The sequence below is a fragment of the Taudactylus pleione genome, unplaced genomic scaffold (assembly GCF_031769625.1).
Source record: "Taudactylus pleione unplaced genomic scaffold, aTauple2 ptg000305l, whole genome shotgun sequence".
NCBI classification, from domain to species: domain Eukaryota; kingdom Metazoa; phylum Chordata; class Amphibia; order Anura; family Myobatrachidae; genus Taudactylus; species Taudactylus pleione.
In genome coordinates, this window is record NW_028284706.1 from 7,001,225 (window position 1) to 7,073,313 (window position 72,089).

The 72,089-nt window shown below is 41.1% G+C and overlaps 1 protein-coding gene across 1 annotated transcript; it reads right to left on the bottom strand.

The window, feature by feature from the left end:
* Nucleotides 1–8,973: 8,973 nt before the first annotated feature.
* LOC148511545 (uncharacterized) lies at nucleotides 8,974–47,663 on the bottom strand (the record flags this gene model as incomplete). Its single annotated transcript, XM_088442119.1, has 3 exons — nucleotides 8,974–12,090; nucleotides 43,850–44,545; nucleotides 47,591–47,663. Coding segments are annotated over 3 exons (2,508 nt in total), but the record flags the coding sequence as incomplete, so codon positions are not given.
* Nucleotides 47,664–72,089: the final 24,426 nt, after the last annotated feature.

Sequence of the window (72,089 nt, forward strand, 5' to 3'; positions counted from 1 at the left end):
AGTGAAGGAGGGAGTACTCTGAGAGAGGAACACAATTTCACCAGATACCAGAACTCACATCTTATACTAGTAAAAGATCACACTATGAAAACAATTTCTGTTTCCACACCCCTGTTCTCCTATTTTATAAATCTTTTTTTATTGAATTTTTTGCAAAAATATTTTCACATACATCAGTTGGCATATATAAGTAGAATCAAATTATACAATAAAATACAAAGAATTCAAATGGCAAGATAAACTAAAATAAGTTGCCAACATAATTTGCTGACATCATAACAAGTTATGCAATATATAAAGATTATACAAAAGATATAAGTAAAATAAAGGGAGAAAGGGGGGGGGGGGTGGTAGGTCCTGTCTGGTCACTAATTTACATTCCTACTATACCTCTCTGCAACCTATGAAGTGTATAATAGTGTACATTAATACCTTTATGTTATAAAGTTTACCACATATTCCGGTTAGACCAGTAAGCCTATCCATTTAAATTAAATTAAGTAGGGGGGGGAGAAAGAAAATCTACTTGTCTGCCTGTGTTGGTGAGGCTGACAGTTTTCTGTCCAAAGACCATACAGTAGTTTCAAAGATTTTCATTATGTCAACTTGTATTGAGCTATTTAAGTGTTGTACAAAGACTCCCCATTTTCTATATCAGGGAATGTAGAGCATTTATCAAAATGTAGAATTTCCAGCAGATTAGCTTGTACTACTGAAAGTAAGGGGGCTACCAGCTTTAACCATGTTCACAGAATAATTTTCTTTGCCACCGTCAGTACAACAGTAAGAAAAGGGAACACCTCAGAATTGCTATGGTTCTATATAAAAGGAACCCATACATCAAAGTTACAGAAAAGCATAGGAACAATGTGTAAAGGTACCCGTAATTGCAATATTTCATTTATGTAGTTCAGAATGTTATTCCAAAAGCGTCTAATTTTCCGGCATCCCCAAAAACAGTGGTAAAAATTATCTCCCTGTGCTTTGCTTTTCGGACAATCCCCCACTGCATCTGGGAAAATTGGCTTCTTTGTGCAGGAGATATATACGCCTTATTAATACATTTAATGTGAGTTTCCTGTAATAAAGAACTGTGTAAATATTTTAACATATTGGGATAGTATTTTAGGATGTCCATGCTGCATAAGTAGTAGACCACAGTTTGGATTGGTTAACATCCACAAGATCAGCATATAACAGTCTGATCCTGTATGGGTTAGTCTTAAGTTAATGAAGTAGCATTTCTAAATCATCCAAAGGTGGCAAAAGATTAAGGACCTCATTCAGAGTCGGTCGAAGCGGCCGCACGGTCATATGCCACTAATGTTCGCTATACTGCGCATGCGTTAAGTTCGCAATGTGCATGCGCAAACTAGCCACTATGGTCAGAAATTTCTCTCTCCTTGAACACAGCCAGGTCGGTAGTTTGAGTGACAGATTGAGGCGTTTGTGGGTGGTAACAGGGGAAGGTGCTTGAAAACAGGGGAATGGAGATCCGAACGCAGGCGTGCCTAATTATGCGAACGGCGTTTTATGGGAATGCATAGGGTTTATGGGAGTGCATAATTAGCAAAGTAGCGTCATGGCACATGTGACATGGGAGGTTTTTACACTGACATGATCGTAGAGCTTAAGAGAGGGTATGGTCAACCTTAAGCTCTACGACCAGTTCCGATGGTTACCGATGCTCGCGATTAATCCATATATGCCCGGAGATGACGTGTAATGCGTACAAGAAGGGGGCTTATTTTTTGGTCTTCCGGCCGCTTCCTCCCCTTGGTCGGCCAGTTACCAATCCGAACTTAGGGACGCAACTTGCGAGGGAATCATTTGTATATCCGGCCCCTTTTCCCGTTTGACCGTGTGGCCGCTTCGATCGATTCTGAATGAGGTCCTAAGTGAGGATGTAAAAGTGATAGCGTAATGGCGAATCTGTAGATACAGAAAGAAATTTGTGAGTGGTATAGCATATTTCTCTTGCATTTGTTGAAATGAAAATAACACACCTCCCAGGTCAAACACGTCTTTTATCTGGGCTATTCCTGCGTCTCTTCACTCAAGAAAAGTGATATTTTCAAGCTGGTTCAAAGTTTACATTTCCCCAGATCGGGGTGTATTTAGTTGAGACACTTGAATTACCTAGTTTTTTATTAATATTCAACCATGAGAGATACATATCTCTAAATATAATATTATGTATAAATTGTACAGGGATCTTATGTTTTGGCATCTGCACCAAAGATGCCGGTGAATAGGGGTGAAACTCTAAATCAGTGAATATCAGTGAAACTTTAAATCAGTGAATATCGATGTGTTCAGAAGCCAGTCCTTAGCATACCTGAAATGTGTTGCATTCTGAAAGGTTACCAGATCTGGGAACCCCATGCCCCCTTTAAATTTAGTCTGTGTCGATTTTCTAAAAGCTATGCAAAGCTTTTCTTCTCACCACAAGAACTTCAAAAATTGCTGCGTGCATTTACACGTCACCATTTGTCATTTTAAGAGGTAGCATCTGTGTAAGGTAAGTTAATTTTGGAAACATTATCGATTTGATAATCACATATCTACCAAGGACTGATAGCGGAAGATGTATCCATCGTATTATTAAACTATCAATATCTAATAAGACTTTGCGGTAATTGGTTGAATAGAAACTATATATGGATTCAGTGATATACATTCCTAAATGCTCGATCTTGTCATGTACTACTACTAACCGAAAAGAGCCAAATGAAGTTGGATTTGTATCACTATGAGAGAGTTTCTGCAATGGGAGTGCCTCCGACTTGTCGTCATTTGTTTTGTACCCAGCAAATGAGCTAAATGTGCCAATTATTTTTAGAATGGCAGGGATAGAGATGTCTGGTCGAGATAGCATTGAAAGCATATCATCTGCGAAAAGTGATAGTTTATACTGCTTCGCTCCTAACAGTATGCAATGAATATCTGGGCAGTTCCTTAGCACCACTGCCAGTGGCTCAAGAGCTAGAGTGACGAGCAGGGTGGACAAAGGGCAGCCCTGCCTCATTCCACGCTGTATGTTGAACGGTTGAGACAATTGCCCATTGACAAAAATTTTAATATATGGAGCATGATATAACAATTTTATAACATTTTGGTAAGCCTCCGGGAACCCAAACCTACCAAGTGCCTTGAAAAGGTGATCCCATTTAACCATATCGAAAGCTTTCTCCACATCAAGTGAGTGTAACACATTGGAGCTCGGGCTCCCAGAGGCCTGGATCTGATTTATTAGGGTAAGCACTTTTCTAACATTTGTTACTGAGTGTCTCCCCCAGACAAAACCTTATGTACTAAAGAAAGAAATATGGTTATAAGTCTTTCCGCTAATAATTTTGTGAATATTTTGTAGTCCGAGTTAAGTAGAGATATTGGCCTATAAGAGGCCGGGGACAAGAGATCTCTACCTGTTTTAGGTATTAATCTAATTAGCACTGCATTAAAATAAAGTGGCATGGAGCCATTATTTATTATAGAATTGTAGAATTTGGTCAGTGTGGGTACAATTTTATCTTTAAGTATCTTAAAGAACTACCCACTGAGTCCATCGGGGCCTGGGGTTTTTGCTGATTTTAGAGATTGAACAACTCTACTTACTTCCTCCTTTGTAATAGGTGCCAGTAGAGCTACTTTGTGCTCTGGGGTGGTTCTTGGTTAGGTCACAGAGTCCCAGAACTGTTTTTTTCTTCTGTGGATATAGGGCCCTGACTATATAGTTTGGAGTAGAACTCCATAAGAATAGTTAGTACTTCCTCAGTCTTTGTTCTTGTGACTCCTTTCTCAACTTGCAAAGCTGCAATTACAGCCGGAGGACATTGACCTTGTAAAAGATGAGAAAGTAGCCTACCCGACTTATTCCCGTATCTGTAAAATCTATACCTAGAAGATAAAGGCTTTTTGTCTGACTCTTGTTAGAGAAGAGCATAAACTGTGTTTTATTGGTGGTCTGTTCACTCTTGTGGGATGTTTTCAGTATATATGAAATGATTTGGACAGGTTTTCCTTCGTCTCTAGGAAAGAGCAAGAGTGTACCACATTTTGTGCTCTAGTATAAGAAATTATATGACCTTTCAAAGCCGTTTTTGCCGTTTGCCAACATAAGACTGGGTCTGATTTATGGTTCTCATTTTAGATGTATAGTCTTCCCAAGCTGAAAGTAAGGATTGTTGGAAATTACATGATGAGGCCAAATAAGTGGGAAATCTTCACTGTCTATGTCCTCACATAGAATCCCCAGAATCTATGTCAAGCCACACCACCACGTCGTCTGATAATGCGACCGGATCAATATCTGTCCTAGACATACTTGGTGATAAGTGTTTCAAAACAAGGAGGTAGTCTAGACAGGAGAAACCCATGTGCAGCAGATACACATGTATATGTGCGTGTTGTAGGGTTTCTCTCTCTCCAGATATCACCAAGATTCAACTGAGTACATAGAAATTTAATACCTAGCTGGGAAGAGAAGTTTCACTGTGCCATGGGCCACTACAATCCTGTTCCGGTGCAGCCACTGTATTAAAATCTCCTCCAATTAAAATATTAGAATCTAAATATGCATAAAGTTTTCTGACTACTGTGGTGAAGAAAGATCTACAACAAACAGTCGGAGCATGTAATGAGCATAGTGTAATACATGTTGAATAAAAAGATATATCCATTATCACAAATCTCCCATTTGGATCACATATTTTAGTAGGTATAGTTTAGGGTACAGATTTTTTAATTAGTATAGCCGTTCCTCTAGATTTCAAGTTGTAAGATGCTTAAGCCACTATTTTATATTTAAACTTTGTCAGTTTTTCATGTTCCTCATCCATAAGATGTGTCTCCTGTAACATGGCTACATCAACATTTAACTTGTTCAGAAGGGTGAGTATTTTCGTTCTCTTAGCTGGTGAATTAATTCCACCAATATTGAATGTACATAATTTCAATGAGGTCATCATAGAGCAACTTCAAGTTTATGTTGTGTGAAATAGCTTTACTGATAATATTTATGAAAATCTAAGTCTGTTACACAGTGTAGAAAATATGTAAAATATGCAGATAGGTGGAAGTACACAACCAAAGACCATTTGCAGCGGGAGGTACACCAGATCTTATCATAAAGAATAAGAGGTATCAGACAGGACCAGGGGAAGGAAAACATAAAAAAGTATGCAAACATAGTACCATCTCTCTATTCAGAAAGAGGGTAAAACATATAAACACATGAACAAGTAACTTCAACAAAGGGAGCGCAGGATCAACCCTTGTCCAACAAATTTTCCATCGTGAACTGCAGGGACATCCCCAAACCATGGGAAAATGCCTCAGGTTGCAAAGGGCATAACCTACCCCTCTCAGGTCTCTGGGATCCCAATAAAAATAGATCATATAGTAAAATAGCGTATTTGCTCATTTTGAGGTGTTCATACAGAGTAATATATCTTAATTACTAGTCAATATGGTGAAAGAAATAATTCTATATACTATTGGATCCCAGCAACCGACATGAGAGGGGGGGGAGGGCATCACTTTATGGGTTCATTGTGGTTCAAATAATCAGTTTCATACTGCAGAGGTATTTGTCATCGGCCACTGATGTGAGACAGAGGTGCAGAGTAGTTATTCACCCTACAAGGATGAAGGGTCCGTCACAATGGTGGGTCCACAGTGCAGGCCGTTCCCAGGATATTGTTCTTTAGTCGCTGCAATATGGTTAGCAGGGCATCTATAAGAACAGAGAAAGGGAGGGGAGGTTGGCAGTGCAGCAGGTAAGTGGATTCTCAAAACCAGCTATGACTGTCATGCAAATGGTGCTGCAATTTAGCCCTCTGTGTGAGCACTACTTCAGGCTAGTATGCCCAACTCTCCAGCTGAAGAGCCAGAGGTAGTTTATAGACCCCGGGCCAGCCGTCAGGTCACCCACCTTGGTCACTGAAAGGGAGAGTGTGAAGGGTAGTGCTAATGATGGCCAAGTGTAAAAGAAAATGGCGGCCGCGGAAGTGACAATGGCCTGTAGGCACCCAGCAGAGAGAGAAGAAAGTCTGTGTGCTCCACACACCCAACTCACCGCTGCACCCGAGGAACAGCCTCTCTAAGCAACAGTTGTATAATTACATGCGAGGTCCTCCCTGTAATGTCCGACGTCAGTCTGTAGATCTTCCGGTCCCAGACTCCAGTCACTGGCTTCAGTGGCATCGCTAGGCCACAACGGAGTGGAGCACCCAGCAGGCTCCAAAGTTGTCCAGCCCTGCGCGTTTTGATGCGCTATTATGTGGAGGTAAGTCTCCGGTGAGGGGGGAGTCGGAGTAGCCCCGAATTAGGCAAACGGAGCTTGGTCACAGGGCCTGTTGTCCTATTTTATGCGGAATAATAGGACTATAAACCTGAGTAAAGAAATTACAGCAGGTTATGTGAGGAGAAGAAGCATGTGAGGTGAGTTTAGGCAAGCCATATAAGAGGCTTTGGGAAACATAGAAGATGGGAGCAGGGAAGGTAATCAGAGATTGTGAGTAATGTACAAAAGTACGCACAGATCTGTGGTATATTATTGTTAGCACTGATAGCAGAAGTATTTATGTATTGTATACATATAGTACAGTATATGGCTTTGATACTGCCACACAGCTGGTACCATGTACAATATGGGTAAAACAAAACACGAGCATATTTCTTTTTTGTTTTGTAAAAATGTATTTGTTTTTCTAATAAGGAGTTACTATTGCATGCTTTATTAATAGTGGAGGTATAACAGTGAAAAGGGACAGACTACAGTTGTTAAGTTTGGAGCACACTCAGGAGAGCACATAACTGTTTTATAGAGGGTTAGTGTTGAGCATACATGGTTCTGTGGGAGGAAATAAGCAGCTTAGTCTTCATATTTCCTGTGTGGTCAAATAAAAAACTAGAGGCTGATTATGAGTCGGATGCACTGCTGATGTCGGGCACAGTTGAGCAACTTCTTTTTTTTTTTTTATTCTGCGCATGAGTCCATAGTTCGTACATATAGAGTCGGAGTTGCAGTTGAGATGCACAGTCTCAAAAATGTCTTGAAAATGAATTAAGCAGAGACAGGTAGGTTTATAAGCAGGTGGAGACGGTCCATCTTAGGGAGTGTCGCAAGTCTGTAACTGTAGTGGTTGTGAATTCAGATGCATAATCACATTGGATGCCATACTCTGACAGATAATCTGCACCTTGCAAGGGCTTGTGCAAGTTTCAATTGTGCGAAAGACACAGGTCTTGTAGCAGATGTGCGGCTGGCAAAAGATTTAGACATTGATGATGCTGCTGAATCAGCCCTGGGGTGTGAAATAATCATGAACTGAATTGAGCAGGTTGTTTTTCAGGAGTAGAAGATATCATTGCATAAGTTCTAATCAATTTTCTTGAAGTAGGAAACAAAGTCTTTGGCAGTGATAGTGGTTGTATGTTAACATCTCCAAGATAATGGTGTGAATTCAGAGGATAAAGGACAAAGAATGATTGAGCCAGGTTGAGAAACATACAAGGAATGGTGTGATAAACGGGCGGGTTGGGTATGAGATCCCGACGGTCCTGATGCCACTGGTCATAATACAGACAGCAGCATCCCTTATCCCTAACCCCAACTCTCCCTCCCCAGTGCCTAACCTTAACCTCCCCCCCAGTGCCTAAAACTAATCTCCCCCTCCCTGCACTCTACACCTAACACTTCCTCCTCGGTGCCTAAAAGTAACCTCCCCCTCTAGTGTCTAAACCTAACCTACCCCTGCCCACCCCTTAGAACTAACCCTCCCTCTAATACCTAACCCTCCCCCTAATGCCCAATACTTTCTCTCAGAATGCCGGGAGTTGGGATTCTGGTGCCGGGATCCCGGCGCTGTTGGGATTTTGGCCATCGACATCCTGCATGACGGGATGCTGACTACATCCCTAAACATGCAAAACATCATCAGTAACATAAGGAAAGAAGGGGTTAAAAAAAATGATTTAATGTACTACAAAATATGGCAACGAGTACTATACTATTCAGTTAAGCTGTACAAGAGCTTCCAGATAAGGTGGTATGGTTACATTATAGACCCAGAATAAAAGGGTTCGAGGCAGTGGCGGCTCCAGCATGGGGCTGCAGCGCAGTCCAAAATTCAAATAGGGGAGCCACACCAACTACCAGTGAGTCCCAGCCATCTATGTTTGGCGGCGTTTGAAATGGCAGTTAGTTTGGCTCCCCTATTTGAATTTTGGACTGCCCTGCACTGCAGCCCCACCGCTGGAGCTGCCACTGGTTCCAGTTGATTATTGCTAGAATGTTATGGTTGTTTGAGAGGAAAGGGCTTGGAGGAAAGTTAGCTTGCTATAGGAAAAGCATGCATTCCTAAAGGACGGATGTAAAGGTTCTTGAAAGAAACAAAAGGCAGGTGTCATGTTTGCCCTTCATGGAAAACATGGCAGGGTAAAAAAATCATTTGGATTGGTGATATATGATTGGCTTCTAAAAGCAGAAAGTTTCAGAAGTAGAGAAGATGATTGTAGGACTATAATTAAAATGTCTAATTTTTAGCAATGGTTGAGGATATTCAGTTAAGCTGTACAGATATTTAAGACATAAGATAATTATAGGGGACTGGAGTATGAGGCAGTAATATGGATATAGGGGTCTGATGGATGTTGTTATTATTATTATTAATATTACCAGTTATTTAAATATGCACACAAATTCCGCAGCGCTTGTCCAGTCACATCAGTCCCTGCCCCAGTGGAGCTTACAATCTATATTCCCTACCACATGCTCACGCACCCACACACACTAGGGTTAATTTTTGTTGGGACCCAATTAACCTACCAGTATATTTTTGGAGTGTGGGAGGAAACCGGAGTACCCAGAGGAAATCTATGCAAGCACAGGGAGAATATACAAACTCCACACAGTTGTAATGTTTATGTCTATAATGCTTCCAATGGATAGTCAGTCATACATAAGTGTGCAAGAAGAGACCCTTTATTTATACCCATTAAGATTATTAACATTCTGCAAGAAAACCATACAGCAGAAGATAATGTTCATGTTACAATTTCACATTGGATAGATGGTTTATTACAATGACCGCAATTGACACAAAACGTCCACTTCTCAAGCATTCTACAAAACTCCTAAACACTATATATATATATATATATATATATATATATATATATAAGAAATGCACTGTAGTCATACAATGTCTTACAAGAAGTAACAAAGTAAAAAATATAGAGTACAATAATTAAAGAAAACATTTAACGATTGATTGTAAATAATGATTTTATGTTTGTTTAGTTTTAATCTTCTAGTAATGTTACCATCATTATTTGTAAAGCTTTTACCATTGAAATATAAATTAATAATAAAAATTAGTAAATATTCTATTTTATATACTACTGTATATAATCCATGTGTTATAAGATGAGTCATGTTTCCAAAACTTCTTTACACGAGTAGATTTGCATCACTGTATGTACTATTAGTGAGCATATTTGCATTTCTTGGTGATAAATAGTGCATTAAGCCATAAAGCAATCTCAGTGTATAGTTCACTTTTAATATTGTACTCTTTTTCTAGATTTGTACTTGTAGGTATGTGTTATCTTATATATAAATTCAGTGGTCTGATTGTTTGTCTGTTTGGTTATGCATTTGGACAACGATTGGGATGAAACCAACGCGAGGTGGTCCAGATGGATCCTGACCAGGTTTTATGGGGGTTATGGTCCTGGTCGGACCTCCTGTTGGTGTACGCCGGGCAGGACTTTGACCTGGGGAGCCTATTAGGGGCCTTTCGCTGGAAGGATTTGGATGAAAACTTCACAGAGGGGTGGAAATTGGTCTGGGATGCCTAACTTAATAACTTGAAGATTTAAACCCAGGCAATGCTGGGAACTTTAGCTACTAGTATTATATTATTGCTTGACATTTTCAGTTAATCTGCCAAAAATTATTTTTGTTCTACACACCTAGGGGCTTATGTAATAGACTGTGAGATGCAGGCTATGGAGAGATTCCAGTGAGTAAGCATACATTTTTAAAGCAGCAATCATTTAAAAGGCAAAACTAACCTGGTGTTATGTACAGTAAGTGCAGGCTATTACATAAGTCCCATTAAATGGAACAAATTACTTTATTACATCTTAAATGATGTATCTTATAGAGTCTGACATATCACAACAATATTTTTCATAACAGAAAGTAAAATCAATTCATATATATTTTAGCAAGGAAGAACATGGTAGTCTGCATTAATTCCATCTGTTTCATTTGTCATAACCAATAATAATAATTATAATTAATAATAATTGTGGCACTTGAGCTATAACAGTGACATTACTAAACACAGCTGTTGGTGGATCCATCAGGGCCTAGCACAATGACTTCCTCAGTGGTAGTGATGCTTGTGGTGGTGGAAGATGATCTGTCCATAGAACAGGTGTTTTCATCATCAGCAGATGTCTCTGTGACTGTGTTGATCTTTACTGGTTTACTGCAGTAGGCCACAGGATTAAACTTTTCTGTGTTCAGGATTTTAGTTTCAGTAGAGGAAATCACAATGTCTTTTTGGTCATAAAAGGATTTAGGTTCTTCACCAGCAACATAACTCAGGATTGAAGTAGGAAAAATAAAGTCTGTGGTTTTAGTATAGATTGCACTAGCATTGATGGTCTTCATCTCAATATTAACAGTGGTGGTTTCATTTATTTCTAAGATTTTTACCTCTTTGTTTTTTATTAATTGTGATAAAACATGGACACTTAGTATGCTTTGGCTTCGAACTGTTGTGACAGTAATATTCTCTTCAGGATACCATTCTGTAGTTGATATCAAAAGTGAAGTAAATGTTTTTTCTGGACTGGAAGAGGTTGTAAATTTTGTATTAGCTGGTGTCATTGAAACAGCTGTTGTTGTGCTGTCTGGAGCGGCAGGGCTGGAGGTGGGGGTCTCTGGAGCAGTAGGGCCAGAGGTGGGGTTTTTTGGACCAGCAGGGCCGAAGGTGGGGGTCCCTGGAGCGGCGGCAGCTGTAGTGGTGGTAGTTGTCATGGTAGCTGGTGTTGTTGTTGGTGTAGTTGTGGTGGTAGCAGTTGTAGTGGTTGTAAGTGTAGTGGTTTTGGTCATTGGTGTAGTTGTGGTGGATGGTGTAGAGGTGGTCAGTGTAGTTGTGGTGGTAGCAGGTGTAGTGGTTGTTGGTGTTGTTGGGGTAGTAGTTGGTGTAGTGGTGGTGGGATTAGTTGTGGTGGTAGCAGGTGTAGTGGTATATGGTGTAGTTGTGGTGGTAGTGGTGTATGGTGTAGTAGTTGTGGTGGATGGTGTACTGGTGGCCGGTGTAGTAGTTGTGATCATTTTATTTGTGGTGGTAACAGGTGTAGTGGTGGTCGGTGTGGTGGTGGTCGGTGTGGTGGTGGTCGGTGTGGTGGTGGTGGATGGTGCAGTGGTTGTCGGTGTTGTTGTGGTGGTAGTTGGTGTAGTGGTGGTGGTGGGAGTAGTTGTGGTGGTGGCAAGTGTAGTGGTTGTCGGTGTGGTGGTCGGTGTGGTAGTGGTCGGTGTGGTAGTTGGTGTAGTGGTGGTGGTAGCAGGTGTGGTGGTGGTTGGTGTGGTGGTGGTGGGTGTAGTGGTGGTGGGTGTAGTGGTGGTGGGTGTGGGTGTGGTGGTGGTGGTTGTCGGTGTTGTGGTGGTTGGTGTGGTGGTGGTCGGTGTGGTGGTGGTTGGTGTGGTGGTGGTTGGTGTGGTGGTGGTTGGTGTGGTGGTGGTCGGTGTGGTGGTGGTTGGTGTGGTGGTGGTGGTTGATGTGGTGGTTGGTGTGGTGGTCGGTGTGGTGGTGGTTGGTGTGGTGGTGGTGGGTGTGGTAGTGGTGGTTGTCGGTGTGGTGGTGGTGGTGGGTGTGGTGGTGGTCGGTGTGGTTGTTGTAGTGGGTGTGGTGGTGGTCGGTGTGGTGGTGGTCGGTTTGGTGGTGGTGGTCGATGTGGTGGTGGTCGGTGTGGTGGTGGTCGGTGTGGTGGTGGTGGTAGTTGGTGTGGTTGTGGTGGTAGTGGTGGTTGTTGTAGTAGTGGTAGTTGGGAATGGAGGAGAAACTTCTGCAACAACAAAAAAACAACATAAATTATGTAGTGCATTCACATCCTTGCATGATATCATATGATAAGAGTAGTAATACTGATTTTATTGCTTATGAATGCTAAATATGTTAACCAGGACTAACTTTTACTTGTAACATGAGCCTATTATAATGAATGTGGGGTGTGCAGTGCTTAAAGTCCACACCACACTCCCAGCAAAAACAGCATATATTTACCTGCAAAAATAATTAGTGATCCAATCAGTGTGCTCCCCTTATGCCTACCCAACCCCCCCTACCCTCAGAGCATGGAATAACACCACATTCCAAATACAATAATTGAGATAAAAAAGAAAAGCAATCTACAGGAAAGATGACGCTGGTAATACTTAACACAGAACAATATAAATACAAATTCTGTAACTAGAGTAAAGTCATTGCGTACCATACTCGCAAAGAATGCTACTGGAATATGCGCATCAGTTTCTTTTGCAGTTTTTCTTTTCTTACCTAAAACATCGTGGAACCCAATTAAAAGTCTGAGTATATAAGACAACCATTGTATTACTTGATGTGTATTTATATTATTCTGTGTTAAGTATTACCAGTGCCATCTTCCCTGTAGATTGCTTTTCTTTAGCATATATTGAAAATGGAGTTGGTGCAATACTCTTGAAGATCTACACAAGAAAACCACTGAGAAAATTTTCATGGAGATCTGCACATGTACAGTAGACTCTCGCACAGTGCCAGAGACTAATTGGTGCATGCACTGACCAGAGACGAGGGGGCCCCCACAGAGAGACTGCACCAAAGCCCCCTCCTCTCTTGAATTGCCTCTGACCTGCAACCTGCCTGAGTTAACATTGAGTAAACTGTAATTAATAAGTTGTAATGCTGGACATATTTTCAATAAAAAGTACTTTTAATATACAGTATATTGATACAGCAGTGTTGGCATTTATTTAATTGGAACAGATATTATTAACAAGTTCCCTACTTTATTTTATGATCCATAATACCACCCTAGTTCACACTGTGTGTCACATTGCAGGGCTACCAGTACACATTATGCCACACAGTACACCAATTCACATTAAGAAATAGTGTCCCCAGTGTACATTATGAAAAATTACAGTGCCCACTGTTCATAATATGCCACAATATAGTGCCTTCAGTTCATACTGTACCACATTGCAGTGCCCCCAGTTAATATTATGCCACACTATGGTGCCTCTTTTTGTGTTACATTACAGTACCCCAGGTTACACTATGTAATATTATTGTGCCCTCCACATGTTATGCAACATTATATGAGCAAGTCAGATTATGCCAACTTTACAGTGCCATCCAGTTTAAATGATGCCACATTACATTGCTATGTTCAGAATATGACACATTACAGTGCCCCTTACCATTATACTATAACATCCACTGCACACTACTGTCACTGAAAATGGAATGTCTATCTATTCAGGATGAACAAAAGGTTGGACTCAGTTGCTTACATGGCAATAGTAATGTTATGCAACTACGGTACAGCACAGTACAAACCTGGATCAGGGGCCCCTAAACTTCTGGGCCCCATAGCAATGGCATCCCCTCCACCTACTATTGCTGTGACCATAAAAGCACACACAAATTCAGCAGTGCTTTACAGAGAATATTTCCGTTATCACCTTCAGTCCCTGCCACAGTGGAGTTTACAATATATATCCCCTACCACACGGACATATATAAACAGTAGGGTTCATTTTCTTATGCCAGAAGCCAATTTACTCTATGATGAGTGGCGGAGGAAACTGGAACACCCAGAGGAAACCAACACAAACATGGGACAACAAAATAACTCCACACAGGTAGTGCCTTTGTATTGAATTGAACTTAGTAATGCTAAATGCATTGATAACTGAGCTGACCACAAATAGAAATGTACTGTTAATTTATTTCATTACAAGCTTGGCTTACTACAAAAAGTTTTCTTTCAATGTTTAGAAATTTTCCTTAGCTGTCATTTGTCTCTATACAATATACTGGGCCTGATAAAGAGTTGTATGCTATGCCGATGTTTTAGCATTTGAGCAATAATCTGCAATCTGTGTTTGTGGTTGGGTACACTAGCATAATTGTTTGCAGCAACTTTTTACGCTCAGTGTGATTGACTTCAAGGAGCGATTTGTAATGGGGAATGGCGACAAAGGCCCTCATTCAGAGCCGTACGCTCTGAGCGAGTGCACGCTCTGAATGAGGGCCGCTCGCGAGTGGGTCTGAATCAGGCCCAAAGAACGCAGATGTGTTGAAAAAGGTTCTGGGACCATGGGCGAAATGAAGGGGTGGTCCGGGTGTACACCGGACCACCCATTAGTCCACTTGCAGAATTTTGTTTTTCCCCCCCCTGCCGCTGCAGCCTTCCTGCTAAGGAGTAGACAGTGAACACCTCAGAGGAGCTCTGCCTCCTCCCTGGCTCTAAACAACGAGCCTTTCACTACTCACGCAATGTGACATGATGATGTCACATCATGCGCATTCATACCTGCCTGCTGTATATGAACTTGAAGTGCAGACTCAGAGGAGAAGCAGTGCGCTATGGCGCAGATGGCTGCCGTGGACCCAGAGCAACAGCTGCATACCCTGGACTCTGAAGAACAGGCACTATCAAAAACTATCAGGTACATGTGTGCTGGATTTTCCAGCATTGGAATCTGTGGTTATAAATTACCCTACTAGCTTTATTTGTGCAGGGAGTGCTGGTCTCCTGCAATTACATAGTTATTGTTTTTTCCATGATGGATAGATAGATAGAAAGAAAGAAAAAGAGAAAGAGAATAAATAAAAAAGTATACATGTGTGTGGTCAAATATAATATTGTTTCAAATTTGTGCAACATATATATATATATATATATATATATATATATATATATACAGTCAGGTGCATAAATATTGGGACATTGACAGAATTTTCATATTTTGGCCTCTATTCACCACCACAATGGCTTTGAAATGGAACAAACAAGATGTGCTTTAACTGCAGACTGTCAGATTTAATTTGAGGGTAATTACATCCAAATCAGGTGAACGGTGTAGGAATTACAACGGTTTCTATATGTGCCTCCCACTTTTTAAGGGGCCAAAAGTAATGGGACAAACTAAACAATCCTAAATCTAACTTTCACTTTTTAATACTTTGTTGCAAATCCTTTGCAGGCAATTACAGCCTGAAGTCTGGAACGCATAGACATCACCAGACGCTGGCTTTCATCCCTGGTAGTGCTCTGCCAAGCCTCTACTGCAAATGTCTTCAGTTCCTGCTTGTTCTTGGGGCATTTTCCCTTCAGTCACATCATCAATAAATACAAGGGAACCAGTTCCATTGGCAGCCATACATGCCCACGCCATGACACTACCACCACCATGCTTCACTGAGGAGGTGGTATGTTTTGGATCATGAGCAGTTCCTTTCCTTCTCCATACTCTTCTCTTCCCATCACTCTGGTACAAGTTGATCTTTGTCTCATCTGTCCATAGGATGTTGTTCCAGAGCTGTAATGGCTTTTTTAGATGTTGTTTTGCAAACTCTAATCTGGCCTTCCTGTTTTTGTGGCTCACCAATGGTTTACATCTTGTGGTGAACCCTCTATATTCACTCTTGTGAAGTCTTCTCTTTATTGTTGACTTTGACACATGATTGATTTGATTTGGCCAACTGTTGTGAAGGGGTTTTTCTTCACCAGGGAAATAATTCTTCTGTCATCCACCACAGTTATTTTCCATGGTCTTCCGGGTCTTTTAGTGTTGCTGAGCTCTCCGGTACATTCTTTCTTTTTAAGAATGTTCCAAACAGTTGATTTGGCCACACCTAATGTTTTTGCTATCTCTCTGATGGGTTTGTTTTGATTTTTCAGCCTAATGATGGCTTGCTTCACTGATAGTGGCAGCTCTTTGGATCTCATATTGAGAGTCGACAGCAACTGATTCCAAATGCAAATGTCACACCTAGAATCAACTCCAGACCTTTTACCTGCTTAATTGATAATGAAATAACGAGGGAATAGCCCACACCTGTCCATGAAATAGCTTTTGAGTTGATAGTCCCATTACTTTTGGCCCCTTAAAAAGTGGGAGGCGCATATAGAAACCATTGTAATTCCTACACCGTTCACCTGATTTGGATGTAATTACCCTCAAATTAAATCTGAAAGTCTGCAGTTAAAGATCATCTTGTTTGTTTCATTTCAAAGCCATTGTGGTGGTGAATAGAGGCCAAAATATGAAAATTCTGTCAATGTCCCAATATTTATGCACCTGACTGTATATGAGGAAGTCCTTGTGGACGAAACGCGTTGGGACCCTTTTTCAGCTCCTCTCCATGTTATTGATTACACAGATAAGCATCTTTTTAATCTTATTCCTATGTTTTTTAACCCTGTGTGTACCGTGTATTCCCCATGTATTAAGTGTCATTAAACCACTTGTTGATGTTAAGCCCCCCTGAGTAAGAGTCACTTTCTGTTTGATTCAAGTTGACCTACTCCACCTGCACTTGTTAAAGTTGGGGCCATCAGACAAGCCTGAAGAGGTAACTTAGTACTAAATGCAGTAATTCAAGTTACATTCCGGTATGCATTTATAATTACTCCACCGTATTATCTGCTTGGGACATAAATTACTACACTATGTATGCGTATTTTGGCTCGATTTGAGCCAATCTTGTTTAAGGTTCCTGGTCACCCTGGAGTTGTGAAACCACTTCACCATATGAGGTTCCAGTAAAACATCTACAGATAAGCCTTAAAGATTTATTTTTTGGTACGCACATCTTTATTCGAGCACATGCAAAAACTTTCTGAAATACTACACTATTAGGCGCATGTTCTTTCCATACCCTATCTCCATATATATATATATATATATATATATATATACACACACACACACAATATCATATAGTGGAAAAAAATGCATAATGCCTATGCAAACTTGATACCTATAGAGGCCTAAGTGCTACGTGTGCTCATTGTAGAATTCCAACAAAGTGTAAAAAGTACACAAAAGTGTCAATACCTACATAATGTTTAGAAAATCATTCAATTAGTGAATAACATATACAGGTGTATCCAAATAAAAATTTATATTTAATTAGATAAAAAATAATACATAAGAACAATTAATTTGATAAAAAAGCAAAACTACAATGTATAGAATAAATATAAGCAAATGGATAAAAAAATTGGGGACATAGGATGAGGATCAAAGTGCTTATCTGAAAAGGATGTTCAAAAGTTCATGAAGGTAAGTGGATAGAGCCTCTCAACATGTTTCCTCTGCTTCAGGACTTCATGAAAGGAATGTGGCTCTGGCATGGTGTTCCAGCTTATAAACCCCACTAATAGGGACAGACTGGAGCTCATAAACCCTCATTATGACATCACAAGAAAATAAAAAGGTCTTTAAAACATGACTATGGGCTTATGTCCTTGGGTAGAATCGCTATTAATAACTAATGTTATTATTCAGAAAAGTACAAAATCACATATTTCTTTTCTCCTTTGGGCATTACTTCTGCCCTTCGCTGACGTGCTTTCCTGTCCATCACTTCCGCCCTCACCATACACCACCATTTGCTTATATTATTTTTATATGTTGTAGTTTAGTTTTTTTATCAAATTAATTGTTCTTATGTATTGCCTTTTATCTAATTAAATATAAATTTTTATTTGGAAATTCATTAATATTCATTCATCAATTGAATGATTTTCTAAACTTTATGTAGGTATTGCCACTTTTGTGTACTTTTTGAATTTTTGCACTTTGTTGAAATTCTATAATAAGCACACGTAGCACTTTGGCCTCAATAGGTATCAAGTTTACATAGGCATTATGCACTTTTTTCCATTATATATATATCTCATTTTTATTGAAAGTTTTGCACAAATTTGAAACGCTTTTATATTTGACCACACATATTTATACTTTTTTATTTATTTTACTCACAACTAAGATTATCCTTTAAGCACAGAAGTGCTCATTGTCAACCCTATATATTTTCTGCTATGTATACTGTATATATATGTATATATATATATATATATATACTGTATATATATATATATATACAGTCAGGTCCATAAATATTGGGACATTGACAGAATGACAGAATTTTCATATTTTGGCCTCTATTCACCACCACAATGGTTTTGAAATGAAATAAACAAAATGTTCTTTAACTGCAGACTTTCAGATTTAATTTGAGGGTAAATACATCCAAATCGGGTGAATGGTGTAGGAATTACAACAGTTTCAATATGTGCCTCCCACTTTTTAAGGGGCCAAAAGTAATGGGACTATCAACTCAAAAGCTATTTCATGGACAGGTTTGGGCTATTGCCTCATTATTTCATTATCAATTAAGCAGGTAAAAGGTCTGGAGTTGATTCTAGGTGTGACATTTGCATTTGGAATCAGTTGCTGTCGACTCTCAATATGCGATCCAAAGAGCTGTCACTATCAGTGAAGCAAGCCATCATTAGGCTGAAAAATCAAAACAAACCCATCAGAGAGATAGCAAAAACATTAGGTGTGGCCAAATCAACTGTTTGGAACATTCTTAAAAAGAAAGAACGTACCGGAGAGCTCAGCAACACCAAAAGACCCGGAAGACCACAGAAAACAACTGTGGTGGATGACAAAAGAATTATTTCCCTGGTGAAGAAAAACCCCTTCACAACAGTTGGCCAAATCAAGAACACTCTTCAGGAGGTAGATGTATATGTGTCAAAGTCAACAATCAAGAGAAGACTTCACAAGAGTGAATATAGAGGGTTCACCACAAGATGCAAACCATTGGTGAGCCACAAAAACAGGAAGGCCAGATTAGAGTTTGCCAAACAACATCTAAAAAAGCCATTACAGTTCTGGAACAACATCCTATTGACAGATGAGACCAAGATCAACTTGTACCAGAGTGATGGGAAGAGAAGAGAAGGAAAGCAACTGTTCATGATCCAAAACATACCACCTCATCAGCGAAGCATGGTGGTGGTAGTGTCATGGCGTGGGCATGTATGGCTGCCAATGGAACTGGTTCCCTTGTATTTATTGATGATGTGACTGCTGGCAAAAGCAGCAGAATGAATTCTGAAGTGTTTTGGGCAATATTATATGCTCATATTCAGTCAAATGCTTCAGAACTTATTGGACAGTGCTTCACAGTGCAGATGGACAATGACCCAAAACATACTGCAAAAGTAACCAAAGAGTTTTTTAAGGCTAAAAAGTGGAATGTTATGCAATAGCCAAGTTAATCCCCTGACCTGAATCCGATTGAGCATGCATTTCACTTGATGAAGACAAAACTGAAGGGAAAATGCCCCAAGAACAAGCAGGAACTGAAGACATTTGCAGTAGAGGCCTGGCAGAGCATCACCAGTGATTAAACCCAGCGTCTGGTGATGTCTATGCATTTCAGACTTCAGGCTGTAATTGCCTGCAAAGGATTTGCAACAAAGTATTAAAAAGTGAAAGTTAGATTTAGGATTGTTTTTTTTGTCCCATTAGTTTTGGCCCCTTAAAAAGTGGGAGGCACAGATAGAAACCATTGTAATTCCTACACCGTTCACCTGATTTGGATGTAATTACCCTCAAATTAAATCTGAAAGTCTACAGTTAAATCACATCTTGTTTGTTTCACTTCAAAGCCATTGTGGTGGTGAATAGAGTACAAAATATGAAAATTCTGTCAATTTCCCAATATTTATGGACCTGACTGTATATAAACACTGGGGGATAAAAAAATATTTTTTTTTTCTTACCAAGGCTTTAAGATTGGTTTGAGAGTACTCAGAGGTCCTATTTTCGCATTAGATCTTCGCTATAGCTGAATTGACTCCAGTTTTCAAATTAATGAACAATTATATAATTCAATTATTTTCTCCATTTGAAGTACCTTACTAGTCTGAGCCTGCTTTACATAACATAATCGACCTAGTTTTGCTTTTTTAACAACTACCCTCTTTCAACAATAACAAGAATTTGTTTTATTTGTGATAGCGTAGCTGGTAGTCACGTTTGAGACACATAACACATTCAAATCTCCTCACAAATGCTGGGAGGAGGCGTGGAGTGCACTGTTGAGCCTGCTGGGACATCCTCAGACCACAGCCATGCCTCTTCCCAGCATATGGAGAGGACCGAGTGACGCAGTTGGCACACCTCTTGTTCCTTTCTTCGGCCCTCTCTCTGTCCCACCACAACCAATTTCCCGCTGTTTGGGTTTGTTTTGTTCAGTACATCCTTGGCTTTTGTTAGTTAGCAGTGAATGTGTGAAACAAAACGTTTTTTTTGCTGTAAAAATTAGTTCTTCTCGGAGATGGCATACTAACAACCCTGATGTTTTTTGTTATATTTGTGACAAATATAGTGTTGCAAAAGAAAGACAAAATATAACTGTATTCGTAAAACAAGCATATCATGCTTATTTTGGACGTCACATAAGCCAGCAAGACAAGATTTGGGTGCCTCACAAAGTTTGTAAAACCTGCGTGGAATCACTCAGCAATTGGACTAAAGGTGATCGAAAATTACTTAATTTCGGCATACCTATGATGTGGTGGGAGCCAAAATATCACTTGAGTGACTGCTATTTTTGTGCTGTAAATGTGAAGGGTATGAATTAATTTAAGAAATGCAAATTAAAATACCCAAGTATGAATTCTGCAAAACAACCGATACCACATAGCAAAGATTTACTTGTACCATCATTCAGTTCTGAATGTGATGATGTGGAAATGTTAATTTCATCCAGTGCAAGTGACAACACAGATGAAAGTGAGTTTGAAGAAAGTTCCTCTACTCCAAACAAATATTCTCAAAAGGAATTTGTGACTTGAATTTATCGAAAAAAGGAGCTGAGCTTTTAGCATCCAGACTTCAAGAAGAGCACTGTCTTGAGCTGGATGTTACTATACTGTCATAAGGAAATAGAGAGCAAGACATACTGCCATTCTTTAGCCAAGATAACAATCTTGTGTATTTCAACAATATTCCAGAACTTCTCCAGATGATGGGCATACCAGAATATTGAGCAGAAGACTGGCGGCTCTTTTTGGATAGTTCTAAAAGTAACTTAAATTGCTTATTACTGCACAATGGGAATAAATTTGTGTTGATTCCTATTGGTCACTCAACAAAACTTAAAGAACAGTATGACAATATCAAGTTAGTCTTAGAAAAAATTGCTTATTCTCAGCATCAGTGGTCTGTTTGTGTCGATTTAAAAATGGTAAACTTTCTTCTTGGGCAGCAAAGTGGATATACTAAGTATCCTTGTCAGGTATGCTTATAGGATAGTGGGGCAAAACAAAAGCACTGGCAGCAAACCGTATGGCCTCCAAGAGAAGTTATAACTGTAGAAGAAGCCAACATCATTCATGAGCCCTTAATACTGCTGCCTCTCCATATCAACCTGGGTTTAATTAAACAATTTGTAAAAGCATTGGACAAGTCAGGCGATTGTTTCACGTATATTTGTCGAACATTTCCATCTTTTAGTATTGAAAAATTAAAGGCAGGAATTTTTGACATCCCACAGATACGAAAACTGTTAAAGGATCCAAATTTTACCACATCTATGACTGAAACCGAATCTGAAGCATGGCTGAGTTATGTGTTTGTTATTCAAAATCTTTTAGGCAATCACAAGGCAGACAACTATCATAAATTAGTCCACAACATGCTAAAATGTTTTGAGAATGTAGGTGCCAACATGAGTATTAAATCACTTCCCATCCAAACTAGGAGATTTAAGTGAAGAACAGGGTGAATGGCTCCACCAGGATATTCAGGTAAAAGAAAGATATCAAGGGATTGTCACATGATGGCTGATTACTGTAGTCTGCAGAGGGACTACCCGCAACAAGAATGCAAAAGAAAATCCTACAAAAAACGTTTGTCATAGCTTCCTAACACTTATGTATGTAATTATGCTATGTCTTTTTATAACATTTTACGAATCAAATTTAATCAGAATAAACAAAATATCTTTTTAACTATTTTTAACATTGTTTAATTTAATTTTTCATAAATATTAAAGACATATGCATATCTCAAAAACTGGAGCCAATTGAAAAATAAGCATGGCATATTCATGACAAGGAGCACAAAATTAATAGAGGTTGACTCTTAAATCCCTGGCAACAGATTGACTGTTCCCCAGTGTAATGTAACAAATGAAGGGATGCACTTAAAATTCTGGTGATATTTATGGCATGTCACAGGTTAAAGTACTGATGTTTCCGAGAGCACCTGCTCTTTTATCAATTGTTTTATTACTAACTTTGTTTATCCTCTACAGGGGCGTAGCCAGCAACTCGATGTGCCGGGTTGCCCCTGTAACCAGTGTAGCAGTGTGGAAGCCGATGGGTCATCACCCCAGGACACTAGCGCAGTTCATGTGGGCAGCAAGGACCTTATGAGGAGTTGTGTGCACAGTGGTGTAGATGTATTTAAGGTAAAAATATTTTAGTACATACATGGTACCTTGATATACGAGTGGGTGCGATCTGAAACATTGGTACTTTCATCTGTAACATGCCATAAATAACATCAGAATATATATCTATATAATCGCTGCCGCTCCCCCTCCCTGTAACTCCCCCTCAGTGTCCCTGCCCTCACCCTCAACATTCAGTTGTGATGGTGATCCCTGTCTGTAATGTTGTTCACAGGGCTGGGATTGCAAATGCATCAAGGAGATGTCTGATACCACCTTCTGCATTTGCATCAGAGATGGATGACTTTGCACAGCCGCTTTAGTGTGGTTATGCAAACTCATCCATCTCTGAATCAGGCCCATAGAGCATTGCTTCCAGTATGTTATCACACATTAAGTGTGATTTTTTAAAAAAACTTCTGTGATGATATTTTTGATTGATATAAATAAGTGATATATATATATATATATTTACATATATATATATATATATATATATATATAGTTTAGAGTTTTTTTTATTTCTGTGCTCTTGCAATGGGCACTTGTGAGTGGCAAGGATGTGATATAATTGGCATAGAGGGCTTTTAGGGTTCATAATTATTAGATGCATGCCTAATAGAAAACTATCTTGCTGTTTTATATTTACTATTGTACGCTGCTATTCGTGAGTTATCTAACACATTGTTTGGAATATTGGAGTCTTTGACCAAATACAGTATGTAGTTTAAAGCCTTTATTGATGTACTGTATGGTGGTCACTGGCTTGCTTGACATATTGTAATGTTGCTAGAGCAATGGTTTGTTAGTTCCACTAAGGCTTTTGTTGTGCCCCATCTACAGTTAATTTGGTATTGATAGGACCACTTACAGGAAATGTTTCCATGGCCACTTTAATTTCCCAATCCACCCTTGGCTGGGGTATTATTTGGTCTCTAAATTCACAGGTTCTCTCTTGCTGCAGTTTGTATGCAGTGCTGCTACTGGAGCTAGAAACTAAAGTGAATTCCTAGCAAACACAATGCAACAGTGATTCCTAAGCTGGGTGCTGTGGCATCCTGGAGTGCCGCAGAGTGTTTGCAGGGATGCCATGAGTTGGTGATCTAGTACCACATAAAATAATGTTTGATCAGTGTGATTGGCAGCCACTAGAACCGGTTTTGACTATAATAAAAATATGAGGTTAAAGAAGTGCAGCCCTGTCCACCACCATAAGTGACCCGAAGGATAACATAAGCACAATTTATTAATTTTTCAATTTCTAAATAAGTCTAGTACTCCTTTTCCATGAAAAATCCTGGGTCTTACCCATAATTTGGCACACTATGCTAAGCCAGGTCATACCCGGGATTTACCCCATTTCCACAGAGAATATCCCGGGTTGACGCCGTTCACACTGCACCTGGTTGCAGAATCGGCGCTTGGCAATGACGTCACCACCAAGCAATGGAAACTCCATCTCTCCCCAGAAAGCCAGAGCGGACTGGCAACCAGGGGAGTGGGTCCTTCCTGGGAAGGGGATCCTTCTCAGGGGGGGTGTGTCATTCGGGAGGGTGTCTATGACAGCTGTCACCAGGGAGGGAGAGATTACAGCCTCCCCGTATGAAGCAGGTATGGGGTAAAAACCATAATGGTCTGAACAATAAGGCTGTATCTCTCCCTCCCTGCTGACAGCTGTCACAGATAGTTTTCGAATGTCACCATGATGAAAATGGGGCCTGGGTCGGAAGACCCGGATTACCCATTTCCACTGAGCCTGACCAGGGTTTTACCCATGTAAAACCCTGCTCGAGACCAGTGAAGAAATACCCAGGATTTTTTATGAAGACCCTTTTCCACTGAGCCGCTACCTGGGTTGACACAGCAAAATCCAGGTATTTTGGCCAGTGGAAAAGGGGTATAGGATGCATTGATTCAAAAATGTTACACACATCACAGCCATTTTTTTGTCAGAGAATTTTTACATTTTTAAAATACAAAAATGAATGCAATGATGAATGGTGTTTATATTCCTGAAAACAATGCATTAAGATTACTTGAACTTAGTGTCTGATTGAGAAATGTATGTAGACCTGATGGTTTATGTATGTTTCCAATGGTGGAGAGCCTGCACATGTGCAGGACCCATCACACTCTATCATAATCCTAAAGGACATGGGGACCTAGGTGGCCACCAGGCCCTCGGCTATTCACTTCAAGCAAGTGTCAGAAAGGATGACCTGAAAATAGGGATAAGGCTAGAAACCTTTGCCGCCTAAGTAATGGTCACTAAACACAGTGGCAAACTTCCAATGTAACATAAGTTCTGGTGAGGGGTTGGAACTGGGACCACCCATTACCAAATGTCTAGTTTAACCCATGTCTGGGACATGTCAAACCCTGCATCTGTGATCCCGCATGCAAGAAATATGGCTCCTGCTTCTCAATTACCATGGTAATTCTGTAGGACCATAAATTCGCTCAGGATGGCAATAATCAAATGATCTGCAACTAATGCTGCATATTTGTACATAGAAGCAGCAATATTTTACACAGATGCTTGGATTTACAAAGCCGCAGGTGTGTATCTCAACATATCTCCCGGCAGCTGCAATATTTTCATATTTTTGCATAGCATGTCCGTACACATATGCAGCAGTGGAGGCATTAGTGTACAACTCTCAAACAGCCCCATAGATGCTTAATTATAACATCTTACTGCATTTACTGTAGTTTTGCAAAACATGGAATCTGTCAGAAAGCCTTTGCAAGACTCATACAATCACATTATAGTACAGTAATAACAGAACAGTTATGCTATCCAAGAGATGCTTTATTCACAAGACACTGCTTGGTAATCTGTCAACATATTTTAACATATTTATTATAATTCAGTCATTGTGAATTGTGTTTCTTCTGAAATGTAATAATTGAATGGAACTGATTAAATCTTTGAAATAATTAATTTTATCAAAGTATAAATAGCAGAGTCATCTACAGAAATGCAGTGTGTAGTGTTGGGTCAGAATTGGGGACTGGGATGTTCTAAACAAAAGTACTTTAAGTGCAAAAGTACACTTACAGCAACAGATACACAATGAGCATGTACACAGAAAATAATTTACACCAATCTAAACAAGTTGACTTAGGGCCTGATTCCAAGCTGTAGACTATTAGCATTGTTGCTGTATATTTGGATGCAGCAGCAATGCTAACATATGTTTATGCAATAAGAAACATCTTGTGTAAATAGACACTTTTATCCAGCTTCTGTGATCTGCTGCTGCGTCCAAGGATGCAGCATTGAATCTCCATCGGACAACCATCGGCCATCTGAGTAAGCCTTCGTTTAGTTGGAATGGCCGCCAGAGTCAGGAAACCTGCATTGGAAGACGTAGATCCTGGCCTCTGCATGCCCTGAAAATGGTTCCGATGCCCCGTTTTCAGGGAGGCAGGCAATCTCTGCCATGTCCCCATCTGCAAACAGCTGCAGCCTGCCAATCAGGCTGCTGCTTCTCCGACACTACAACCGGAGCCCCAGCTGCATCACAGCACATGCTGTGCCCAGTTAACTCACCATCAGAGATTTACACAAACTATCAGAATGGTGAACATCTTTGAATCAAACCCTTAGTTAACATGATTAAGGCAAAAATGTAATAGCCTGTGAGCTGTGGGCAGCAGCAACATTTTTATGATGCATAAGAGTTAAAGCAGCAATATTTTATAGGCAGCACCAGGTTAGATTTGTATTTAATAATAATTGACACTTAAAACTCAAAGCTATAGTACATTGCTGAAATCTCGCCTCTGCCTGCAAATTTCACTCTAACATTTGTTCCTAAGCCTTTTAAACATTTTAAACACTTTTTCTTCTAGGTAGACAATGGTATTAGTGTTCTAAATGTACTTGTACTTGCTATGCACCCACCAAGTTAACTTTAACAGATGAATAGCAGAACAGACAGACTCCTTGAAAACTTAACACCTTCCTTCTTGTGAACTCCACCCTGGCTCATATCATCCATGAAAGGGTGATGATTCTGGGACACCCTAAGTAGAAGTTTGACACATCAACCCTCAAGACTAGAGAGTTTGATACCACTGTACCTACAGTAGTTGGCATGGGTTTCATATCCTAAATAGCATGTAACCTACAAGGTAATATTAGCGAGCCTAGACTTTCCACATCAGAATTAAACATGCACGCCGACCCCCGTGTTTTGGTTATGTATTAATATGTACTAACTTTTTTGTTTTGCCAAAATTGCCCTCAAGTGGTTTGGTTTTGGTTTTAGTTCTGTATTTTTTTATTTTATTTTAAAAGATAAAATTAGCTAAATCACAAAATTTGGGTCTATTTTTGTTCCTACAGTTTTATTAACCTCAATAACATTAATTTCCAGTCATTTTCAGACAATTTTGACCACCACACAGCTTACAGTATTGTTTTCAACCAGTTTAGGCCAAAAGTTTGCACTGAGCTACCTGGCTGACTAAGATAAGCGACAGCAGTGGGCGGCACAAACATGTGGCAGTTCAATTTCTAACATGGCACATCTAGGAAACAGAGTGGCACTGCAGTGGCAGACAGAATGGCAGTTTTAATAAACTATAAAAATGTTTGTCATCTACGCAAAAAGACAGTCAGCAATGCACCAATCAGCGTGTAATGAAAAGAAAAGAGGTGCAAAATGGAATTCTCTTTGGGCCCTCTAACACATACTTATGTTGTATATACTGTAGTAAACAGAACATGCACAGTTTAACAAACCAATCACTTCAGCCACAAGTTTCAGTCCCTGTTGCTGAAGTGATTGGTTTGTATGGTCCTCCAGAAAACAAGTTACCAATGGGCAGCTGACATTGGTGTCAATGATCTCTACATACAAACTGGCTCTATACAGGCAAGATGTCATCCCCATTATTGCTGTGTACATCATCTTCACACAATATTAATTTGTCCCAGCTTGAATCCACCATTACAGCTACCTCTTTACTTTTACGTAATTGCTGGTAAAGGTCTTCCTTGTGGAATTTGTAGTTAATTTTGATGAACATCATCTTTTCCACATTTTGAGGAAGTAGCTTCCTACGCCGATCACTGACAAGGTTCCCGGCTGTGCTGAAAACTCTTTCTGAGTACACAGTGGAGGGTAGGCAGCTTTAATTAAAGCAGAACTAATTTGCGCATGGGACTTAATTGCCTTTTTTTCCCTGCTAGTAGCCAAATGAACTGTCTGACATGCCTATTTGGATGCTATCATTGAAATAATCCTCAACCATTCTTTGAATGGTGACTGTATGGAGTCATGGTAGAGGTGTCACAAATTTTCAGCAATTCTTTTAGACCCGACCAGATATCAAACTATTGTGTTGCCTCATCTGCATCACCATTGGGGTTCTCAGGTACAGTATGCTTGTATACAGGATTTGATCTACAAGTCCAACATACTTAGAGGAATTGCTTTGTTTCAGCTCCTCCTTCAGTTTCTAGAGCTTCTTTTCCAAAAGTCTAATTAGGGGAAATACCTGACTCAAGCTGGCAGTATCTGAACTCATTTTACAGGTGACAATTTTGAAGGGTTTCAGCACCTTTCACAATTCAGAAAGTTTTCTTCACTATGCTGGAGTAAGGTACATTCTACCTATGTCATGGCTTTTTGTATAACTTTTGATGGCTTTTTGCTGTTCCACCATCTGCTGAGCATATAAAGGGTGGAGTTCTACCTTGTTACTACCTCTTGCTTTAGCTGGTGGTAGGGCAAATTAAACTGTACTTGCAGGTGCTGTAATATTATATATGCAGCTGCTGAATGCAGAAAGCGTCCCATAATTTTTCAGCCCACAGACAACATCTACTGTATGGCCCTGTCATTTTAGAAAAAAATCTGCATGACCAAATTGATTATGTGAGCAAAGCATTGGATGTGTTTGAAATAACCCTACTGTAATGCTCTATTAATATTTGTGGCATTATCAGAAATCACAAATCATGAGGAGATTCCAAGTGGGGTAAGCCATTTTGCAATGACTTCCCTGAGCTTTTCTAAGTGGTTGACACTGATATGCCTCTTAGTGAAGCCAGTGATACCCAGAATAGCCTGTTTTTGAATGAGCTGGCATTTGTTAGATGCTGCTACTGAAGGCAATACACCCACCCCACTAATGCATGCAGGGGGGTCTCTGAGTACCCTGAAAGCACCCCTGACAGACTGGAGAGCAGGCACTATATTCTTAAGCCCCACCCCTAGAGGCAAAATACCACGATTCACGGGTCACTTGGTAGGAGCTGGAGCTAATATGACATGATTCCATTAGAATTGCTTCATTTGGCTCCACCCCCTCCCAATTGACCCACAAATCATGGCATTTTGTTGTTAGGGGTAGGGGCCTAATGACATGGTGCCAGTCTGCTAGGTCCCATCCTTATCAGGTCTTCAACCCGCAGCTGCTGCAAGGTAAGTGTGTGTGTAAGGTATGTGTGATAAATGTATGTGTGTATATATGCATGTGTGTGTATGTATTATATATATATATATATATATATATATATATGTCAAATGATAACAGCAGTGAGCCGCTGTTTCCATTTGACTTTATCTATTTATGTGAGCCTGAGCACAGCGGCAGCTGATTCTTAATGTGACTTGGAATGCCTGCTATTGCTGGATGTTATATATATATATATATATATATATATATATATTGTGACACAGTTAGGTTAGGGGGTCCCTCTCCTGGGTAGAGAACTCCTTCCTTACACACACACAGCAGCAGGGAAGCAGCACACCAGTCTGGATGCAAGTACAAGCTGGTCGGCGCCAGTCTTTATTGTACAATGTCAGAAATAACACAAAGAAAACATAAACATAAATCCTAGCCCTGTCGGGGCACTAACTTCACAGGTAGTTCCCTCACTACCAGAACTTGGCAGGGCCTAATGCACTCACCAGCAACAAAGCACAGCACAGTACTCACAGATAGGTTTTCCAAGTGTCTCTGAGCAAACTCCCTGTCTGCTCTCCCAGGTGAGACAATCAGCCCTCAACACACTAGGCTTATATTGGTCACCCTCAGGTGGGAACCCAATCAAGCCTGTAACCAGGCTGCGAGAACCAAAACCTGGAGTGGCCGTGGGTGGAGCCCTCCCTCTCCTCTCACTCACAACCCCCAGGTCCCAAACCGGCTTTTCAAAAAGCCGAAACTCAAGCCTGCTACACTGCAGACTTTCTCCTGGGGATTTTAAACACCTAGGACAGGAATCTGGGATAAATGTCCCTGCCACAGACCACTTTACCAGTGATCCTATCACAATATATATACGTGTGTGTGTGTGTGTGTGTGGAAACCCCCTGTAAAAATCCTGCCTTTACCCCTGCACCCAGTGTGCTATCACAGTCATGTAATCTTTACTTTGCCCTGTTTTGCCTGTCCAAATATCTGAGGTTAAGTGCTCAGTGAGTACAATGGCATTTTAGAGGCCACTATTAAAGTCTTTTTAACATCCATGTACAGATGTGGAATTGCTTTTCTAGTGAAGTCGAATCTAGATGGGATTTGGTAGTGGGGGCACAGGACCTCAATTAACTTTATAAATCTCATTGCATTAATGGCAGATATTGGATGCAGATCTAATACCAGCCTTGCTGTTTTGGCGTCAGTGATCAGCTTTGCAACTGCGTAAAAGTTGCCATACTTGCTTATGCTATCGAAGGATTGTTTTATATTCAATTGTTTTTTTAACCTACTACTAGTAGTAGTCTTCTTGGTCCCCTTGTGGGATGAAGATCCACCCCATAGCAGCAGCAAGCCTACCACTTAAAGATTCTGAATAGGGGAGGTCTCACTTAGTCTTATCAAATTTGATGCAGGACTACATCCGATCATGATTGAGGATATTGAGATGAAGGTGTTGACGATGGAGATTGCATGTGTTTGGATCTAGCAGAGAGAAGTGAGCTAGCAGATGACGAACTGCATGCTGTTACTTTTTTAGCAAAAGTTTTCGATTTTGCCAAAAACTTTTCGTGCACGAGCTGCAAATGATGTAACCGGGAGGAGTTTCCTAGATGGTTATAGTCTCTACATCTACTTACTGTGGCTTTAAAAATGCTACAGATGGCAAGACAATTGTTGTCCAGATTTGGTTAAAAATATTTCCATACACAAGAGGTTGATTTTTTTGTCTTATGCCCAGGCATGACAATGGCCTTCTTATCATGGACACAGACTGCTTTCACTGATGCTTCGCTTACACAAACAAGATCCACATAATCAACATCCTCATTAGCACCTGCATCAGCGATACAAATATCCCTCTCATCCTGTTGCACTTCTACCATAGTAAACTCAATGTCTAGGTCAGCAACTTCTTGAACAGTGATACTCATGCCCACATTGTCAGATTGTGCAAAATTGGAGAAAGGAAGCTTCTCTATGAGTCCAGAAAGGTCAGGCTCATACATAGCACTCACAGTCAAACTTAGACTCTCCTCAAGGATTTGTGTCATTTTCAAACAACACACAGTTTCTTCTACTACCTTAGCAGAGATCTTCCCAGGGAACGGAGTACGGCAATGTGTCTGACTGATGGAGATTGCTCAAAGACTGAGCATCTTTACTCTGGGTGCAAGTGCCTGTAATGCACCTGGGATACAAGCGCTTACCTACAATGTGCACTGGAGGGGAATACCACTGTTTGGGGAGAATATGTTATGGTGCAGGCTCCAAGAGGAACCAATTGCCGTACACCCCCTCCTGTATGAGACTTAACTCCATTGCTTCTGTCAGGTCGCCACTCCTTCCCCTTGTTGGCTTGTTGCTCTACAGCATGTCTTTCCTTCCTTGTTGATGTACTTCCTGGTTGTGCCGAGTCCCTTGTGTTGTGCTCCAATACTTGTACATTGGTTTAAATGGTGAGGATTAGTGGTTTTTTAAGCCTTCTCAGAGTGTGCTGTGTTAGGAATCTCCAATGTGTAGCGGCAATAAGCCTTCCTCAGGGATAGTACTGGAATGTGTTGGACTTCTGCCCTTTATTCCATTCTACTGATAATGTCACTATCTGGGAGTGAGGACCCAGTTCCCATGGTACTGTGATGCCTAATAAATGAATGTTCAGTTCACCAAAGTATGGTGGGACAGACAGACATTAAATTGGTATCTCAATCACCAAATCATTGCTAGTGGTCTCAAAATTATAAAACAACTTACACACAATCTGGACTATAGTGAATTCATGACAAAATGGGAAAATGTTCTAAAAGAGTGTTCCACTAACCTAATAAAGCTTATTACAGTATTCCAATCTGGAGATGACCAGTGAGTGTATGAGGGTTTTAGTGGCATCCTGGATGAGAAAGGGTCTAATCGGAAATATTTTTAAGATGGAAATTATAGGATTGTGAGAGGTTCTGGATATGTGGTTTGAAGGAGAGGGAGGAGTCCAGTATATCTCAAAGACAGTGCACTTTGGGGCTAGAGGAGATAGTTGAGCCATCAATTGATAAACAAATGGTGGGAAGTTAGGTTATGTTGGGGGGTGGCAAAATGATCAGCTAAATTATAGACATATTGGGCCAAATGTAATAGGGTGAGAGTTTAGAAAAGTGAGAGTTTCTGACACTTTTTAAACTTTGCCAATGTAATAGAGTCCAAAAACAAAGTAACAGAGCGAACTTGCATGTTTTTTTAGACTTAAAAAACTCTCAAGATTTAAAATCTCATTCAGATGTTTTCCCATTTTGAAGATAAAACTCAACCAATGTGAGTGCTTACTGCTAAACTCTCACATTTTCTAAACTCTCACCCTATTACATTTGGCCCCATTAAGTTGAAAAAATTGTGGGGACATCCAGTAAGAGATAGCAGAGAGACAGTTGGAGATAGAAGTGAGAAGAGAGGGGTAGAGGTTAGGGGAGGAAAAGTATATCTGAGTTTCATCTGCATAGAGATGATAATGGAGGTCAAAAGAGCTAATAAGTTCACCTAGAGAGGATGTATAGAGGGGGAATAGGAGAGGTCCAAGAACAGAACCTTAGGGAACACCTACTGTAAGAGGCTGTGGGGGGGGAAGAGGAGAAGAGACAGAGAAGGCTTAGATATGGGTAAGGAGCGAGGGGGAGAGGTCAGGGGTGGAAAGGTAGATTTGAGTATCATCAGCATAGAGCATGGAAGTCAAAAGAGTTGATGAGTTCACCTAAATAGGACATATACAGGGAGAAAAGGAGAGATCCACGAACAGAAACTTGGGGCACTCCTACTGTTAGTGGAAGTGGGGGGTGAGTAGTCATGAAAGGAGACAGAGAAGGAATGGTCAGAGAGGTAGGAGGATAGCCAGGAGAGGGCAGTGTCATGTTGACCTAGGGAGTGAAGGATTTGCAGCAGGAGATGGTGGTCCACAGTGTCAAAAGCAGCAGAGAGGTCAAGGAGACAGTAATGGCCCCTGGATTTTGTAGCAAAGAGGTCATTGCTGACTTTCGGGAGGGCAGTTTCACTGGAGTGGAGAGAACAGAAGCCAGACTGAAAAAGGTCAAGGAGGGAGTGGGAGGAAAGAAAGGTGGTAAGGTGGTTGTAAACAACAACATGCTCAAGGAGCTTGGAGGCAAAAAAGAGGAGATAGATAGGACGGTAGTTGGAGAGAGCGTTAGGATCAAAGGTAGGTTTTTTAAGAATGGGGGAGACAAGTGTATGTTTGAATGCAAAAGGGACAGTGCCAGATGAGAGGGAGAGATTGAGGAGGTGGGCAAGATGGGAACAAACACAAGGAGAGGGGTAGCGGAGGAGACATGAAGGGATAGGGTCAAGGGGTGAGGTGGATGGGGGGAAGGACCAGATAAGGGCCATGACTTCCTCTACAGATACAGAGGAGAGTCAGTAAAATGGATGGGGAGGGGTGATCCAGGAAAGGAGGAGGTCAGGCAAGTTCTGTAGTTTCTTACAGGTATTACCAGGATGTGAAGCCTTTTTCTGTTGCATTAAGCTAGCGGTAAGAGACTTTACTAGGGGAAGTGCTTCACTGAAACTGCCTATTTTTGTAAGCTCTGTCCCGGTAATATCTTGTGTGATAACAGTTTCATTTTAAAATAAATAAATTGATTTATTACTACAGTTTATTCCTCTGTTCAGTATTATTTTAATTATTTACATAAATGCATCCACAAATAGAGCTGGATTACTAGTTTTTGAATTTACAATGGAATCACTAAAATTATATTTATATGTGTGCATAATCTGCAAATTTATATCAGACTGTGCAATATTTTTGAATAAAGAACAAATCCACATGGGCCTGATTCAGTAATGGACGGAATTCCAGAGCCAACACAAGCAGCTGTGCAATACTATCCATCTCAAATTTAATTCCAGCAGGAGCAGTCTGAGGGAAACAGACTTCTCCTTGCTGCATTTGCGATCCCAGTGCTGCGACCAAGGTCATAGCATGGAATCACCATTGCGACTGATGGTCACGATGGTTGATCCTTTAGCCAGGCTGCAGTAGCTGAAGTTTACCACAGCCTGGCCGGGTAATGGCAGCTGCTAGGCCAGCAAATCTGCATCCACTCATCCATCCCAAAAAATGCTGGCAGCAAGCCCCCTTTTATGGTAATGCAGGCCATCCCCTTCCCCCAAATATTTCTGCCTGTGAAACAGGCAGAGGTTTGGGGCAACTGGTGAAGCTGGATGATTGGCTGAGATCTGATCTTTGAAATTATCTGAAGACGCCATGTTTGCATTGTCTGCACGACGCCATCTGGCGTAGTCAGTATAATATCTTTGTGCACGGAGCAATTTTAGCTTTGTGTACATCTGCTGTGTTACTGCACACTGTTAAAGTCTTTACATAATAAATGTGCACGAATACACATATATAATTAAAGACTTTATTTATTCAGTGCTGACAGACAAGTCTTGTGGACATGTCTGGGACTAGTAATTGGAATACACAAATATACTGTGAGCTGTAGACGAGTGTTTTAACTGAACCATTGTCTTTAAGTCTATCATTGTATGCCTAAACAAACTTGCATTTACATTTAAATTGTGATTCCATCAAGTGTCTGCTGGCCATCTCTGATAACTTAGGCCCTGATTCAGAGCTGGACACTCTGACAGAGTGCTCGCTCTGAATCAGGGCCTCTCTCTTTTTTTTTTAGAACGGCCTCCTGGCCGGTCGCATAGCTGTGGGTGACCACCCACAGCTATAGCGAGCGTCCAGGAAGATGGTCGTAATAGTCAAGACCATCGTGACCATCAGGCTTGCGACAAGACCCTTGTGGTTGGGTCTCGTGGCCGCAAGCCCCAGAGAGATTTCGGCTCTAACAGAGCCGAAATCTCTCCCATTGACATCACTCATGATGTCAGTGGGGCCGCCCCCAAATGGAGGCGTTCACATGGGCACACCTCCATTTGGGCAGCCACTCCCCCGGCCAACCCACCAAAGGGGGCGTGCTGTCACTCAACATCGACAGCATGCCCCCATTGGTACGATACCCAGAGCGACGGTTTGTCCATCGCTATCCGGGTCTCGCGCATGTGCACGACGGAGCCGGCTCCGTCGTGCGCATGCGCACTGGGCTACCATCGACCCGATTGCGTGCGCATAGCGCTCGTGAGCGGGTCTGAATCAGGCCCTTAGTTCAGACAGAAGTAATAATAAAACCAGTTACTGATTAAGGCTATATATGTATATATATATATATAAACAATCACATGTGTATCCACAACGCATGCACACATATACACAGTTGCTATTGTATATAAAAACACACACAGCACATGTTTTACACTGTACACAACCCCGGCATACAGTGCACCTTTTATGCTGCATGAAAACACACAACACATACTTACATATAATCATAAATATACATACACTCATAAAAGGTTCCTGCACATTATGCTTTATATTAAAGTTATTAATTATGATGTCAAATGTATGTATTTGATATCTAAGGTTTAGTACATGATAAGCAGACCATGTTTGGTACCATTCTAAACCACTGTCTATTTGCTGATCTCCGGTTCCATCGGCAAGGAGATCGCAACATGCGTCTGCAAGTTATGGATTTAAGAGAATTAGGTGTTAGAATGTACTTTGTATGTAGTGTCTATTGATTAGTTAAAACACACACAAAGAGCCGTTGGAGGGCTGAACCACCACTGTACAAACTGACCTATAAACTGTATTCTAACAGAAGAACCAAGAGCAAGAACCAATGGGATTATGCCAACTTGTTTCTATTGTACTGTTCACTCTGTGTAGGGTATATATTCAAGCGCTCTATGTCCAGTAGTTAGTCATCATATTCTTTCTTTTGAAGGAGGCTTCACGTTTGATGCCGGGAAATCTGGATCCAGAGCGCTTGCGTACGTATTGACTGTACCTTTGCATGTATAATCTTTTGCGCTAAATTGTATTTAGATCAAGGCATGTAACTAATTCTTTTTAATGTGAATAATAACTTTTTTGTGTTTTGGAACCACACTCAAAGTCTGGAAAGCAATTATTTCTTGTGCGACTTGCAATGCTAAATAGCGACATATGGGTATAAAGATTATTAGGTTTTCATAGATAGGGGCTCATAGTTAGGAGGCCAAGCTACCACGAGGCCGCATGATAGCGACTGGATCTCGCTTTCGCAACAAAGGGTGGAATAAGGTGCCATATACAGGGAAGAACTCACTGTGTAGGAAACCTGCATTCAGTGTTGTGAAACTGATATCCGCTATTGTGTGTGTTCTCAAGGAGTGCTGGCTAGAATCTGGGGCAGGGGAGAAAAGTTTTGTTTCTTTCATTGTCTGTCCCGACGCTAAAGTGCGATTCGCATAATAGTGTATACTTGTTTCTTGTATTGCTGCCACGTGTTTTCAAACAATCATTCTGACAGTATTTGTCATATTGATAGCGATTACATTGTTTAAGACCTCCGTATCATAATGCCATATTAGTGAAAAGTTTATTTTCTGCACAGAAAAGGTGCATGATAGACATATATGTATGGTGAGAATAGGGGTACTGTGTATTCCCTATTTACTAGGGTTACTGTGTGTTCCCTAGACCTAGGAGTACTGTGTGTTTCCTTGGGTACACAAAAGCAGGTGTATTGCATAAAGGAGTACTTTGTGTTTCCTACTGATAGGGGTACTGTGTGTTCCCTAGAGGTGAAATCGGCTTTCAGTGTGATCGCAGAATCCATTGATCAGTTAGGTTCTTTGGGCATTGTGATTGAACCACACGGTTGGGGCAGACCGTGATTGTGAACTGAGTTGTGGTGGAGGAAATCACTGCTAGCAGTGGAGAGTACTCGAAAAGGGATTAGTTTTTTCTCTGTTCGTATGGGGTACTGTGTGTTCCCACTGGTTAGGGGTACTGTGTGTTCCCTATCTGAAAAGGCAGGATACAGTATTGTATAGGCGGCATTCTGGTCCCTAACATACTACGATTCAAATCCAGAGTGCAGGATACCCCCAAACTAGCCCAGCTAAGCCGCCCCAGGGCACCGCCATAGTAAGAAAAGTGCTGTTTGAAAGAGATAGTTAGGAGCAGCTACTGCTGCATATAAAGAATGAAAATAAAAAGTGAGGCACATATATAATAAACAAACAGTGAAGGGTTAAAATGTGTTATAAAAGAAAATTGTGTTATAATGCGGTGCCCTGAAACAGATCAACAAAGGCAATCCAGGGGGACCCACGCCCCAAAAATGAACCAAAGTTGCACTACAGTATATAAAACTTGTAGGACTTACCTAGAATTGTGCCTAATACTAGTGTGCATATTCATTACAAGACTCCATGCTTTTAAACCAATAAGGTAGGGGTGCTAATCCAGACTGAGGGCATCTCCTTTCCCTCAGGTGTGCAATAAAGCACATTAAATGGAGCATATGGGAAAGATTTCTGGACTGCACACCCTAAATATATATATATAATGGGAGGTGCTACCTGATGAGACTAATTGCAGGCACAAAAACGGACAAATCTCAGGTGCACAACTCCAAATTATTAATAATATATAAATGCAATAGTTTGGGGGTATCCTGGACTCTGGATTTGAATCGTAGTATGTTAGGGACCTACCCTACAGAGGCTACCTGGATATGGTGGGTAGGCCCATAACCTTGGCCAAGATTATGCTAAAAACCTCTATTGATTGCAAAATTTTATTGCATTTATATATTATTAATAATTTGGAGTTGTGCAAATGAGATTTGTCAGTTTTTCTCTACATCCATCAGAATTATGTTAGGTGTTTTGATGTGATTTCATTATCCTAGTTTAATATAGTAAACACATATTTTTACTATATGTGCCTTCCCCCAAATTCACCAGAATTATGTGTTAGGTGACGTGATAGGGTAGTGGTATCTTAGTTATATACAGCATATACAACGTTATTATATGTGATGGTTTACATCTCAATTGTTTATTATATTTGTACCACACAGCTATCGCTGTGATGGGCAATATATTTTTTGTACTTAACCAGTCCCTTGTTCTGCTTTGCAGACCGGGGAGACTTTTTCGGCAATTAGCTGGTTGACTTAGCAACCTGGCAGTGCTGTGATGATGTCGACCCGGAGCCAGCGGCGCATCCCCCTCTCCCCGGTCTGCAGCAAATCAGTGTCCCTCACTGCCTACTTAAGGTAAGAAGGTTTGGTTTGTACTTTTGTATGTTTATTCTGTGAACCTTGATAAAAAACCTGGAGGCTTTGAAACGTCGGTTTCTATACGCAATACAACTTGTCTTTTATGCAACCAGTCTTGGAGTGCCACAGTCTTTCTTGCTTAATATATATATATATATATATATATATATACATATATATATATATATATATATATATATATATACACATACAGTATATATAAACACACAACTGTTTTTTGTAGGTCATCTGTTGGGTCGTAAGCAAGTAAGATGCAAAACAAATTTGATCTGCATGGGGACCTGTAGCTTTATTTTGCCATCTCCCTTCTGGTCAAATTTTTCCCACTTTTCACCAATTTGTGTCTCAGTCTCCATCTCTTATTCCATAGTTTTCTCCCCCTGTCTCTCTTCTTATCTCTCTCTTCCCCATCCATCCCTCTCCCTAATCTGTTTCATGTACATCTCTCTCCTTTTCTGTATCTACCCCATCTTTGTCTCCTCTTCCCTTCATATTTCCATTAGAATGGAGATAATTTTACCATGGTTCCATGATTCATTTGGAGGGGGCGGGCCTTAATGATGCAATTCTATGATTATTGAATCGCATCAAACATCGGTAACTATAGTGTGTGTGGGTAGTAAGAGGCTGGAGAGGTGGTTTGTTTGTGTTAATTTGAATTTTTTTGTGTGTCTTTTGTGTTTGTGTAGGGAGGGGGACAGGAATATGTCCAGGGCAGAGGAGAGGCAGGGAGAAAGAAAGGTAAAGGAGCTTGCTGCTCAAGAGGTCCTATTGAGCAGTACAGGCAGCAGTGATGAGGCTCCCAGAAATAAGCGCAAGGCCAAAACAGGGCACAATTTAAAATTCTCTGTGAAGGACAACATGGTTCTTGTGCAGGAGCCTATGAAATCCCTCCACCTGCTGTTTGGACAAAAGAATTCCATCTAGGCAGTGGTTGTGAGTGCAGTCAATAGCACCCAGCAAAGGCATTGGAATGGAGTGGGCTAAGGCATGGTGGCTGCAGACAGTCAGGGGCCATGCTTTATAGCAATAGGCTGCACGGCCCCTGCATTGCACAGAGGAGGTGTAATGTGTGGTCTTTAAGTTAAAAGCCAGCACATTACACCTCCTTCTCCATACAGTGCAGGGGCTGTGCATTTTATTGCTATAAAGCACAGCCTGACAGTCTGCGGCAGCCGCTCCAGTCCCAGCAACAGGAAAAAGAGAGTGAGGAAGGGAAGGAGGGAGAGGGAGAGGTGGGGTGCAGGGGCATTGGAATGATTTATATTGCCCCCCTTAACATAAAATCATTCCGATGCCCCTGACACCCAGGACATTATACATGCTTGCAATGCTATAATAAGCTACCCTGACAGCATGCCATTTTGAATCCTGGATAGGGAAGCAGGTGCTGGTATCCATTAGTGGCTAAAATGCTGCCATTACCTTAGTTACCATGAGAACAGGGGCTTATTTATAATGGGTGCAAGGCGTGTGGTGCACAAGGGCCCCTGGGTCCAGAGGGGCCTGAACTGCTCACCCTGCACCCATATTATACTACCACTCCTGAGTCCTATGTCAGCGCCGATGTCAGCGCTGTAAAAAATGCCTTGAAAATGGCTGGGTATGCGAAATATGGAAAACATAGGATAAATGGCCACTGCAGCCATTTTTCCGGTGACCAGTGCATGCGCTGTAGACTCTGAGCACACTCTAGTTCCCAGAGTCTATCAGTGCGGCACTGCACTCAGTTCGCTGCTGGCCACCAGACTGAGAGGAGGGGGCCCCGGACAGAGGGCCTGATTCAGAGCCGGACGCTCTGAAAGAGCGCCCGCTCTGAATCAAGGCGTTTTTTTTTTAATGGTGCGGCCTCTTGGCCGCTCACATAGTTGTCGGTTACCACCCACAGCTTATGCGAGCGTCCATGATGATGGTCGCGATGGTCAAGACCATCATGACCATCGGGCTTGCGATGAGACTCTTTTGGTAGGGTCTCATTGCCGCAAGCCCAAGTTTGCTTTTGGCTCTATCAGAGCCAAAAGCACTCCCACTGACATCCCACTGACATCACTTGTGATGTCAGTGGGGCCGGCCCCAGACGGTAGGCGTTCCCATGGGAATGCCTCCGTCTGGGCAGACACACCGCGGCCCACCCACCAAAGGGGGCGTGCTGTCACTCAACATCGACAGCACGCCCCCTTTGTAGCGAGACCTGAAGCGACGGCTTCCCCGTCGCTATCCGGGTCTCGCGCATGCGCACGATGGAGCCGGCTCCATCGTGCGCATGCACACTGGGCCACCATCGACCCACTTGCGAGCGAATAGCACTCGCAAGCAGGTTTGAATCAGGCCCAGAGATTGCACACGGGCCCCCTCCTCTCTTGAAACGCCCCTGTGTGAGAATGTTGACTGGGAATCCCCTGAACTTTTCTGGTCACAGATCAAAAATTACCAGTAGCCAGAAAGTGCATCACAGCATGTTCCCACTTTGTTTCAGGGCTGCAAAAGCTTTTGCAGGCCTTAGACAGAGTGGGAATATGCTGTGTCAGGGTCTAGGTCCAGTTTGACTTGGTCATACAGATGGAATATGTTGTTATGGTTCAGCCAACATCAACCTAATATGTTCTGGTTCATACGCCTACTAAAGAATTGTGGCCTGCACAGCCTTTGTGATACCACCTGAACCTGTTCAGTTTCTTGTTTCTGAGTCCATCCAGCCTCGTAATAGAGCCCCTGATATCCAAACCATGAGAAATGTACAGTATTACTAGCATATTCTGCCATGTTTGTCTCACACAAATCAATGCAGCTGATAAAGGGCTCTATTTACTACAATCCGCATATTGAATGCAGATTGTAGTGTGATATTATCGACTGAATTCACATTGCGAATTCAGGCAATATCACAGGGATTTACTACAAATCCCTTGCAGGGACAGAGCTTGCGAGAAAGCTCTGTCCCTATGAATCCCCTCCGTACACTAGTCATGGTATTTTCGCAAAAAATACCGTGACAAAGTGCCCGCGCATGCACCGACCAGCAGCCTCTGCTACCCCCCCTTGGCACTGAGCCCCGCCCCGTGTTAAGTCCTGCCCCCCGCAATTGCAGACCCCCGCGACCCTCCTCCCTTAATAGCACTTATCTGCATGATCCGGGCCTCCGGTGATGTCCTCCATGCGTCCGGTCAGGTGATATCCCATACTGCACTGGGACCCGATCACCTGATGACCGGGCTGCAGTGCAGTATGGGAGACCAGCTGACCGGAGGGGAGACATCACCGGAGGCCCGATCACTAGTCCCTGGAGTCAGGTAAGTAAAATAATTTTTTGACAATTTTTTTTTCTTTTTTTTACAGTAATCAGCTTGCGGTCTGTTTAGACCACACAGCTGATTACAGGGACCGACTCCCGGCTCTGCTCTCCCTGATAGAGCAGAGCAGGAGTCCGGTAACCAGGGGAGACCCTGGATAACGCCACCTCCAGGTGGCATTATTATCACAGGGCCTCCCTAGGTAATTTTTTCACAATTTATTTTTAGTAACTTTGGCCAGATCACATTTCCCATTACAATTATGGGAAATGCGATCTGATTACTAAAAATAAGTGATACTTAGGGGTTGGAGTAGAATTTTACGAATTCTACTCCAATTGCCCAGTAATAACTATAGGTGATACTAAAATAATGTGAAAATGGTGTGAAAACACCCTTTTTCACTTTATTTTAGTAAAAGTAATGTTAATACATAGAGCCCTTAGCCCCTTTTATAGGCATCATCATTGTCTTTCCACTATTTACAAGTAGAAACACATATGAACACATGCAAACACGCAGGTCAGGAGGTAGCCTATTTGAGAAGTGCATTTTGGTGCAAGTTTTCAAAGTTTATATGCGAGTTTGAGAAAACAATTCTTGGTAAATTTGCAAGCTTTATTGTTTCCTATGGAAATTTCCTGCGAGTTGGGGCCGATTCAGACCCGCTTGCTAGGAAGCATTCGCACACAGACTGCCACTGTTTTCATTGTGCGCATGTGAAAGCATCATAGTGCGCGTGCGCAAACCAGTCCGAGCGATCGGGAAGCATTCGCTTGCTGTGCATAGACAGCCCAGCAGAATGAGTGACAGGACAAGCCGTTTGTGGGTGGTGACAGGGATAGGCAGTTGAAAATGGGGGAGTGTTGGTGTGAACGCAGGCGTGCCTGGGTGTCTTAATGCCATTTCAGAGGCGTGCATAATTAAGACGCAGCGTCATACTACATGTCACTTGGCTGATTTTTACACTGAAGTGCTCGCAGTGCTTGTGGTAGGGTATGGTCAACCACAAGTGCTGCGTATGCATCCGATGCTCCTCAATGGTATGGATGGTTGCATACACTTCCAGGAGATGACGTGTGCAAGTGGGCATCTTAAGACAGGCTGGTGGGCATCTGCATACACAGCACGATCGTATGCCAAGACATAGTGGACGTGCTAATGCCTTGCCGAGCGATCGCCAGCCTTGCTGTGGGAGTTCCGGATTTGCATACGCCGGCTGCATGCGAATGCATCGAGCAAACGGGTCTGAATCGAGCCCTTGGTTTGATGGTGTGTTTCGTTGTATTTTCGTTGTATTTTGTGTTTCGTTGTATTTGTATTGTTCGTTTCAATGTTTTTTTTTGCCTGAGTTTACCTTTAGTAAATTTGTGAGTCAGAAAAACAGGCAAAACACGCACGAGAATGCAATCTTGCCAAAATACGATTCTTAGCAAATTTACCCCTAAATGGTAAGAGGTTAGATTGTATCATACTTACATTCTGGCTGCCCCCTGTAAAGCAGAGAGCAGGGTCTTGATGACGCGATTCAGCGGGAATCACATAATTGGCCACCCATGCTACGGGGGTTTGTCTGGGAATTGCAGGGGGTCCGTGGGGGCGGCGGCCAGCTGGAAGGTTTGTCTGCTTTCCCAGGGGCTGGGAGCGCCACCCGATTTTCGGGAGGCTCCTGGCCAAATCGGGAGAGTAAGTAAGTAAGTATGGGGAGTATATGTGTCAGGATGTTCCACAGTCCAGTGATATAACAAAAAAATATTAGATTTTGTAACACCCATATTGTGCAAATTATGTAAATGTAACAATAAGATCATTTAAACAGTAGGGATTATTTACAATGAGGTGCACATTTTTCCAAAATGCGAAGATTCGCAGGCCATTTCATCTTATTCTGCAGGGGGTGGAAATACTGAACACTGCACACACATACTGGCCAGCTCCATTTATATACTGCTTCTTAAAGTTGAGCTGTTTCACACCTCTCACATCTCTATATCAGGTTGTACATTATATATTTTCCATCCTGCAGCACAAATCTTTGTATTAAGTTGCAAATATAACATCCAATTACTGCTAATTATCCCCAATAGGTGCTGTAATAGATAGTTCCGAATGTGTATTATAAGAAATAATGTACACCCTACAGTAAGTTATTATGAATATTAATTCTTTTATGATTTCTGTGCCCTTTGTATTTAGTCTACAGACTTTTGAACTTTATGCTTAAAAAACTCCTCTATAATTTACTATAGGGAGTGAATAACCACATACATTTCATTGTGGCACATGTATAATATTGTAAAAAAGACAGTTTGTGTAACTACTGTAGGTAAAACTAAGATATTCAACTCACCTGTGCAGTAGTTTTCAGATTTCAGAAGTCCTGCAAACTTGTACACATAATATTCTCCGGGACAGGCCTTAACAGAAATGCTTGGTCCATATACGCAGCCTGATAATGAATTAGTATAAAGAGCAACTGATTTCACACCTTCGCTGACAGTTGGGTGGCTTATTATACTGTAGGGCTCAAGGGACCCACATTTTAAACTTGCAACACAGCCCTCCCTCAGTCTTAGTCCATTTTTGTAGCGGTACCAACCAAAGTAATATTTGTCATTGGAGAATCTTCCAGTAGAGTCAATTGTGTAAAGTCGGTTTGATCCATCCAGTTCTTGGTAATTGACACAAGGATCAATACATTGAGAACTACTCGGATTTTTTATACAGTCGTAATTGGAGGAACAGGCACTTGCAGGACATGGCGGGTTAGCAGGGTCAGCACATCTGTATATACCTTTCAAATTTGCACAATTAGTGAGACACACATGTGTTTTGGAACTTAGGCATTCATTTATATCTGCACATTGTTTAGCAACAGAATCCCAGGTATACCCTGGTGGGCAGCATGTCAAGCTGTCACAAAATACTCTTTTTGTGCAGTTGAAACCATTACCGCCAAAGTCAGCCTTGCAGGAGCATAGTACATAGCCTTGTTTCGGGTAGCAATCAGCATTAGTTGAGTGGCAGTCTTTGCATGTTTTTGCATCTGTGGAAACAAAAATCATAGGCTGTGAGAGAAACTCATGTATAGAATGGAAAATACAATTTAGACTCTATATTTTGTAGTTACACAATCAAATTGTAATGTTTTTTCTACAACAAGGGGACAACATATTTGAAGTTATTTTGTTTTCTTTTTGTCATCTAATATTTATAAAATAAAAAGCTTGAAAGAAAAGTTATTATTATTATTATTATTATTATTATTATTATTATTATTATTATTTGTTACTTGTATAGCGCCAGCATGTTGCTTTGTGCTTTACAATTAGGAACAAACAGTAATATAACATGCCCCCATATGGGGGCTGTTATTTGTGATATTTACCAAGCTTTGCATCCCGCAGCTTAGCCCGGTACTTAATGCCATCTATAGAAAGTGTTAACTATTATAGCCCACTTTCCACAAAATTTACAGGGAGAGGGATCCGTAGGATCCCACCTTGGCAATGGATGTTCACACATGCTTGTTCTGAAGTTTTGGATTCCCCCTATTGATGAGTTAACTCTGTGTATTATATTGTGCTTTTATCATAAGCTGTATTGAAGAGTGAATTGTGAGAATTAGTCTCCATTTTAATATATGGTGTTTGGAGTAAAATTTACACAGAGATCACCTCTGATGTTTATATAATAGCAAAGGTTGGTAATTAACATGTATTTTAGCACTGGAATTTTCACTGAGGTGCTATTTCAGTATTTTAAGTGCAAGAACTTAAAACCTATTCATAGCATTCCCACTAGACTGTGGGCAGGGCAGGATGCTGGGGGTCCTGGCATGGAGCTTCTGCACACGTTGAAAGGGGCATGGCCGGTCGGGGAGGGGGCATGGCCTTGTGACACCATCCCAATTCATCACACTTGGGGGCATGCCCAGCACTTACGGAGGTGCTGGGCTTCACCCAAGCTCACCCCTCACAGTCAATAGATACCATGCACATGTGCACGACATCTGTTCACCCGACGGTGATCGTTCACTGCAACTTTTCCTGCATGCAAGACTCTGCGGCCCGCGGGTGGGTAAGGGTTAGGGTAAGCTGTTTTAGCGGGGTGCTGCTAAAAGAGCAGGGTGCATTTTGCCCTTTTAAAAACAGGTAGGGAGCAGCGGCCTGCTAGAACAGCCTAGCGGAAATACTATATTCAAATGCTGATGTTGCCTATGGGTAAAACAGTGAGGCTTGCTTTCTTATCTCAATTTAGCTAATTTCTGGCTAATTCTTTTCAATTAACATTGTTATTAAGGGAATATGAGCTGTGTTGTATTTCAATTTGTTTTGATTAAGCCAACTTGAGATTTTAGATTTGCCCAGGGTTTTTTTTATATACTTCTCATTTGTTTGGGAGTCTAATTCAAAGCTGGATTAATAATGGGATATATGAAACTTAAGCCCCAGGCCTCCACATATATAGTGTGATGATGACCAGCCTCCCAGCTGGCCACATGGTAGGCAATAAATTATAAGTATTGGATTTCTATTTTTCTCAGGAAATTTTTATTTTTCTACTTTTACTTATATAGGATGACATTGGGACCAGTGGCGTTACAAGGTGGGTGTGGGCCACACCCGGGTGTCACCCACCGAGCGGTGACACCTAAGTACCGACCCCCCCTCAGTGACAGGAGCCGGGTGCTGCACTGTAGCATTATGTGCAACCCTCAGCTCCTATGCTGCACACACTACAGCCCACCCCACACCAAGTCTCACCGCAGGAAGGGTCGCCACTGAGTGGGGCCAATAGCATAGGGTGGTTCATGCCCATGTGGAACTAGCTACACCCAAACAGCAGTGGTCTCATATGCTCCACTATTCACAATAGAACACTGTTCATTTTCAACCTCAGACCCATGTGGCCATCTTCTTGTAGATACTGATTGTCATTTACTTTGGGATTTAAAGATTTTCTGGAAATACTATAGTTGGGGAGAATTAATCTATCACCATTTTAACCTTGTTCTCTACATAGTCAGTTTTAAAATTTTTGCAGCATTGTTCTAATATTTACAATTATTGGTAGATTTACCTCTGGCTTGTGCGCAATGTCTTTATTATTATTGTTATTTACTGTATATAGCATCATACTTCACAAGTGTTCTGCATTCAACCTTCAGCGAGCCCAATGTCCCGTAACCAGGAACAGCAGATTTGGAAGGTATGCAGCGTTACTACTTGTTGCAACACTGTGCAGACTATTTGTAATTGATTTTTGGTCTACTCTCTGACTCATGAGGGTTTGCAGTACAGAAATAACCCCTTCCCTTTTTTATGTACATCCCTGTGTCCTAGTGGTTAGTTTCAACACAGTGTTAAGGTGTTAGATGTGTTATTCTGATATTGCAACAGTTGTTCTGAACTGTGTTTATTATACATGCAGATGTCATCAGTATTCAACTGTTGATAAAGTTAGATAAAAATTGTAGGTATCCAGACCCTGTTATAGAAGAAGGTTTCCTTCTTTCCTATCCTACATGTTGAAAGCAGTATGTTAAGATTGCAGCGTGTGCTTGATCCTGTTTATACATAAAGAGTTCCTGTTTGACAGAGTCCACTGATTGTCATACTCCCCAAAATATGGGATGTGAAAGCCAGGACCCCTGCACACACCGAGGGTGTGCGTGCCTGAAGAGGGTGTGCAGCCTAGTTGCTGCTAGGTCACACCCCCTGTATGATGCCATTTTGGGGTCATGCCCACATACCACACCTCCAGCTGCTGTGATCTCAGAGTGTGCCCAACCTCCCAACTGCCCATAGGAAACTGAGGCCCGCAGGTGGAACTGGGGACAGTGGGCAAAAAATGGGACTGTCCCGCTTAAAATTGGGATGGTTGGGAGGTATATAAGAGTGGTCTGACTCCTAGTCAATCGTGTCTATAGTGCAGGAACTCACATGGGGGACCTGTCATTCTCCAGGGAAGCTCTGTAAGTACAGTAAGTATGCTGCATCTGCCTGGACCTCAGCCTCTGAGATCCCCAGGAGAAAATGTAGGCGAGTTACTTTCTCCTCTATTCAATCCTCCTGCAAAGTATACTTACTGTAACTACTGTTAAACTGTTCTCTATAGGGAAGTGGGTGGAATCTGTGAGTCTGTTCTATTGTCTCTGTAGTATGGGAAAAATATCACAAAAATATTAAAAAGGGTTTACTGACACATAATGGGGCAGATGTATGAAGCTCTGGAAAGTGATAAAGTGGACAGTGATAAATGACCAGCCACTCAGCTCCCAACTGTCATGTTACAGGCTGTTTGAAAAATGACAGTTGATTGGTTGGTTGTTTATCACTCTCCACTTTATCACTTCCCAGAGCTTAATACATCTGCCCCAATGTATCTCTGCATTTTAAACAAGAGCATGACTGTAATATTTCCCACCTACATTCATTTTGTGGGATACAGGTGATAGATCCTAATTGGAGAGTGGATAACAGGGATGAAAGGCTAGCAAAAGCGGAGATGAGGAACATCTTTTTATTAAAAACCTTTTCACCTAGAGGCTTAAACGTCAATTTTGAGACCAAGTGGTTTCTAAAATGATGGCCATCCTTTAAGAATAGTAGGTTGATATACTTGAACATATTGTGTACTTTATCGAATATTTATATAAATTGTTTTTACAGATGAATGTGTATTAATATGTAATCTAATGGTGTGTATTTTTATTCATTTTGTGGTCCTGGTATCTGGGAAATCAGGGATTTGATATCGTTATTGATGGAGGTGATATCCGGATGTTTACATAAATGAGATAACCACTTCCGACCATGTGCTTCAGCAGTCTGATGACCACTTCTGCCCATGCGTTCTAACAGCGTGAGACTTCCGGTTGTTGATGCTGTCCGCACTCCGGAAATTAAGTATAAGATATGACGCGTGGTCCGTGCAAAATATTTTATTATTTGGATAAAGAGGAATAACTGTATAAGGACTTTTCAGAGAGGAATGGGAGTGTGGTGGGGGACAAATACTGGCATGAGAGTCCAGGTGAATATCCGGGCTTAAAGAGAGAGCACAATTGTAGTATGGGTCATATCCAGCTCTTTTTTAATTAAGAACGCTATTTATGTACACAATGGTCTTTTTAATGTTTTTATTGAATTGTATTAATCAGATGATGTTTTAGATTTATTCAGGAAGTTCTTAAGGATGTATATACAGATAAGGACAACATAAGTATATTGTATACATTATTAATGGAACATATGAGTGTAATTTGGTGTAAGTGGGAATTATGGGTAAGGGTATAAAGAGTAGATCCTATGTGGTCCAAACCACATCCTGAGGAAGGACTATATGTCTGAATCGCATAGATGGTGCTGGATCTGAATACTAGTCTCATGTTTTATGGAACCTAAGGAGTTTTTATCCATTTAGTATGCACATTGTCATGTAAACATCAAGCAGGAGCGAGTTTCTTACTTCTCGGGTATGTGAGGGTGAACTCCAGTGCAATACTAGTGTGTATATAGAACTCACATGGTTATTTTATCTGGACCTTTTTTATTGTATGGATCTATATGTATGATCTTATGTGGATAAAAAAACTTTTTGCAAATACGTATAAGAGGAATTGGATGTATTCTTGAATTCGAGGACTTCTTGGTGTGGGAGTGGACATTAAAAGAAACCTTTCTGTGTATGAAACAAGGTGGAGAATTGGTGAGTATTTCTCCTAAGTGAGTGGTGAAGGGAAGCAGTCAGGTAGAGGCTACCCAGAGAGGGGGATCGCTAAAAGAAACCTTTCAGTGAACAACAGATACTTACCTAAGGTGAGTTCTGTCCATGATATTAGGAAGAATTAAAAAGTATTAACTATCTGTTGGATAAATCTACAGTGAAATTCCAAGGGAGAAAAAAGGGGGAAAAAAAGAATTGTTGTCTACAGGACAGCACTGTTGGACCAGTCTAAATTATTTGTAAGCTAAAATCACAGGAGAACTGTGACTCGGATCTGTCCGGAGTCACGAAATTCGGGTGGATTTAGATTTCTGGACAACCCGAACTGCACATCTTTACTAGTAATGGTCCTTGCAGTGGAAGTGTTGTGTACATGTCATGGATGTACATAATGGAAAGAGTTTGTAGCTGCATTTGCAAAAAATCCCAGTAAGAAAAACACCAATAGATACTGCTGCGCGCTCTACTGCATGCCACTCAAAATCAGCCCCTCAATATTAAGGAACATGGCACAAATTGGACCTGATTTAGAGTTGTGCACAAACCTGTTAATACAACTCTGAACCATGATTGACATGCTACGGTGGCATGGGGACAGGGAATGGGCAGTGACGAGCAGCATTCCCAAAAACGTGGTGTGTTGCCCCCATTTTCTGGGAGTATAGAGGCCAGGGTCTGCATCTTTGGATGCAGATTTACTGGCCTCTGCTATGAAGATGCACCAACCCTTCTGAGTAGGCTACTGCGATTCTGCATCTTCGGTAAAAGAACTCAGATTTGCATCAGGGACATCTTTTGTCCTTGGATGCCTCCTGCAGAATTACCATATGTTGGCAGCAATGCTGCATCCAAAGATTGAACCTACTGTACAACTCTGAATGAGGCCCATTGTGACTATTTAGACTTCAGAAGCCTGTGACAATTAGTGTTACTGCAATTTTTTTCTCACACACAGGGCCGCCATCAGGGGGGGACTGCCGGGACTGGAGTCCTGGGCCTGGACCCTGGCAGTACGGGAGGGAGCCTGTCAGGCCCGCCAAGAGCCACGGTAAGCCCTGGTAACATGGGGCGTGACCTAATAGAGGGAGGTGTGGCCACGCCCCCCTTCCAGAAAAAAAAAAGCTTTGCAGCAGCGCGAAGCAGCACTTGCACTCTGAACCCCCTCAACCCTGCTCAAGGCCCGAGTGATCTGTACCCACTCCCCCCCTCTCTGCACCCCTGGGGCCCATGCCCACTACTACCCCTGATGCACAGCCCACACTTCCCTTTCCCATGGGCCGGCCCGATTCCCCTCTCTACTGCATGTGAATGCAATGGGGTGGAACCAAGGTGACTAGCCTCACCCCCATACACCCGCGAATTGAAGCATTGTGGAGGGAGCAGGGTCTAATGATGCGAGGTGCCCGCCGTCATTGGCAACCTCCTGTTGCATCAAAATGTTCATACAAATAAGTATGTACTGTGTTTTAGCATGTGTATGTATGTGTCTGTATGTGTTACAGTGTATATATGTGTATGTATGTTAGTGTGTATATATGTGTATGAATGTGTTAGAGTGTATATCCTGAATGTGTATGCATGTTAGTGTATACATACAGTATGTGCATGTGTGTAAGAGTGTATATGTGTATGCATGTGTTAGTGTGTATATATGTGTTAATGTGTATATGTGTGTTAAATATAATATATACACGTGTGCTATATACTGTATAATATGCGTGTGTGTATATATATATATATATACACTGTATGTAATGTCTCTAATATGCTCACTCATACATATACCAAAAACATAAATTATTGTAAAAAACGAGCACTTGAACATGTGCTGTGTATAAAAATAAATAGGTAAATTAGATAAACCACGATTTAATTAAAAATCATAATCAAAACCTTCTATACTCACTCGTTATTTATAGCTCTTTTTGTGATAGAGTGGTATGGAGTAGAATAGTTTAAAGGTAGTCCGGTGAATGCAGAAGCATAGGTGTTTGTAGAAATAGTGCACTGCCCCTACTCTTACCCTATGGTTGCCGTCCTTCCAGTATTCCTTTAACTGTGCGGCGCGCGATGTCTCCTCCGTTCCTTTTGGCTTTGGCGTGCTGTGCCTCCTTGCATGCCGGTCAGCAGCGTCTTGCTTCTAATGGGGTGGAGGGATCAATCGAGCAGCCTGCAAACTGTGCTGTCTCCAACGCGTCTCGTACCATACGTACTTTGTCAAGGATGACGTTCACTTCCCTGGGGGGCCCTTTTATTGCTCCTCCATGGTTTCCTTTGCTTTTTTTCTTTCATAAAACTTTATTGATTAAAACGACACTTTGTATCTTTTCTAGGTTAACAGTTTCAGTAATCGTGGTTTCTATAATTGTTAATTAAATGTAGCTAAAAAATGTTCCAGAGAAATGATATGTTAAAAATAGATATTCTAAGTTAAAAAAATAGATATTTTATTCTAAAAAAACATTTAAATCAATATCTATATTGAGGCCCTGCGGTTTAAGGGTTTTTAGTAAGAAAATCCTTTTACTTTCATGTTTTTTTAACTCTTTCACTAAGTCGCCCCCCCTCCAATTAATTTCAACTTTTTCTATTCCAAAAAATTTCAGTCCTGATGGGTTTTTACCATACACATCTGCGAAATGCTGAGAAACGCTATGTGTATTAAGTCCTTTTCTAATATTGTTTATATGTTCTGCTATGCGGATTTTTCTTTTTCTTTTAGTCTGACCTATATAATTTAACCCACATGGGCATGTCAAAAGATAAATGGCTCCTTTGGTGTTACAGCTTATATGACTTGATATGTGGAATTCTTGCTTATTCACAATAAATGTTTTGGTGACTGAGGTAGAGCGATCTTCTTTTTTTACATTTTTACAGCCTTTGCAGTCCAAACATCTGTGGAATCCCTTATTCAATGATGTTTAGACTGCAAAGGCTGTAAAAATCGTGGTTTATCTAATTTACCTATTTATTTTTATACACAGCACAAGTTCAAGCGCTTGTTTTTACAATAATTTATGATATTAGAATTTAATTGAGCAGCTATACCCGCGCAACACTTCAATTAACTTATATACCAAAAACAATCGGGTGCTGGATCAAATTTGTTTAAATAAATCCAAAGTCCAAGAAAAGACAATCCCCACACCTTTTCCAAATGCAAAAAATTGTATTCATATTTTAATGATCCAGTATATATGTGCCAACAGATCACATTAAATAAAGTGCCATAGTGAAAAAAGTGCCATTTGAAGGAGAGACAGAGTACTTATCAAGTCACATGGGAGGATCTATGGCAGAGGACCGGCAGCAGTACGCCCGACAGCCGTTTCAGTGCTAACAAGCACCTACTTCCAGGGGCAGCGCAATAATACTGAATCCAAACAGGATTCAAGTACCTGTTTGTTCACCTGTCAACACTCCTACAATCACTGACCACCAATCCCCACTCTGCACTCACCTGTAAATTAAGGTGCAGCATCGTCACCTACCCATCGGCAGCTGCTCCGGCTCACCTCTAAGTGAAAGTGGAAGCAGCGTCTGAGAATCTATTACACGTGCATCTCACACAGAACATGTGTGCGCTCCACATAGGGAACATCCTCCCACGGTGGAGCGCACACCCGCATCCAGTGCATTCCACACATAGAAAAAGATTAATTAAGAATCAGCCAACATTGGGCCGGAATAATAAGGACTTTTTTCGCAATTGGTGCATGATATGTTCATTCGACTTGATGGTTCTTGTAATACAACAAGTGAATGTTGAGATCAGTTCATTAGAAAAAGAAATTGGTTTATGTGAGTCGATTGGATTAGAGAAACTTGCTAATGATAAAGATATTGAATGGTTACCGAAATTAGAAATGCTATAACATTGTTCAAAGCAGACTTGCTATTCTTGAAAAATATGAAACATCGTAATGTGAAAGATTACTATAAAGAAGGAAAAGTATATCAATGGTTGCATGTCAGAGACATGAGAAGTCCCTGGAGGGCAGGACAGAACAGAAAATATCGTAACAATAGATCATTCACCGATATTGACTCTGTGACTTCTCAGAGTGATTCTGATCAAAGTCACCCTAAAGGTTCTTTTTTAAAAGAAAAGGTTTTAACACAGAGCAAGGACAAATTTTCAAAAGAAAATCCTGCAGAAGGGGAGGTAGGAGAAAGAGATTCTGTCAAAGACAAAGGGAATCGGGGGAGAAGCAGGGCAAGGAAGAAATAGTTTTTAACTTATCCAATTATATGCCTTTTGAAGATGAAATGAGTGTATTACAAAAAGGGCTTACTTTTGTACAAACATATAAAGATAAACCTTTTGATATAGAGGTTGATTTATACAAGTTCCAATGATTATTAAAATTAAAACACTTTTGTAGCAATAGTGAGTCTAAATCAGATGAATTAAGTCATTTTCGTCCAAAAAGTACCTTTGAGCCAACTATAAATGTCCCTTTTATAGATACATTTATAAATCTAGTAAAACAAGATGCTTTACCCTAAATCAAAAAACAGCGAACCTCCTTCTCTAATTTAACCCCAGTGCAGACTAAGGCAGTTAAATCCTTGAGAGACAATAAGGAAATAATGATTCACCCGGCTGACAAAGGCGGGGGAATCGTTATATTGAATAAGTTAGACTATATCAGAGAAGTGAACATACAATTATCGGATGAAACAAGTTATTTAAAATTACAAGCAGATCCTACTGTGAAATATAAAAGAGAGATTGATGGTATAATTGATATGGGGATTAATCATTTATGGCTGAATGTACAGACAGGGAAATTTTTGAAACAAGATCACCCGATCATTCCATTGCTCTTTATGTTCCGAAGGTCCACAAGACCTTACACAACCCCCCAGGGCGGCCGATAATTTCCTTCAGAGGGTCGTTGTCTTAGTCAATTTCTCAGTATGTTGATTTTTTACTTCAACCTGTTGTACAAAATACTGATTATTATTTGAGGGATACTACACACTTCCTCAATAAATTGATCTACAAATGCCCTCCAGTGATGTCCTATTATTAACGTTGGATATAGTTAATTCATATACAAACATCCCACACGAGGAAGGGATGGATACTATTAGAGAGGCGGTCACATCTAGTCCACACTATATAGGTCTGCCTATTGACTACTTGATGTCATTAATTCATCTGATTTTGCATAAGAATTATTTTATGTTTAGCAATTAATTCTTTTTGCAATGCCGGGGAACCGCGATGGGTTCGAATATGGCCCTGGTGTATGCTAATTTATATATGCAATCTTATGAAAAATTTTACATTATGTAAAATTTACATTACATTCATTGTCAAATCACATTAAATTCTATGTTTGTTCCATAGATGACCTGTTTATGGTTTGGACGGGAGGTGAGCAAGCACTCTTACAATTTTTCAATGATTTAAATAAAATTGATAGTACCATCAGATTTCCATTGAATTTTAGTTCCTCGGTAGTCAATTATTTGGACGTGACAATACAGATCAAAGATGGACAATTTTTGACCACAGTATTTAATAAAGAAACAGATAAAAATACGCTTCTTGCGGCGGATAATTTTCACCCCCTCCCTTTCAAAAAGGGTCTTCCTTATTCACAGTTAATAAGAGTGACAAGGATAACATCGTATAGCACAAAATTGCCATCAGCCTTGAAAGAGATGGGTGACAAATTTATTCAGTGAGGATACCCGGAATGGGAAGTCCAGGAGGCAATTGACAAATGCATGTGCCTTGAGAGATCAGAGTTACTTAAAACTAAAACTAAGGATAAGGTTGATCAGATTATTTTTTTAACCACTTACTCGATTAATTCAAATATCCTTAAACGTTCGATATTATGTCACTGGCATGTGCTACAAACAGATCCGGTGTTGGGGAAGATGTGCCAGGTGCCCCACATGTTTTGCTACAGGCATAGTAGCAATTTAAAAGACATTGTTACTTTTTCAGACGTGGGGATGAAACATCAAGCGAGCTGGCTGTCTTTAAAAAATGGTGTTTTCCAATGCTATGGCTGCATTAATTGCAGATTTTTAATAACAGGTGAATACTTTATGGATCCAAGGACCAATAGATCGTATAAAATTAAACATTGTTTAACCTGTGAGAGCAAATACATGGTGTAAATGATTAAGTGCCCATGTGATCGGCTTTACATCGGGAAAACTATCCGCATGCTGAAGGAATGGATGGCACTCCACCATTCCTCGATAAAGAAAGCATTTTTAAAAATTGATGGTAACACCCCACCTGTGGCAAAGCATTTCGTTGAAATGGGAAATAACCCTCTTGATTTTAAGGTCATGTCCATTGACTACATTCTGCCGTTTAAACGAGGAGGTGATCATAATAAGACTCTTTTGCAATATGAAAGTAGATGGATCTACGAACTTCAATCTGTTTCCCCCATTGGTCTTAATGAGGAATTAAGTTTGACATGTTTTCTGTAGCCGAATGATCTTACAGTGAATTGATATAATCTGAGTTAATGTATCGATATGTATTATGTATATATTAGAGGATTTATGTTTGTTAGTCTGTTCGTTTTTTCACACTCACTGGGTTCCCCGGCACCCTGATGTTCTGGGGTTACAGCATCGGTCTACTTAATTAATGGTTATTTGGTCAAGTTATGCAACATGATCTAATTGTTATTAGTTTTGATTTATGTGTTGCATTTTAGAGACGATCTTTTAGTATGTGTGGAACGCACTGGATGCGGGTGTGCACTCCACCGTCTGAGGATGTTCCCTATGTGGAGCGCACACGTGGTCTGTGTGAGATGCACGTGTAATAGATTCATGAACACTGCTTCTGGTTTCACTTAGAGGTGAGCCGGAGCAGCTGCCTATGGGTAGGTGATGATGCTGCACCTTAGTTTACAGGTGAGTGCAGAGTGGGGATTGGTGGTCAGTGATTATGGGAGTGTTGACAGGTGACCAAACAGGTACTTGAATCCTGTTTGGATTCAGTATTATTGCGCTGCCCCTGGAAGAAGGTGCTTGTTAGCACCGAAACAACAGTCGGGCGTACTGCTGCCGGTCCTCTGCCACAGATCCACCTATGTGACTTGATAAGTACTCTGGGCCTGATTTAGACCTGCTCGCGAGTGCTGAGCGCTCGCAAGTGGGTCGATGGTGCCCTAGTGCGCATGTGCACGGCGGAGGGATCTCCAACTTGCACATGCGCGAGACCCGCATAGCGACGGCCAAGCCGTCATTATGAGTCTCGCACCAAAGGGGGCGTGCTGTCGATGGTGAGTGACAGCACGCCCCCTTTGGTGGGCGTGCCGGGGGCGTTGCTGCCCAGACGGAGGCGGTCACATGGGAACGCCTACCGTCTGAAGCCGGCCCCACTGACATCACTAGTGCTGTTTCTGATAGAGCCAAAAGCACTCCTGGGCTTGCGGCAGCGAGACCCTACCGCAGGGTCTCGTTGCAAGCTCGATGGTCGCGATGGTCTCTACCATCGCGACCATCTTTTTGGCTGCTCGCATATGCTGTGGGTGGTCACCCACAGCTATGCGAGCGGCCTGGAGGCCGCTCCAATTTTAGGTAGGAGGGCCCTTATTCAGAGCGAGCGCTCTGGTCAGAGTGTCCAGCTCTGAATCAGGCCCTCTGTCTCTCCTTCAAATGGCACTTTTTGCACTATGGCACTTTATTTAATGTGATCTGTTGGCACATATATACTGGATCATTAAAATATGTATACAATTTTTTGCATTTGAAAAAGGTGTCCGGATTGTCTTTTCTTGGACTTTGGATTTATATATACACTGCATATATTATATGTGTGTGTGTATATATATATATATATATATGTGTATATATATATATATATATATATATATATATATATATATGTAGATAGATAGAGACTGCCCCCCTCCCCCCCAGAAAATCCTGCATTTGCCCCTGCCCATGTTCAATAAAAAAGAAATTTCCTTTGGAGTCGGTGCACATGACTTCATGACACACCACTGGAATGAAGAGGTCAGAGGAGCCGCGGCTTGTGAGGAGCAGCGCCAGACAGACCTGGAGAAGAATGGCAGAAGGAAGGCTCATTCTTCAAGGTGATAAGGTAAGTTATGACTTATGAAACTTAGCGGTAGCGGGGAAGTGGGGTGGAGGGCCCAGGGCCCTGTCTATTTTGTCAGACCTTGGCCCCACAATTTCTAATGGCAGCCCTGCTCACACATCTTCACCAGATCTAATAAATTCTATTTACTGAGAAATTAGATTAAGCCATCTGTCCCTATGCTGATAAAAGTCAGCTGTGATTTAATAGGAGATAATATATATAACACTTAAGGGCCAATTCAATTCCCTGTGATGTTTTATGAAGTACAGGTGTGACCTCATACATCTTGCCTCAATATGCAACACAGCACGACTTGCCTGGCATAAGTAAGCCACCAGGTGCTGTGCAACTCTGCCAGTGTGAGGTGTCATTTTTGGAGAAAATGTGCCGGGCCTATTTTTTTGTATTTTTGTCTGCATGGTGCACAATGGAGCACAATGGAACTTGAAATGATAAAAGCTGTGGCCACTACATTAGCAATTTGTATACAGATTCAGAGACTCAGTTTGCTGGTGTGTCCTAGTCGCATCTCAATGCGATTTAGATACATATTTTGGCAAAAATAGATGCGGAATGGCACCTGGTGCTAGCAGCCTCACGGGACCTGGTTCACCAAGAGGGGCTTTTTTTGGCATGACTAGAATGAAGATCTGTAATAACATATCTGTAAGAGTTATTTGTGGTGCACACTTTGCCCATACAAAAATATGTTGTACCATCAGTGTCCACCCATCTGGGAGCACTTCGCTGCCACTGCTCCAACATCAACTGGATTTGAATAGACCTTTTAAATTGTAAATTTAGGTTTTATACTATCAATTTAATATGTTATTCCTACAGTGACTACTGTACTACAGCTCAGGATGTAGGTAAGTGGTGCATAATGCAATAAATATGAGATATCATAATTTGATATGATTTCCAATAGAAATGAGCGGGTCTGGCTCTCTGAGAATCGGACCCCCCCGAACTTTGAGATGCGGACCGAGATCTGAACACGGCTCGAGGTTTCCCATGTGACTCGGATCTCAAAACAAGGCAAAATGTCATTCTCCAGATGTCAGATTCTCGCGGAATTTGTATTATATAAAGGTTCCTGCGATCAGCACCATTTTCACTCCGGTTTTGGAAAGAGAAGCTAGCAGATGTGTAGTCAGTCACTGTCAGTCACTCAGTGTGTGTCTCCAGTCAGGGTCTTAGGCTGAAGGCTGTTGTGTTGTTGTCCATAAAGGGGCTTAGGCTGCAGTATATAAAGGGGAGCTTCCTTCAGTGGGTGCTGCAGCTGCTGTGTTGCTTGCTCTGTCAATTAACTGGGGTTGCTGCTGTGTTGTTGTCCTGTCCATCAGGCTAGAGCTGCAGTCCATAAAGGGGTGCTGTGCTGTCCAGGGGGGGTGCTCTGTCAAATAGGGGTGCTCTTCCCCAGTGTAAAAAAAATAAAAATACTTTTTTATTTCTTTTTTTATTTTATTTGTGTGTGAGCGTTAGCAATTTAGCTGCGCTATTATTGTTCGGTGACACTGTCCCAGTTTATCATCTACGTATTGTGACTCTGCAGGTAGTCTGTCCGCACTTTGTAGGGGTGCTTTGTTGTCCATAAAAAAGGGGATTTTATTGTCACGGGCCTCCGGCCAATCTCTCCAGATATGCCAATCTGAGAATCGCTGCCCATGACATTTACAAGTTAACTCAGCACGTGTGGTTAAATACCTGAAAGCTGCCACCAGCAAAAGCAACTTTAATTCTTCAGCATAAGAAGAGCTTTTGCTCTCACCTGCATACACACTTAGAAAATTAAGTAACGTGGTCCAAGTTTAGGCCTTGGGTCATAAAAACACAGTTCCAGAACTAGAATTAATGTTTTAATTCAAGAATACCTTCAAAGCTTAGGTACAAAAAGTTACAAGATTATAATAATAATAATAAATAAAAGGTTGCAAACAAATTACAATTTCAGAAATAAAATAAAAGGGAAGAAACAAACCACAGTTGTCTTATGTGATTTGGGGAACAGGGCAGCCCCTAGTGACAAACTCCGATTCAATCAGCACCACACGATTGCCCCTCAGAAATGAACACTGACCCAGAAGTCAGTTACAGTTTTATGCCTGTTTCTCCACACACCCCGACCCCCCTCCCTGAGGTGAGTTTAACCCTTGTCAGCTCAGAGAGGGTTGTCCAGCTGGCTGGATCTTCAGGGTTTCTTTGGGAAGGGGTTATTTTAATTACCTTTCAGCCCTTTCTGAAGTTTGAGAAGTGGGCTTAGGTCAATAAACGTGCACACAGCTTAAGTGATAAAACATACACCTCTGGAGCATGGCTGTAACACAGGGTTTCTTGGTCACCAGAGCAGGGGTTATTTCATTTAATTAATCATTGCTCACTCCATCCTGTTTGGAGTTTAGAGGTTAGGCCTGTGTCCACAGAACTGGACACTTCTTTCAGTAGGCTAGCAGAAAGATTTGACACCTCGCTGGTCGGTCTGTCTCTCCTTGGCCTGTAAGCCTGACCCCCTGTGGGGTTATAACCAGACTCCACTCTTTGATCCCTGCTTCAACGGAGGAAACCACAGACATTAACAACTTGTACCCTGAGCCTAGGGCAATAAGTAAACACTAGCCAGTACATTAACTCTCAGTTATACAATTTGAAAAACACTTCCAACAGAAAATAGATAGATTTAACATACAATGTAAACAGTATCATTGGACATTTATGGCTGGGCAGGAACACAACTTCCTATAACCTCTCTTTCAACATTTTTAAAAAGGCTTGTCATTTCCTATACACAGAAGACATTTCATACCAAGTTAAAGAGAAAAAAAAAATATGTAGCATGTTTATATCATTTGCATTCGGTGGAGTTATGCCAATGCGGATGCAAAATCCGTCTTTTCACGACAGGTGCTGTCTGTGTTGTTCATCAAGAGGCTGCTGCTTGATTCATGGGTGCTCTTCCCCAGTGTGAAAAACAATCAAAGTGATTTTACTGTGTGTGTGTGTACATTAGCAACTTAGCTGCACTATTATTGTATGGTGAGACTGCCGCAGTTTATCGTCCACGTATTTGTGACTCAGCAGGTGGTCTGACGCATTCAGCAGGGGTGCTTTGTTGTCCATAAAAAAGGGATGCTGTCTGTGTGGTTCATCAAAGGATTGCTGCCTCATTCTTGGGTGCTCTTTTACAGTGTCAAAAAAAATAAAAGTGTTTCTTTTATTGTGTGTATGTGTGCGTTAGCTGCGTTGTTATTGTTTGGTGACACTGCAGGCCAGACTGCAGTTTATTGTACACATATTGTGACACTACACGTTGTAGTTCAATGTGTTATTCTTATTCATAAATAATCTTGTGACACTAAGTAGCAGCGCAGTGTGTTATTCTTTTCTTATTCAAGAAATCTTGTGACACTGTAAGTGGTATTGCAGTGTGTTATTCTTTTCTTATTCATAAAAAATGTTGTGACACTGTAAGTGGTAGCACAGTGTGTTATTCTTATTCAAAAATAATCTTGTGACACTAAAGGCAGTATTCAATTAGGAGCGAAAAGCCATTTTCCCCAGTTTTTTCGCCAAAATTGTGTCTGAAAATTTATCTCCGTATTCAATTTCAGTCCATTTTTGCCTAAACTAAATGTCAATGCACTGAAATAGCCAAACTTTTTCTCCACAGAATAGCAGGAGAAAAGAAGTGCAAAATCTATATTTTAGGGTGCAGATGTTGGGAAACCACTCAGAACCCTTTGTACACCACCACAAAGGACAATTCACCCAAAAAAAAAAAAAACAATTCCAGGAACACCAAAGAAAATGCCTTAGAAATTTGGGTTGAAAATGAAAAAGGTGGGGGACAACTTCAAAAATTAGCAAAATAAGCTTCTAGGGGTGCTCTAAGAAGGGACCAAGTGTTTCTGGATTTGCAGGTGCATGTATGATGAAGGAATTTCACTTTTTCTAAAACTTCACTTTAAAGACATAAAATATGCTAGTACCCATTTTTAAGCACCCCAAATTTGAAGTAACTAATTATTTTCTCCAAAAAATACTGCTTTATGCCATTCTTCCACACTTTTACCAAGACACTAATAGCAAGCAATTAAGTACCCTAACTACTGTAGTTCAATTAGGGCTAATACTAAACTACCATAATGATTTCCAAAGTCAGACCATCTTTTTCTGGGGTACAGATTCCCCCAATCCATCCTGCACTTTTTGCCTAGTTCACATTCACCGGGTCCCGTTTTCGCCTGTTTGGTAATTGAATATGGAGTAAATTGGGAGCGTGCATGAAAAGTTTTTGCCTCCAAATCAGACGAAGGTGGCAAAAAGTCAGGCAGGTGGAACTTTTTTGTCAACGCGAAACTAATTGAATACGGCCCTAAGTGGCAGTGCGGTGTTATTCTTTTCTTGTTCATAAAAAATCTTGTGACACTTAGTGGTAGCACAGTGTGTTATTCTTTTCTTATTTATAAAAATATATTGTGACACTGTTAGTGGTATCACAGTGTGTTATTCCTATTCATAAATAATCTTGTAACACTAAGTGGCAGCACAGTGTGTTATTATTTTGTTATTCATAAAAAAATCTTGTACCACTGTAGGTCATTGATACCGCAGTGTAATATTTAAATTGGTACAAACAAATTGACGTGTGTGCTGTACCACACTTTATTTGTGTTTGTTGATATGGATTATGATCATTTGAGAGGAGACCAAGAACCATATACTAGTGCTGGCACTGCTGCCAGTGCCACCAGTTATCTATCTACATAGTCTATCTACATCATCTACTAAAGCCTAATGAAACGGGTCATGTTGGAGTGTCTGCTAAGTCTCCAAGGTTTTACTAAAAGGAGAGGTCACTTACCATCAGGTGTCTTCTCCTGTGCTGGTGTCGCCACCTGTAGGTGCCGTTATCTGCTTCTATTAACGTGAAGAAGCAGGAACCTCTGTGTCAATTTGTCTGGATGTCAATAAAGTTTGTCAAATAAAAAGAAAATAGATCTACTGCTACTGCACAGGACTAAGGAAATAACGTGCAGAGGCATAGTGTGTGTGTGTGGCCACCGCCAAGGGGGTGACTTATCATGGACATGGACTTAGCACATGGACTCCTATTTGCCACATTACTCCCCATTGCTGCAACCCCACTAGTATCTATTTTCTGGTGATCACCTTAGGTTTCCATATATCGGGGAAGGGTGTATTGTATCCTATCTCCCCCATATTGATCTGCAAACAAATGGGGGAATCCTGCCCCCATGAGAGGTACCTCATCTTTCAAATGATGTACCACTTGTATCAACAGACTATGGGTCATATTCAATTCAGAGCAAAAAGCCGAGTTTGCAAAAAAGTATCGCCGATTGCGACTTTTCGCCAGGCAAAAACTTATCTCCATATTCAATTGCAAACACTTTTTTCATGTACACGAAAACGCAATGCAATGTAATAGGCAAAAAAGATTTGCCTCTGAATAGGTGAAGAAAAAAAGTGCAAAATTGTTATTTTGGGGAGCAAAGATGGAGAAACCACTCAGAACCCTTGGGACAGCCCCCCCAAAGGATAAACTGTGTAAAAAGCACTTTGAAAATGGGGACGAAAAAGTGCAAAGTGGGGGCACAACCATAAAAAGTAGCGAAATAGACACTTTTGGGGGGTCTGCAAGTATGGGTGAGGTGTTTTTTGGATTGCAGGTGCTGAAGGTGGGTTTTTTACATTTCTTATAACTTCACTTTAGCGACTTTTAAAGATGCCTGCACCCGTTTTCAAATAAAAATACTGCTTTATGCCTTTCTTCACCACTTGTACAAAGATGCTAATTACAGGCAATTGTGCAAACTTAAGTACCCCAAACTATTTAATTAGGGCTAATCGGGCACTACTACATTCCCCAATGTTTCCGCATCTTTTTTGTGGGGTTCAGGCTGATTTCCCCGATTCAGACACCACTTTTTGCGTGTCTCCGTTTTTGTGTCTTTTGAGATTGAATAGGGCGAATCGCGAGTACGCGCCCGATAACTTTCCGTGGCTAAAATATGCAATGTAGGCGAAAACTCCATCAGGCGAAACTTTATCGCTTATGTGAAACTAATTGAATACTTTATTTATTTATTTTATTTATTAACAGTTTCTTATATAGCGCAGCATATTCTGTTGCGCTTTACAATTGGAAACATTTATAAAACAAAAAAGGATAATAACAGACAGACATAGCGGTAAGAGGGTCCTGATTGCAGCTTACAATCCATACTTGCCTACTTTTATAAAAGCATTTCAGGGAGATTGTGAAAGCAGCACCTATGAACGCATGTTACAGTTGGCGTGTACTGATAAATCTGAGAGGCGTGTCCTAAACCTGACTTACATCCAAATATAAACCATGTCCAAAAGCAGTTAGTAAGATCTGTTTTTTGATGAAAACACACTAATGCTTTTCCATCGCTCCGGGTCTCGCTACAAAGGGGGCATGCTGTTGATGTTGAGTGACAGCACGCCCCCTTTGGTGGGCGGGCCGCGGCTGCCCAGATGGAGGCGTTGCCATTGGAACGCCTACCGTCTAGGGCCGGCCCCACTGACATCACAAGTGATGTCAGTGGAAGTGCTTTTGGCTCTGTCAGAGCCAAGCGCACTCTTGGGCTTGCGGCAACGAGACCCTACCACAAGAGTCTCGTCGCAAGCCCGATGGTCATGATGGTCTTGACCATCGCGACCATCTTTTTGGCCATTCACTATAGCTGTGGGTGGTCACCCACAGCTATGCGAGTGGCCAGGAGGCCACTCTAAAAAAAGATAAGGACGGCCCTGATTCTGAGCAAGCGCTCTGTCAGAGTGTCCAGCTCTGAATCAATGCCAGAGTCGCAGTACATATATAGTGTATTAGAAATGTGCTGGGCAATCCTTGGAGGTTACAGGGGATTGTCTAGCCATATGTAGCATTGTATGGGCATGTATTTGGACTGACATGGGCGGATTGCTGAGAGTGGTTGCTTATAGAGATGCTGAATCGCTCACATTGGAGGCTAAACTCAGATGGATAATCTGCACTTTGTAGCATAGGGCTTGTGCAAGTTTCAATGGTGCGACCGGTGGTGGAGTATAAAGATGCACAAAACATGATTGAAGTCTCTATAGCATCTGAAAGTGGGCATCACGGTCCTTGCACATTTGGATGTATACCAGGGAAGAGCATTGTAGTATCATTAGCATAAAGTCGCAGGAGAAAATGCAGAAAAAGACACAAGGACGGCCACGACTGCCTGTGCCTCAGAATCTGGCCCTATGAGAAGGCAGTTTCCCGCCCCCTCCACAGACCCCACCCCCTCAATAGACCCACCCCTTGAGGGCTGCTTTCAAAAATTTCCCGGGCTGGTTTTCCATCCCAATCCACCCCTGGTTGGAACACATATAAAAGACTGGAAATGGCAGTCATGCAGAGAAAGACTACCTCCAGTAGAAGTGTCCAGAGAGGTTACATGTTAAGTGCACAGGCTATAGATATTATCAGTAGGAGCTAACTTAGCCTCACAATATGGGCAGGGTGATGCTACAACAGGACCCTCAGATTGCTACTGTAGGCAGGAGTGGAGGAAGTTTCCAATGGCATATACCAACCATACAAACGAACTAGAAAGAAGTAGTGTATGGGTGCACTAGTCGAGGGGTTAATGATAATTCTTAAAAATTTACTTTTATTGATAATAATTAAAATAATCCCTCCAGAGATTCATAAATGGTGAAGTATTAAAATTATAGATTAAAGAAAGAAATAGAATTAACATTATATGCCAAGGGCTCTGTCACCTAAATGGCAGACTTATTATATTCCTCTCATAGCGTCTACTATTTCATCTGTAAATATAAATTTATGTTAAATAAATCATAATGTCTGCGTAATTTGTGTGAATAAATATTATATAACCCAGTTATTATTTGATTCATTTGTTTATGTCCCATAAATAGAAAAACACTGTGATCACCATCTGCTCTAAATTGATATTTATCAGCACAATTCTGCCAGATAAATAATGGCAATCCTGCTGCTATTAAGTTGTTTCAAAATGTAGCAGCCTAAATTCGCTCTGCAGTGTTAATAACAAAGTATCAGTCTATCTCTGCTGTTCAGATGGCTACATAGTTGGTGTGTCAGTCAGTAATGTCACTATCAGTTTATATTTCTAGTATTTATTTTGCTTCACTTTTATAGTGTTAATTCAAATACAATCAGATGCGCATTAACCTATTTATGACATACTCCACCGGAGATTATAAACTGATGCAGATTATATCAAACAGTGTATATTATATCTTTTTATGCATACACTAATCCCAGTAGATGTTACTGTGTCCAGCTATATCGACTGATAATATTTCACATATGAGGACATTTTTAGATTGATCATGATCATATTTAATGCTGCAAGATAGCGTGTATATGATCAGTGCTTATACATAATATAGGACCTCAAAGAAGCCCATGTATTTTTTCAGTGATCATAGATGCCGCAGAGCATCAAATCAAGCACATTTAATACATGTGATGTTTTGAATAATATCAAAATTAATTGATTTATCCACACAAAAATCCCAGTGAGTGCTGCTCTGTCCAACTATGTTTACTAGTAATATTTCACATATGAGAAGGTTTATGAATTAATTATGGTCACATTTCATACCCCAAAGCAACGTATACATTTATAATTCACACTAAATCAGTGCTTATCGATGCCGCTAAACATCAAACAGCATATATGTTTTTTCAAGGCACATTAAATTAGTGCTCTTAAACGCCACAGAACACACACATATTTTCAGGGCACATTACATTAGTGCTCATGGACGCCACAATATAGGACTTATAATACTTGCAATGATGTCAGGCATAAGTAGACATAGTTTATAATTATCGGAGGTTGCTGCCCAAACTATGCATAGCGTCTAAGCCGAATTTGGCATAATTCTTAAACATAAAGTGAACCGAGCCCACAGCATATATGCTGTTTGATGTTTTGCGGCATCGATAAGCACTGATTTAATGTGCTTTATAAATATACATGTGGTTCTCTGTTACTAAATGTAAATAAAAAAGAGTACCTTCATATATGAGATAGGAGTGATAATATCATTATTGATGAATAAATAAGGAGAAAAACAGCCTTATAATACTGAGGATCATCATATGAGATATACCAAGAAGCATATATATTAAATCAACCTAGGTAGGGCACTACTGCAAGCACTATGTATACTAAATTGTGGCATCTATAAGCACTGTCATAATGTGCTTCGAAAATATGTATATTGCTTGATGATTTATGGCACCTATGAGCAATGGCAAATATGGGTGTGATCTGACAACTTATATTGTCCATAAGCACTGATTTAGTGTGCTTTATAAATGTATAGGTTGATTTGCGGTATTAAATGTGACCATAATTAATTCATAAACCTTCTCATATGTGAAATATTACCAGTAAACATAGTTGGACAGAGCAGCACTCACTGGGATTTTTGTGTGGATAAATCAATTAATTTTAAAAACATCACATGTATTAAATGTGCTTGATTTGATGCTCTGCAGCATCTATGATCACTGAAAAAATACATGGGCTTCTTTGCGGTCCTATATTATGTATAAGCACTGATCATATACACGCTATCTTGCAGCATTAAATATGATCAAGATCAATCTAAAAATTTCCTCATATGTGAAATATAATCAGTCGATATAGCTGGACACAGTAACATCTACTGGGATTAGTGTATGAATAAAAAGATATAATATACACTGTTTGATATAATCTGCATCAGTTTTATAATCTCCGGTGGAATATGTTATAAATAGGCTAATGCGCATCTGATTGTATTTGAATTAACACTATAAAAGTGAAGCAAAATAAATACTAGAAATATAAACTGATAGTGACATTACTGACTGACACACCAACTATGTAGCCATCTGAACAGCAGAGATAGACTGATACTTTGTTATTAACACTGCAGAGCGAATGTAGGCCCTGATTCAGAGCCGGACGCAAGTGGCTGCTCGTTCGCTCCGAGCGATGTTTGCCCAACTGCGCATGCGTACGGATCGTTATACGCATGCGCGAACCACTCAGTGCGGCCGAAATTCATGTGCTCGCAAAATAGCGAATGCCTGATAATTTGAGTGACAGGATGAGGCGTATGTGGGTGGTAACAGGGGAAGGTGCTTGAAAACGGGGAGTGGAGATCCGATCGCAGGCGCCTAAATGTCAAAACGGGCGTTTTATGGGTGTGCATATTTAAAACAGCAGCGGCATTGACCACGTCACTGGGTTCTTTTATAGCCAGAACTGCTCGCAAAATTGTGGTAGCAAAAACCAACCACAAGAATAGCGAGCAGTTCATACCCTGGTCGATGTACTCGATTAATCTAATAAATAGCGGACATGACGTAGGATGCGAGCAGCCAGGGGGCGTATTTTTCCAAAAAACGAACGCAAGTTTTGTTCGCTCGTTCAGACCTAGAGGCGTGAACAAACCGCAAACACCGAACGGTTCATTTGAATAGCCACCCCTTGTTTTAGAACGAACGACCGCAAATAGCGAGTGGCTCTGAATGAGGGCCTTAGGCTGCTACATTTTGAAACAACTTAATAGCAGCAGGATTGCCATTATTTATATGACAGAATTGTGCTGATAAATATCAATTTAGAGCAGATGGTGATCACAGTGTTTTTCTATTTATAGGACATAAACAAATGAATCAAATAATAACTGGGTTATATAATATTTATTCAAACAAATTACGCAGACATTAAGATTTATTTAACATAAATTTATTTTTACAGATAAAATAGTAGACGCTGTAAGAGGAATATAATAAGTCTGCCATTTAGGTGACGGAGCCCTTGGCATATAATTTTAATTCTATTTCTTTCTTTAATCTATAATTTTAATACTTCGCCATTTATGAATCTCTGGAGGGATTATTTTAATTATTATCAATAAAAGTAAATTTTTAAGAATTATCATTAACCCCTCGACTAGTGCTCCCATACACTACTTCTTTCTAGTTCGTTTGTATGTATAATCAATAGTAGTAGGTAGCACCCCCTTGATACATTAATTATTATTAGAATAGAATATCTATTTTGTATTTACAAGGTGGTTGTCGAATAAAATCTGTGCTGTGCTTTGTGTTGGCATATACCAACCAGCCAGCATTGGAGTCATATACAGAAATAAATGAGAAGCTCTTTAGGAAGGATATCTGGAACAAGTCATACCACAGGTTTGTTATGCATCTAGCAAATCAACTGGTCCAACTGGTAGTGAAAGTGGATACAAATGTCAGTTCCTATCAAACAAAAAGCTGAATAAGAAAGGCTGAGTGCAAAAAAGAGGGCAGTGGAGAATCTTGCAAATGGCATTTATCACAGTGGAGTTTCCAAAGGATGTCAGTTAAGATTGGCCATGCTACCAGTTGGTTGCCATTAATGTTCCTGTTTGAGAGCAGGAGAGCATCATGGTACAGATGACAACAAGGGAATCAAGTGCTCAAGAGTTATAGACAGAGTAGAAATTGTGTTGTTTTTTATTGTCTTTAGCAGGCACGAAAGTTTCCCAATAGCTTAGGCTGAGATTCCTTCTTATCTTATGAAGGGAAGAAGGGAAGTGTCTCAACATTAGAAAGCAATAAATAGAAAAGCGGCAGCAGTAGCAGCTTAGAGTCCATCTCTGTGACATTTTACAGTGAAGTTGAGGCACTATGGCCCCTATCAGGGTTGAAGGATCAGGTGGGAGCATTGTTCAATGGAACTCAGAGTGTATGTAAGGTGCAACCTAAGGGTTCACCTGAAAGCATTGATATACATTTTATTGAAATAAGTAGAAGTACAAGTGCTGGGGTATCATTTTATTCAGAATGAGTTTCCCATGGGCTACATTGGATAAACCATGTTTTGAATAAGTTTAGAATTTATGAAGGGACCAATAAGTAGATAATTGAACAGAAAGGCTTTGAGGGTAGGAACACACCCAGGGACAGCTGTTCCATGCCTCCTCAACAAATTATATTTTGCTGCAAAAGCTGTGCTAGCATTGTTACAGACACCTGTAACAGGTCATGATCTAAAAATGTAATTGGGAACTATACAGAGAGCAGAGCTCCAACCCCAATAATACCCCTTTTCCACCTAAATTCTGGGTCTGACCCAGAGTTGAAACAAAGTTCCTATCCGGATCAGACCTGGAATTTTGCCGGCGCCGACTCGGGATATTCCAGAGTCAGCGCCGCTCACACCGCAGTCGGGTCTGCATAGACCCGGCTTTTGCGGAGTGAAAGTAGTCACTTGGAGATGACGTCATCTCCAAGCACCACTAAAGCTGGACCAATCGGCTGGCTTGCAGCGCACTCCAGGTCATCGTGACCCGGAGTGCGCTGTTCTCATAGCAGGGTTTCACGGGATGCGCCAGTGTTAAACCCTGCTAGTTACCTGGGTTGTATTGCCGGATCACTTGATCCAATGATCCAACCCTCTCCCCTTTTACACCAGGGAGCTGCCCGGGTTAACCCTTCAAAAACCCGGGTTTTAGCTCCGGTGTAAAAGGGGTATAAGATTGCACTTGGCTACCAGGGTGAAATAAATAAAAATATGGAAGGGAGATGACATAGACTTTATGGGGTATATTTACTAAAGTGAGAGTTTTTATAAGTGGAGTTGTTGCTCATAGCAACAAATCAGATTCTGCTTAACATTTATATAGCACCTTCTAAAAGATAATAGCTAGAATCTGATTGGTTGCTATGGGCAACATTTCCATTTCTAAAAGCTCTCACTTTAGTAAATATACCCCTATGACATTGTTTGTTGTCTTTAAGGATTTAGGCCCTCATTCAGAGCCGTACGCTATTTGCGGTCGTTCGTTTAAAAACAAGGGGTGGCTATTCAAATGATCCGTACGCACATTGCAGTCTGTTCACGCCTCTAAGTCTGAACGAGCGAGCAAAACATACGCTCGTTTATTTGTTAAAAACGCCCCCTGGCCGCACGCATCCTACGTCATGTCCGCTATTTATTAGATTAATCGAGTACATCGACCAGCGTATGAACTGCTCGCTATTCTTGTGGTTGGTGTTTGCTACCACAAATTTGCGTGCAGTTCGGGCTATAAAATAACCCAGTGACGTGGTCAATGACGCTGCTGTTTTAAATATACACACCCATAAAACGCCCGTTTTGACCTTTAAGCACGCCTGCGTTCGGATCTCCACTCCCCATTTTCAAGCACCTTCCCCTGTTACCACCCACATACGCCTCATTCTGTCACTCAAAATAACCGGCACTCGCTATATAGCGTACAAAGGATTTTCGGCCGCACTGACTGGTTCGCGCATGCGTACTAAAAAGCGTACGCATGCGCAGATGTGCAAACATCGCTCGGAACGAGCGTACTGTTGTTAACGTGCGGCTCTGAATGAGGGCCTTAGTTATGTGATAAACTTAATTAGTAAAACCAGTGAATAGGTATTTTAGGGCTTGATCAGACCCGGTCGCTAGATGCGAATGCGCGTTCCCAGCAAAAATGGGCTAAGTGACGACATTGCAGGCAAACGCACGGCAAGGCATAAGCACACCCACTATGTCTTGGCGTGCTATTGCTTTGTGTATGCAGATGCCCATCAGCCTGTCTTAAGATGCCCACTTGCGCACATCATCTGGAGGAAGTGTATGCAACATTCAGTACATCGGGTACCATCCGAAGCGAACACAGCACTTGAGGTAGACTATACCCTACCTCAAGCACTGCGATCACTTCACTGTGAAATACAACCAGGTGACGTGTACAATGACGCGGCCTGTTAATTATGCATGCCTCTGAAACGGCATAATTTCAGTCAGGCACACCTGCGTTCACATGTACACTCCCCCATTTCTAGTGGCCAACCCCTGTTACCACCCACAAACGGCTTCTTCTGTCATTCACTCTAGTGGGCTGTCTATGCTCGGCAAGTGAACGCATCCCGATCTTTTGCAGTGGTTCGCGCACGCGCACTGCGATGCATTCGCACAATGTGAACCATCGGCAGTTATGAGCAAATGCTTCTTAGCGTCCGGGTCTGAATCGGGTCCACTGTGCTAAAAAAAGATTTGGAAATTAGTAGTAGGCATTTACCACAATGGCTATAGTATTATTGGAGACAAGATCCTCAAGTAATATGAAACCTGTATTTAGCCTGTATTTAATTATATACATACTATTTGGGAATCATGTAGGATTGCTAAGGCTTAGATTGGTTTAAATATATTTAGGGGTCTATTTACTAAGCAGTGTTAGGAGACAAAGTGAAAGGAGATAAGTCACCAGCCAATCAGCTCCTAACTGTCAACTGTCATTTTCCAAACACAGCCTGTGACATGGCAGTTAGAAGCTGATTGGCTGGAACCTTATCTCATTTCACTTTGTCTCTTAACACTGCTTAGTAAATAGACCCCTTAGGCTTTTATGCATAGTAAGTCAGTACTCTCATCTTTGGGGGTAAAAAGACATGTAACTGTGATTATCCTATAAGTCACATAAACATTTACTTCCTTTTCATCCCTTTTCAAGCAGTGACCATAGGTTTTCAAGACTTTAGGCAGTTGACCTTAGACTATGCTCCAAGGGCCTGATTCAGAGCCGCTCGCTCTGACAGAGCGCTCGCTCTGAATCAGGGCCGGCCTTTTTTTTTTTAGATCGGCCTCCTGGCCGCTCGCATAGCTGTGGATGACCACCCACA